The 60,948-nt window shown below is 40.6% G+C and overlaps 2 protein-coding genes and 1 long non-coding RNA gene across 18 annotated transcripts; 1 reads left to right on the forward strand and 2 right to left on the reverse strand.

Moving 5' to 3' along the window:
• The first annotated feature begins 2,284 nt into the window (after positions 1 to 2,284).
• Positions 2,285 to 37,639, forward strand: STARD3NL (STARD3 N-terminal like). 9 transcript variants are annotated; one of them, XM_075143103.1, is made up of 11 exons: positions 2,285 to 2,365; positions 6,529 to 6,624; positions 7,894 to 7,953; positions 23,130 to 23,426; positions 26,247 to 26,324; positions 28,319 to 28,396; positions 30,116 to 30,169; positions 30,272 to 30,389; positions 32,987 to 33,085; positions 36,294 to 36,363; positions 37,152 to 37,639. In XM_075143103.1, the coding sequence occupies exons 4-10, from the start codon at positions 23,202 to 23,204 to the stop codon at positions 36,344 to 36,346; spliced, it is 705 nt and encodes a 234-aa protein (XP_074999204.1). In that variant the 5' UTR covers positions 2,285 to 2,365; positions 6,529 to 6,624; positions 7,894 to 7,953; positions 23,130 to 23,201; the 3' UTR covers positions 36,347 to 36,363; positions 37,152 to 37,639. The 9 variants fall into 9 exon arrangements, with proteins under 9 accessions (XP_074999204.1, XP_074999205.1, XP_074999210.1 ...); XM_075143104.1 differs by lacking the exon at positions 7,894 to 7,953; XM_075143109.1 differs by lacking the exons at positions 7,894 to 7,953; positions 30,116 to 30,169 and having other exon boundaries at positions 6,529 to 6,656.
• LOC142079247 (uncharacterized) lies at positions 35,224 to 37,081 on the reverse strand. Its single transcript, XR_012672580.1, has 2 exons — positions 36,936 to 37,081; positions 35,224 to 36,308 (listed from the first exon to the last, which is right to left on the reverse strand). It is a non-coding gene; the product is annotated as an uncharacterized LOC142079247 (long non-coding RNA).
• A 3,298-nt stretch (positions 37,640 to 40,937) lies between the features above and the next one.
• MLH1 (mutL homolog 1) lies at positions 40,938 to 59,000 on the reverse strand. Of its 8 annotated transcripts, none has more exons than XR_012672579.1 (19): positions 58,455 to 59,000; positions 57,605 to 57,695; positions 57,375 to 57,473; positions 56,185 to 56,258; positions 54,986 to 55,058; positions 53,775 to 53,866; positions 52,419 to 52,461; positions 51,692 to 51,780; positions 50,002 to 50,114; positions 49,320 to 49,413; positions 48,637 to 48,790; positions 47,578 to 47,936; positions 46,631 to 46,779; positions 44,798 to 44,906; positions 43,901 to 43,964; positions 43,210 to 43,374; positions 42,334 to 42,445; positions 41,840 to 41,953; positions 40,938 to 41,296 (listed from the first exon to the last, which is right to left on the reverse strand). XR_012672579.1 is itself a non-coding variant. In XM_075143095.1 (19 exons), the coding sequence occupies exons 1-19, from the start codon at positions 58,559 to 58,561 to the stop codon at positions 41,129 to 41,131; spliced, it is 2,250 nt and encodes a 749-aa protein (XP_074999196.1). In that variant the 5' UTR covers positions 58,562 to 59,000; the 3' UTR covers positions 40,938 to 41,128. The 8 variants fall into 8 exon arrangements, 7 of the variants coding, with proteins under 7 accessions (XP_074999196.1, XP_074999197.1, XP_074999202.1 ...); XM_075143095.1 differs by having other exon boundaries at positions 42,334 to 42,426; XM_075143096.1 differs by lacking the exons at positions 56,185 to 56,258; positions 58,455 to 59,000 and having other exon boundaries at positions 42,334 to 42,426.
• Between the last annotated feature and the right edge of the window lie 1,948 nt (positions 59,001 to 60,948).

Here is a 60,948-nt window from a genome sequence, read left to right on the forward strand (position 1 = left end):
AGGAGATAGGCCACCTAGAAGGAAGAAGAGACTCAAACATTATTCTGACAGGCCTTCAGACATCAATTTGTTATCTTAAGACAGAGATTTCTCCTCTCTCCTAGCTCTGATCCAGGATCCCTTTTTCTCCTACCTTCCATAGTTGCCTCATGCCTTTCCCTTAAGGCCAACCACCCCTTTCTCTAGCTCTCCACCTCTCTGTAGCTTAATCTCTCCCAGTTCTCACCAGTGCTCTAGAAGAGCTGTCAACAGGACAAGAAGTTTGAGGAGACAAATTGCACTAGCTCATATGAATAGTTTAAAGAAGATGCTTTCTCTGTTGATCTCAGTGCTACTTGACATTACGACTACATTTTCAGGAATTTAGGTTTGGGTTTTTTTTTGCTATTCTTCTAATACTATGTCTAGCATAACTACAAAATAGAATAGCCATTCTGGAGCTACAATCTAATCACCTTCTACTTAGTCCTTTCCTTACAGCCAGATCTCCTTTTTACCATTAACCAGCCAGCTGCCTGGTTCTGTGACTGTATATGGCTATCAGGCCTGAGTCGCAGCTGGTTATAACTATCATGTTTCTTTATTGGTTTATACCAATTTATTCCATCAGCAATGTGCAGGAATATTCAGAGTTCTGTTTTACTTGTGATGTTAATGGTTACACACAGCCTGCATAGGCTTTAGCTAGCTGAAAGCTAGCCTCTATTTATTGAGCTTGGCGGTATTTTTAAGATGTAACACTGGGCTTTTTTATAGTTTGATAACCACTCACAAGGCCTGAATAACAGTGGCTTTTCACGTGTTTTCACAAATTATGCTCCTAATCTGTTCAGATAAATGTCAACCACACTTTATTTCAAGATAAATTTATTTAAATGTATGCAGTGACAGAGGGCTGCTGCTTTTGTTTTGTACTGTGTTAAACAACTTGTATCAAAACTATTTGGAGACAGGTAATTCAAATACAGGATGCCACTGAGATTCAAAATCTTTCTCTTTGCATTTGTATGAAAAGTAATAATAACTCCAAAATATAGCTACCTGCCTGAAAGCTTGAGGTGATCGTTAGTACAATAACTCTGAAAAAAAACAAAGATAGATAATCAAAGTAAACTAACATGGGTAAAAAGCATAAAAGTGCATAAAGTGGTTGCGTGTTTACAGACTTTGTTTAAGAAAAAATGATTAGCAAAAAAAAGATCTTGCAAGATTTTCCTCAAGAAAGGAATTCCTCTCCCTTCCCATTAATGAGAGGCAGTAGTGGACAGGGCATTTTATTGCAAGTTCTGGGTTTATGGAACAAGGGTGAAGAAATTCACTTCAGCTATCATTCACTGTAATGTTTTTTATTATATTAAATGCTTAGGGTACTTGTTTTCAGCTGTGTGCTAACTCCAGGCTGCACACCCCAGCAGCCAGCATCACCTTGCTGCAGCTGCTGTGCACTGATCTCCCTGAAGACGCGTGGGGTCTTGCGGAGCCAGTCAGGGTAGGGTGGGTGACCACTAGCTGGAGAGTTGCAGCCTTTTTTCCTAGACCTCTCCTTTAATCCTTCTTCCTCCGTTTCCCTGCTCTCATGCAATAGCTGTGATGAATTTTATTTTGTTCTTCTTTTCTCTGTATAACTTGATACATACAGCAGAGCCCATTATCTCCATACATTTTTTGTTGGAAGAGATGTATCTGCAACACTGAACTGTGGACAAACCTTACGAGGTACATAAGCATTTGACAAGCTTTGGGCTTCAGTAAGGACGGAGACCACGCTTCCCCAAAGGAAAGGATGGTTTTCTTAAGTGGCTGGTTGGTTGAGTTTCTGTCCTATTTTCACAGTGGCGCCAGTCACGCTTGGATTTTCTGGTGCTCACCTCTGTAAATATAAGGACTCTGCTATGACAAGACACAGGAGCTTAAGCACAACTTAGGCCGACGACAGATAATCAGCCTCACCTCTCGTTTTGATTGCTTCATTACAATTTGGGGGTGTTCACATTTAAAGAGAAGAGCCCCCACCGCGGGGCACACGGCCACGCCTGGGCCATCCGCGCTCTGCCTGGCCTCTGCCCCCAGCGCCGCTTGTCCCCTGAGCCCTCGCACCACGGCCAGGCCGGGGCTTGGGGCAGCCCGAGCCGGCAGCGACAGAGGCGGGGAGGTACCGGCACCGTCCCGGAGACTCCGCGGCGCGTCCCTCGCACTTCATTAAGATCAAAACCCACCGAGGGGACGGTGAGCTGAGCCCCGCCCCCTCCGGCGCCCGGCCCCGCCCCCTTCCGCGCCAGGCCCCGCCCCGCCTGTCCCCGGGGCCTGCGGCGGTGCCTGGACGCGGAGCGGGCCCTCTCCCTCGGGCCGGAGCGGCGCGCCCAGGGTAAGCGTCGTCGCCGCCGCCTCTCGCCCGGCAGCGGGGAGCGAGGGGAAGGGGCGAGGGGAGGGAGAACGCCGAGAGGGATGCCGGGCGCGTCGCTGGCGGAGGGGCGGCCTGGCCGAGCCTTCGGCGGGAGCCGACGAGGAGGCCGCGGCTGCGGGGAGCGGCGCGAGGGCGGCCCGTGCGGGCGGGGGGGCAGCGCGCGGGGGGCAGCGCGCGGCGCCGCCGCTGTCGCCGTCGTTGTTGCGGCCGTCCCCTCCGTTCTTCTCCCTTCGCCTCCCTTCCTCCCGCGCCGGTGCCGCCGTTCTCCCTGGGGAGGGAAAGCGGGGGCCGGCGGACGGCCCGCTCCCTCAGGACGGCTTTGTTCCCCCCGGTACGGCCGCCCGCTGTCCTGCTGGGGCGGGGGGAGAAAAACGGCGCTTGGCGGGGGCGGGGAGAGGAGGAGGAGGAGGAGGAGGAAGAAGGAGGTCACGTGCCGGGAGGCGGCCGGGCGGGGCGGGGGTCCCCTCTCCGGGAAGGGGGGTGCTTGCGGGAGCTCGGGGGATGCTCAGCGGCAGAGCTGCGTGTGCTGCCTCTCCTGCGCCCCCGGCCTCCCGCACGCCCGGCACCTCTCCTTCTGCTGGCGGACCTGAAGGCTGGAGGAGGTTTGCTTTTCCCCTCTTTCTCAGATCCTAGTTTCAGCAAATACATCTTCACGGGGGTACAGTGACCTGATTGTCCTGCTGATAACGGTGGGAACAAACCAGGGTTTGGAAAACCTCTGGTTTCCATCATGGGAAAGTGTTATGCTGAGGTTTAGTTTTAGCATCGGACTGAATTTAGGCAACTTTGGAGAGGCGCTGCCCGATTTCAGCATCCGAATTAAAAGTGGGTCATTCATTCTTGAAATGTAACATTTTGCATATATCTTCAGGGTTACACAGGTATGTCTGCAGAGCGAACTGGTTAAGCTTACAGCAGTCTGAGCTGCACTAGCAGTTAAAGTTACTCATTGATGAAGTGCTAACTTTGAGTCAGTTCCCAATTTCATGGTAGTCAGGTGTAAGTAGATACAGTGATTGACTTTACCATGGAAATTATTCACCACAAATACTACACTTGAAGAAAGAGGGTTTTTTTTAAAAATATCATGTTAGTGTGCTTAAAGGTATAAGGCCATCACAGTACTTCTGCACAGTGTTGCCAGTACATTTTATTATGCGTGTTTGTCATCTTGGCTTTTATAATGTGATGCAGGATTATGTTGAGCATTAATTGCTATGAGAGCTGTCATGTTGTTCTGGAAATCCTAGTGTTTTAGGGGATTGTTAGTCAGTCCAACATTGCGAGAAGGCTCATTTCTATTTATAAGCCAATAGGGGACCAAATGCAGAGTGATTGGGTTTTTGCTTGTTTGTTAATAGGGCTCAGGGCCAGATACTTTGGGTAAAATGCCCCAGTGGTCCTTTTGTTATGACACAGATCCTTAACTTTAAGGTTTTTTTTCTGTTATTTGTGTGTTAGACTTTTTCAGGATGAATGTTGTTCTTTATAGAATTGGTATGTCGAGAAAGAAATATTTGACCTTTTTAACGATGCTGAAATTTGTGAATTACTAAATTCTTAGGCATTCTTTTTGGTGCATTTAGGCTAGAATGTGGTTTTCTTGACGTGATGCATTCTAATTTTCATAAATTTTCAAGTGTTTAGCCATGAGTTTTTCAAAATGAGTTTAGCACAATTGTTCTAGGCCTTCATTCACGTGAAAGAATGTATTTAGACTTTACCATTTTAAACTTCATCAGACCATCCTAGTTAAACATATGTTTTAATAACTGTATTTGTGGGAATGTTTTACAGGGCCAAACCTAACTTTTAGTAAGCAGGATTAATGGATTTCATTCAGTGAATAAGGTCAGCAAGCACAATATTATCAGTGCTTTTGCAGAAGAGATTGGTGACGTGGTAATGGTAAATCACGCTTGTGACAGCAGAAACTGTGATTTCGCATGGTTAGCCAGCAGCATCCAGCAACTTAGCTGAGTCACTTTAAAGGATCACAGATGTGTTGCTTGTTAAATGTTCTCTAATTTAACTGTATCTGCTAAAAATATGTTCTTAATTTGAAATCCTTAGTGATCGTGTTAAAAGACAACTTGTATATTACCTCTCTGGCTCACTGTCTGAGGAGTAAGATTAAAAATGAAAGGTTGAAAAAAAAAATCTTAGTAAAGAACCAAATGAATATCTTGTCATAACATCACGCTCTTCATGTTAAGATCAGCTACTCAGTCATCAGCTGGAGCCCTGAAACAGCATCACTTCAGACATCAGGAGTTAATTTCTATCTAGCACTGGCAGAAAAACTACATGAATTATGTGGAGATGTATTAGAATAAATATTTTATGCTGAAGGTTCAGATGTAGATCTTTGCTAGAATTTGCTGCTGCTTGGACTGGGTAATTATTTCCTTACAATGTCCTTTAGCCTTGTGAGGAGAAAAGTGGAGGTATTATGTAAAACCTGATACTTTCTTTTGTTTTGAAGCATCTTCAAGAGCTATAAAATAGGAGTTGAGTGAAAAATCTTACAAAAGTTTATCTTGTAGTTTAAAATGGATGTCAGTTTCTTAAAGTACTGTATTTCTTAAGAGCTCTGAAGAATTTCCGGGTCTTGAGTTTGCCTGGAGAAAACTTTCACACCATTTTGTTGAATAGTTTTTGAGGGGGTGACAGAATCCTGAGTTTGTCTTACTAGTACATAAAATGATTGACATATTTTAGGAAGAGTCCTGCAATTCTGTGCTAGCAAAAGAAGAGCTTTTCTTGTCCAGGTAGTATCTGGCTAGCAGCCCTGGGCATATGTTTGTTGTTGAATTGGAGAAAACAAACAAGCAAAAAAATGTGTATGAGTATCCTATGTAATAAAGCAGTATCATGCTTGATGTTCGAGGCAATCAGTAAGATGTTTGGTCTCTTTAAAGAATTGTATTTTGTATTTAGAGAAATGCTGACATGATAAAATAGCCATGCTTTTGATATCTAAAAGGTTTATTTGGCCTACAGTTGTTTTAACTCTGGGAAACTGAGTGGATTATAAGCCTTTATTGCTTAGTATTTAGTGCTTTGTGGAGTAAAATTTGCAGTGAAATCTTTATTTCTGTGAGCTGATGTTGGGTGGGCTACAAAGTCAGCTTCAGAGAGGAGGTAATAGATGTGAAGAAGAGTTAAGACCAGATTTGGCAGAGGTTTTTTTAATTGTCTTTTCTCTATCTTTGTGCCACTTCCCCCTTATGCCCACTTCTCCTCCCTCCCTGCTTTTGCAAGAAATCAGTGGCTTCTTTTTCTTCTTTTTTTTTTTTTTAATTGCATGCAGCCATTGCATGTTACTGGCATGTGTACGTATACATAAAGCATATAAAAATACTGTAGACATACATTAATATAACTGTGGGGAGCTGATTGCATTTATCCTTAAAATCCTGATGTAGTTTCAGGTCTTTGTCAAGACTAGTCTAGAACATCTAAACCAAAAAAGAGGTGATGTTTTATTTTTAAGAAAACAATAACTTAGTTTTGATAATTAATTAAGTGAATACTGTCAATTGAAATGTATTGGTCTCAGATGGAATGATGTCATCAGTTCTGTAACTGAGATACTTGTTCTTTGTATGTTCTAAGGACCTAACAGTGATAAAATGCACACACTTCCAGTTTTGTAGTTTGCAGTGGTTAAATATTTTGAGTGCAGCCTGAGATCTGAGGCACACCTTTGGAATGTGTTATTATGCATCCTTTTTCTATGTTAGTTTTTAGTATTTTTCTTAAAACAGAATATAGTTGCATATTGAAGATCACACTCTTGATTAAACAAAAGCTGAACTCCACGCATTTTGAGTTCTGGAAAGTGTTTTCAAGTGTCTCATGAATTCAGCATGGAGTATATTTTCAAAGTCACTCTGGTTTAATTCTGAAGAGCTGTTCTTTCATATGCTGTTTCACATGTCTGGTTTGAGCATACTCATATGCAGGCACAAAGTCTTACTTGCTCATTTTAGGAGTATAAAGTCTGGGACATGCTGTTAAGAAGGAACCCGGAGGGGAAAATGGCAATGGAGGTAGAAGTAAGGCAATACCGATACCGAATTTACAAGCTGTTTACTCTGCTGTTTTCTTGGCTCTTGTAGAACAAGAAGTGAAGTGATTGTGAAAGGACAGCAGCGTTCTGCAGGACACTGCTCAGTAGCAGGGCTTCTTCAGCTGCAGGGAAAAATTAGTCCAAGGTCGGAGCACTTTGATTTGACTTTCTGAATCTGTGAGTCTCACTCTTGGGATGGGGGAAGGTCATGTTGCTTGTTCCCTCAATTGTCCTACTGACCCAAAAGATTGACTTTTTTAGCTTTCTCCTTTTAGCTTGCAAACTGTCCTGCACTCTTCAGCACCTTCTTCCAATGTTCTGAGAAAAATATCGTTCAGTACAAATGTGGGATGTGTGCAACTGTCCTGTTACTTGTATTAGGTCACCATTAGGGCATAGGAAATTGGGGAAACGTCTTTCTCAAGGAAACCTAAAAAACCAAACTGGTGGTTTTTTTTTTTACAGGGAAAAGTTGTCTAAGTATTTTTCAAATACAGTTCTTAATGAAGTAAATAGCATGACTTTAGAATTAAGTTGTGTAATCATTTTGTAGAAAATAAAACTTAAACCCCGTGTGAAAGAAATAATAGGAAGTAGACAAAACAAAGTAACGTTAATTTGTAGCAAAAGCACAAATACTTGTGTTTCTATTCACTTTCTAACCAAGGCAAGTTTAATTGCTGTTCTTGCTTTGTTTTTGTCTGACATCTAGCCATCTGCTTGGTGTCGTGTCTTTTAAAATCTTGGTGATAAGTTATTTCAGGGTTCATCGGTGAAACCAGATGTGTGTTATAAATATAAGAGTAATTTGTATGCCGTACAAGCTGTACTCAATTATATTTTGTGTATTCATCTTGCATGCTGGATGAGAAGTGTTCTTTTAGCCTGAGGGATAGGTAAGAGCTGCTACTTCAGGGTCAAGCAGAGCTACTCTAGTTCTGAACACTCAGATGAAGCCAAACTCTTTGTAAGGAGTTCTCTCCTGTGTGCTGATAAGTCTTGCCCTGCCTCTCCGATGGGAGGTCTTCCCAGTCTTTAAATGGGTTGCATATTTATAACTTGTAATTCCTGCTGTGTTACTTAATTGAAAATCTAGAGTATTGCCAAAATGTTACACACAGTATCTTGTGCTTATGTTCGGGGAATTTTGTGGGCGTGCATCAGTTTGAATTTTTCAGTCTTATTTTGATTGAAGTCTCTAATGCCTGTTGAATGCAACACTATCTAAATGCTTTTTTTTCAGTAAATAACTAGCTAGGAACTCAGTCTAGAGGATAGACTGTAAGATAAGGTACATCTTTAACTGTGTAATTAGATGAAATCTCTGTTGGAGTGAACATTGGAGTAGGGATTGTGGAGCTGATTTACCATATCCTACAGACAGAGTAGGAAGGTGTGCTTTATTCTTTTGCAGGAATTTCATGAGAATAAAGCTGAAAAGGAGAGGAAGGGAGTCACAGAAGACAAATGAAAAGTAAAAGAAATACAATCCTGTAAGTCAGGAACAGCAAAGGACAGACTTTTTGGTTGAGGGAAAACTGTCTTTGGACTGAACAGTTATTGGAATTGGTATCTATGGTACCATTTTTTAGCTTTAGGCTTCTTCAGGTGGTCTTTGGTACCTTCATGTTCGTTCATACTAATTACTCTCACTACTCAGAGCCTGGACCTCTTGGTACAGTGTGCAGCCATGAGTTTTAAGTTGTGCCTGCTTCTCAGACACAACTCACTTAATATTGATTTGAAGCAATTGCTTTTAATTCTGTAAATGGTGGTTCTATGTTTGGGCCCTTTGATGATATAATGTGACCTGAATGTTAACTAGAATATCACATGTCAATGAAAATGTTCCTATTTTAGTCTCCTTTCCGAATGTTAACAGCTGTTCTTTTAGCTTGTATTTGGTTATTTCATAGTCCTCTATTATTCTGTAGATTTTAGTTTTGAATAAGCATGTCCAGTACCATGGTGTACCTATTTATATAGTTTAAAAATTTCTGCTTCCCTATTTTAAAACTAGAGATTATAAAAACAAAGTATTTTTGTGGACTTTGTGCGTTGACTGGAATAAGAACATTTGTAGAAAAAGGATGCAGAGTAGTCTTAACATTCCCAAATATGCTGTGAAATAATTAATAGGAAAACAGGTGTGTTGGGTCAATTTGAATCAGTACAGCATCAAATATTTCTGTTTTGTCTGAATCAAGATTCAGATGCTGTGTCTGTAATCTAATGTGTCAAGGAGTAAGCAGGTTTATAAACTACATGATGCATCACTCATTAGGCAACTTCTCATGACTATAAAGGCTACTACTATGTGTAGGGCAGGTGTCTTCAGTTGGTTCTATAAACCTCTGAGTATTGTTGGGTATCAGAGTTATCCCAGTAAGATCTCCCAACGAGTCTTAGCTAGTTTTCTGAAATTGCAATTTCAGGAAAGGCTGGAATTGCCTTAAAATAATGGCAGGTTAATTTTTGCTATGGCAAATCTTGTTTTTGTCTTCTTTTTAAATGGCTTCTTTTCATGCCTGAATTTTGGCTAACCAATACGTGCAGCTGAGCTTGAGTCTTAAAGCAGTGACTGATGGAGCCAAACTCATCTCAGTACCAGCAGATGGCATAACAAGGGGCAGGTTGGGAGACTTGGGTTGAACCGTAGGAAAACTCTCTGTAGGAGTTAGTACAGTACTAGCACGTGTTACCCAGAGAAACTGTTAGAGGTTTTCAAGACTCAGCTGTTGAGAGCCTCCACTGATCAAGTGTTAGCACTGGTCCTGCTTTTGCGAGGAGCTTGGACTAGATGACCTCCAAAGGTCCCTTCCAACCAACATTTCTGTGATTCTGTGGCTACACGAATTGCTGAGTTTTCATTCTCTCCATTTTCTGTAACTGTGTGCCTGCTTCATGTTGGCCAGATTTTATATGAATTTGTCTTTTTATTCTGCTTATGCTATTCATGTCTATGTGCAGGAGGTAGTAGGCTGTTGTTGACCAGTTTCTAGACTAACGTTTTGTGGTAGTGAAATTCAGGGGCTTTATAATATTGATTCTTGTTTAGCTAAAACCCAAATTTGCAAGATGGAAGTGCAGCTGGAGATATTTCCATTTTCCAAATTCTGCACTTTCAAATTCTGCTGTAATACCAAGTAACTGAATCAGCTTTAAAATTAAGATGGTGTATTTCCCCAAATGTTTGTCGTTGTTGTGTTTTTGTTTTGTTTGTTTTTTTTTTTTTAAATATTCCCTCATGTTTACTGAGGAACATTTGTTTTGAACAGAACATTACTTCGGACTAACTGAGAAGTATTTTTAAAGGCATTGAAACCTTAAAATGCTTCTGAGGCAATGATGTGTCACAGCTAGAGACAGAATGGGTGCAGCTTGGAAAGGATTTAAGTGCCCTTCAGGAAAGGGAGCAATGACTATCAGGAGATCACTAGCAACGTGTTCACTACAAGTGGATTTCATGAAAATTAGTTCTTTCAGTTATATAAACAGAAGAGGGAGAGAGTGTGTCAGCAGAATGTTTTTGGTTCGTCTATAGTAGAGAACAGTATAAAAAATGTGTCCAGGTAGGTTTGGAGGCACTCTCCAGCTCTTTGGGAATTTTTTTTTTCCCTAATTTACAGTCGGCATTATCTCATCTTCAGCGAAGTTGGGTTTATCTGTGTTGCCTCTTAATCTAGGTTTATGCTGGGACTGTCAGAAAACACATTGAGGGAATTCTGCTAATACTCCTGCAGGTTAATATAGGTTTATACCAGATATTCTCAGTTTATTAGGCTTTGTATGTATGGTGTACCAAAGCAGTTAATTATATGTTCTGTCCGAAGTGTTGGGTAGAGCAATTTGTGTTTATACCTAGATAAAGAATGAAGTTGGAGTTTGTGATGGTGGGAGAGAAATGGGTATGACACGCAGTTCCCAGACCCTGAGGTCTTTTACTGCTTCGAGAGAATGTGTTTGACACAGTGTTACTTTGTGTATGTACTTTATGCAAATATGGTTTCTCTGATATTTTAAACTAAAACAGTGTTGCCTTTTCGCAAAATTGCCTCCATGTGATACTTTCGATTTTCCTGATCCCTTTGAATAACCCTTTTTTTTTTTTTGAATCACTTCTGTTATCTTTTCTTAGTTAAATTCTGCTGTGTGTTTTTTCCTTGGAAAGAAAAAAAGTAAAATAAGTTGTGCTGGTGCTCATGTGCGATACACTAACATAGTAAACACAAAAATAATTTAAAACAAGAACAGTAGAATGGAAGAATAGGGGTAGTATAATGATAGAAAAGAGAAGTAAAGTACCATTCTGATCCTGCATCTCTAAGACATATGTAAAACTGACACGTGCCATTTGTGCCATCTGCTTCTGTCAGTATGAGTGAAAATAATGGTGCTAATTTTAAATGTAACCTGAAAATCATGGGCTAGCTCTCACCATGTATTACTAAAGTCTTCATTAGACTTTGAGGGCAGGGAAGGAGTGCAGTCCTGACCTTGCTAATTTTAATGAATTCTTTTACTTTTCACTTATTATACTAGTTAATACTATTAATAGGAGTAAAATCTTTAGTTCACTAGGTGTTGGAATTTAATTCTCTCTTTGGAAGCCTGAGTTATGTCCATAACAATTAAGTGTTTAAAAAAAAAAAAAGAAAACAAAACACACTTTATTTTAAATTAAATAGATACAAACTTTGCTTCTTTCCAGGAAGAAAACCCTGTTGTCTATGACTTTTAATAGGTCAGTATAGAAAACTTACTTAGCTAGATATTTTAGTGGTAGGAGTTGAGTGAAAGTGAATGTATGCAGTTATGAAGAAAAAAAGATAAAATCTTACTTCTCTTGAAGCCAGGAGTGAGGAGAAAGTATATCACAAATATACTCATGTGGGTTCTTATCTCAGAATTTTTTTATTTCTCTCTTAAATGTTTTGACGTTTCAGTAAGCTTATAAATTCTGTCATTTCACCCGCCTAGTGGATGAAGGGAAGGCGGTGGATGTAGGTTTTTTGGATTTTAGTAAGGCTTTTGATACTGCCTCTCACAGCATCCTTCCGGACAAGTTGTCCGACTGTGAAGTGAGCAGGTGGATGGTGTGCTGGGAGAAGAACTGGTTGAAGGGCAGAGCTGAAAGGGTTGTGGTGAACGGGGCTACATCTGGCTGGAGAGCAGTCACCAGCAGTTCCTCAGGGCTCAATTCTAAGGCCAGTTCTGTTCAATATTTTTATCAATGATCTGGATGCAGGAGTTAAATGCACAGTTAGTAAGTTTGCTGATGATACTAAACTGGGAGGTGCTCTCGAGGGATGAGAGGCCTTGCAGAGGGATCTGGATAGATTGGAGCACTGGGCAATGACATTCAATAAGAACAAATGCTGGATTCTGCACCTGGGGTGGAGTAACGCAGGGCACAAGTGTAAATCGGGAGAGGCGTGGCTGGAGAGCAGCCCTGCAGAAAGGGGCCTGGGGGTGCTGGTTGACAGGAGGCTCAACAGGAGTCAGCAGTGTGCCCTGGCAGCCAAGAGGGCAAACCGCATCCTGGGGTGCGTCAAACACAGCATAGCCAGCTGGTCAAAAGGGGTGATTATCCTGCTGTATTTAGTGTCGGTGAGGCCTCACCTTGACTACTGTGTGCAGTTCTGCGCCCCACCATTTAAAAAGAATGTCCCGAGAAGGGCACCAAAGCTGGTGAAGGGGCTGGAAGGCATGTCCTCTGAGGATCGGCTGAGGGCTTTGGGATTGTCTAGTTTGGAGAGAAGGAGGCTGAAGGGCAACCTCATTGCTCTCTACAGCTTCCTGAGGAGGGGATGTGGAGAGGGAGGTGCTGATCTCTTCTCCCTGGTACCCAGTGCCAGGGCACGTGGGAGTGGCTCAAAGCTGCGTCCGTCAGAGGAGGTTTGGACTTGACATGAGGAAACATTTCTTTACCGAGAGGGTGGAACGGGCTTCTTGGAGAGGTGGTAGATGCCCCATGCCTGTCAGTGTTTAAGAGGCATTTGGACAATGCCCTTAATACCATGCTTTAACTTCTGGTCAGCCCTGAAGTGGTCAGGCAGTGGGACTAGATGATCATTGTAGGTCCCTTCCAGCTGAACTATTCTATTCTATTCTCCTGCACTCATGATGAGTCGAATAACGATGAGATTGTTATTTGCCTGAAATGGCAGGGGTTTTTCAGCTCCAAAGACACTTTCAAGGATACATAACACAAAGGATACAAGTGGAAACAGGATTTTATTTTCTTTTTCTGACTCTGTTTCAGGGCAGATGCTCACAAGTATTAACACAATGGGCAAGTGTAGCCAGGAGCAGGCTGATGCAATCCTCAGTTTAGCTCAAAAAAACATCACTAGAAGTCTGGCAAAGGAAAGTCAGAGTGCTACAGAAAGTTGCAAATCCCCTACATCTTGTGGAGAGCCGTATGCCATTGAGACTGCACGGGGAATACCGATTTCTGGCTCACTCACATGTCTCTTGTGACAAGGAGTTAATGGCACAGTTAGTATCCAGCACGGTTGCCATGAACTCCGCCTCTCCAGGCCAGTTTGCCCACAGAGTTTCTTGCAATATCATGAATTACAGGCTGTTTATCTTCCTGGTGAATGTCCTTCACCCAGGCGCTGCAGGGAATGAACATGGCGGTCTGTGAACATCATTCCTTCATAGGACATGCTTTATTTTGACCACACGTCCCTCCTGAAACCTGCCATGTGGAATAACCCAAACAATGGGACTGCCTGGAGCCAAAAGAAGGGGTGCCAGCTGAACCCAGCCTCCTTCAAATCAGAGGCAGACACTGGGTCAACCCACAGATGATACAACAATCCTGAAAATATGTAACTGATACTGAAAAAAACAAAAATGAACTATAAAATATTAACCTTTGCCAGAAGCAGGAAAGCAGTTAAATGTCTGAGGCACAAAGAAGGCTCTTTCTAGAAAAAACTCAAAAGTTTTAAGAATGTGATTTTCTCTCTTTTCTCTCTTTTCACATGAATTTGTATTTTGGCATTGAAAAAAAACCAAACCCAAACATTCCCACACCTAGTTTATAATTATTTTTCCTCTTTTTGAGAAGAAAGGACTGTAACCAATGTCATGTATCACTTAGGATGCAAAACCTCAAAGAATACAGCAGCATGAATACAGGCCAAGTAGTCCCTGTTTCCTGAAGAGCGAGAATGAGAATCAATACCAATCACACACGAAAGAGGAAGGGGTGCATGGTATTTTCAAAAGCATGACACGTAGCGATGACAAGCATACTCTTTGCCTTCCAAAACTTGTTCCACCGTGCTTCTTGGCCAGTGATGCATGAAAAGCGCTCTCGTGCCTGCCCGGCACTCGTACTGCAGGCAGGGAGAGCTGAAAAGTGGCAGCTCCTGGTGGTGCAGCAAGCCTGCAGCCCTTCCAAGCCCAGGCTGTTTTGCACAAGCAAGAACCCCCGGGGAAGTGGAGCCAAGGGAAGAGCAGAGCTCACTCCCGCTACAGCTTGCAACTGGCAAGAGATCCAGAGAGAGCCAGGGCACGAGCGGTGCCTTGGAGGTGCAAGAGCAACGGGCAAGAAGCGAGCCGACAGGGCCCAGAGGAGCCCTGCCAAGGGGCTGTGCTCAATGCTACGGAGGACAAGAAGCAACCCGCGGGGGCCACCCTTGGGGCCCACCCCGGGAGTCTGGAAAGCTTCCTCCCCCCGGATGCGGGGCACGAGGGCCACCTTCGTGGAGCACAAGCAGCAGGCACCTAGCCCAAATGGCCCAAAGGAGCCCTGGCAAGGGGCTGTGCTCAGTGCTGCAGAGGCAGGCAAAAACCCCCTGGGGACACTTGCTAGCCCACCGTGAGGGAAAAAAAGCCTTGCTCCCCCCAGCTGCAGGGCACGAGAGGCCATCTTCGTGGTGCATGAGCAGCAGGCAGTAACCTAGCCAAAAGGGATCGGAGGAGCCCTGACAAGTGGTTGTGCTCAATGCTGCAGAGGAAGGCAAAAAACCCCCGGGGACCAGTGCCAATCTGCCCCGGGGGAAAATTCCTTCCTGACCCCAGCGCTGGCGATCGGCTATTCCCTGAGCATGTGAGCAAGACCCGCCTCCTCGTCCCGCAGGCTGGTCACGCCTCCCAGGAAATGCCCAAGCCCTATTCTCCCTCAACCTGGAGCTATCTCAGGGGCTTCTGAGAGTGGCTAAATGCCCCTGGCCTGATCGACCTTGGGGGCAAGGATCCTTCCCGCGCCTGGCAGGGCACCAATGGGTGCTCCAAAGCACTGGGATCCCTTGCAATATCTCTGCATCCCACTTCTTACAGCTGCTGCCTCTGGTTCCATGGGGGTGAGAACGGTGAGGTCTGCAGTGCTCCTCAAGAAGGCATTCCCTTGGTCTTGGCACTGCTATCCAGCTGAAAAAGCCTGATAGTCTCAGGCACCTCTAGGAGTTGGTGGTTCTTCTCTTCTCCATCAGCCTTTTCCCGCTTCTGGTCTTCCTCCCTCAGCCCCTTCCAAGTAATTCCACCGGCTCCTCAAGGACTTCCTCTCAGATGTCTTCGTGCTGCCCCCAGGCCAGCTCTGGCAAGGGGACATGGGAGGATGCTCCCTTTTATCCTGCCCCGGGGCACTGTGACTGCTGCGTTGCCAGGCGGTGGCACTGTGACAGGGGGGTGACGGGGCCCTCCATGCACAGCCCCGCCCACCTCCCCCTGAGTCCACAGCTCATTTGTGACTTTCACCTTTCTGAGAGTTATTTCTCTACCTCACTTTGTGGGGAAATGTCCAAATCTTATCTAAAACCCTGGCAAATCTCATTTTCCTTTAGGATTTAGAATTTTGAGTACTGAGTGAGTAAGGAGGGTAGTGTTCTTGTCATTTTGTATGTTTGTGCCAAAACTCACATGTACATTCAGGTAGAAAAGGGCATTTATACCATATACATTTATTTGATTGTGGTGATGCCAGAGGTGGAAGAAAGGGATTTAGTTCCCTCTGCATGAACTTTGCAGAGACGGTAGAGACCATGATTCCTCACCATTCCAAGGGACGTTTGCTCCTACACTGTTTATGGTGAGGTCATCTTCTTGGAAAGAAGCCCTGAATGGTTTTTTGTTCTCTGTCATGTTTTTCCTTGCACTTCAATAGCTCTTTTCCTCCCTTCGCTTTCACGCTTGATATCTTTCTTGAAAGTGATGGCAGGCCTCTCAGCCTTTGTCTTGCTCCTTCTAGTTGCTGTCATCTTCTGTAGGCCCTCCATGCCCCTAATCAGCTGTTTAGTCTTTGCCTTCATCCCAGGTGGAATTTGTCTTTCTAGAACCTGAGTAATGAGCAATGTCCCTAGTGGTACAGGTGAGTGCTGACCAGGGCTTTGCACAATGCTTGCCTTTCCTATGGAAATACCTTGCCTGACCCACAAGAATGCATTTGCCTGTATCACCTCTGGGGCTCATAGTCACCCTGTGACCTGCTCATGCCTCCAGGAACATTTGCCTACTCCGATGTTTCCGAACCGTAGCAGAAACTCATGGCGCTCCATCTGACGTTGTGTTACCTATTTCTACCCCGCAGTTCTTCATGCATGGTTTATTGAAGTCAGGGATATCTCTTCTGTCAGAGCTTCAGCTGGTAGAGAGGATGGGGGCCGTAGAACTTGTCCTGGTTTCAGCTGGGGTAGAGCTAAATTTCTTCCTAGTGCTGTGTTTTGGATTTAGTATGAGAAGAATGTTTATAACACACTGATGTTTTCGGTTGTTGCTAAGTGCCCTTAGATGTCAAGGACAGCTTCATGCTCTACCAAACGCAGAGGCTGGGAGGAGGGAGCATAGCCAGGGCAGCTGGCCAATGGGGTATTCCATACCATGTGATGTCATGCTCAGTATATGAATGGTAGGCGTGTTCCAGGAATTTGCGATCGCTACTTGGTTATCAGTCAGCGCGAGTGGTGAGCAATTGCATTGTGCATCACTCATTTTGTATATTCTATCATTATTATTATTATTTTCCCTTTTCTGTTCTATTAAACTGTCTTTATCTCAACCCACGAGTTTTTCTCACTCCTACCCTTCCGATTCTCTCCCCGTCTCGCCCTGGGGAGGAGGGGAGTGAGCGAGCGAGCGGCTGCGTGGTATTTGGCTGCCTGTCAGGTTAAACCACAACAGAACTATACTGTGAGATAGAGCTTTTTCTGGTTCATGGGTGCCATGAAATCCAGAATAAGATGTGCCCAATGAATGTCTCTTTTGGAGAAGGCAGGAAGCCTACATTTCTTCAACGATGGTTTTCTGCAATCTAAATTCAGAAGACCTGACCATGAACCTCACTGTTTCATACATTTGATGACATCAAAGCATGAAGGGTGAGCCTGAGAGATGTGTTAAGGGGGCTTTCACCCATCAGTAGCCTCCTTGAGTCCAGCTCCACGCAGTCATGACCAAGCAGATCCAGCCCTCCAGTGGCCGGCTGAGCAATGGACGGGCTGTGTGGGTGGGCTCTGAACGTGAAGCTGGTGGTGTCAGTCCAGTCACTTTCAAAATGGATGTCTGCCTCCTAGGGAAGAAAGTAACCACAGCCTCCTTTAACTGGGCTTCCATTTGGGAAGTTTCATTGGAAAAGTGCCAAATCAGCCCAGACACTGGAAAAGCTACAAGAGACGAAACACTGGTGGGTCAGTCTAACGCGGTTTGTGGCACTGCTCTCTGTGGGGATATGCTTTACTCTCCGGGAGTGTGAATAAAAGTTGCTGATGATTTTTTAAATGAATTCTGGAGGCATTTAGTGAAGAGGAAGGTTGTTGCTGGTAATACTGAGATGGTAAGGAGTTGGCTGGCAACTGCCTCTCTTTACGAGTCCCTATGCACTTGTAAGATAGCTGCAAAGAAGGACTGAAGATTTTGTTTTTTATATGCCCACCTGAAACCACCTGAGAATGTTGGTGTGATGAAATTACTGATTATGTTATTCAGATACAAAGGAACTTCTTTTATTTTTTTTTAATTAATGAAAGAAACTATGGAAAACAATCTTCTAGCACAGACTTTGTGATTAATCAGTTTGCAAAACTGGTGCAATGAGTGCAGACAGCTGCCAGGCTATGTCTATTCAGTTGGAGAATCTCAACATTTTGATGCAAGCTCAGTGTGATGAGACAGGCCCTTGCAGGTGTCCAAACGTGGATCTGATGGATCAGCAGGCAGAGCGAGGCTAGAGACAAATTCCCTTGCCGTGAGTACCTCCTGTCCAGAGGGCTCTGAGGCAAAAGACAGTCTGTCAGTAGCAAGGATTTCAGACTCTATGGAATTTATCGGCTAAAACCTATGTTTTGCGTTACGCTTAAAAACGAACCGGTGGCCAGTGCATTTTAAGACCATGCTTTCGTCTTGCAAAGGGCCCCACAAGGCAAATGAATGCTGAACTAGCACATCCTGAAATAATTCGCGCTAGCTGTACTAATTGCATTCCCGTACTGTGCTGTATCTAGCGACAATCCAGACTGGAAGTAACAAATCCCTCGACAATTGCACTGACTGCCACATCAAAAAAAAAAGGTCATGTCTTTTAGCCAAAGTTTTTTGGAAGTGCAGGTGTTACTTGGCTTTTTTCTCTCTTTAGCAATTTCTTGGCTTTTCTTTCCTTTTATAACTATGGCCATTGATGGCCTGATCTGGGGTTTATATCTCATCCCAAATGTTTTCCTATGAATGCCTGTTACACAGCAGGGCACTTCAGTGCGAGGGTTTTCAGTACAAAGCAAGTGCTGTTTACAGCCCTCGAGTGCAGCGATTCTGCTCACACCCTGGGGTTCAGGTGGCCCAAAGTTCATTGTGGCGCTTGAGACACCTGACCAAACACATGCCGCATATGTCTTCCTCCTCTAAAGCCCTTTGACAGCCATGTTTCGGGCAGCTGCTGTAGAAATAAAGGAGGAAGCTTTAAAGATGTATTGTGCTTGGCCGCCCTTGCCTGGTGCTTTTGGCTGGCTGCGACACGAGGCGATATCCAACGTTTCCTTCTGCTCTTAAAAAAAGATCCTTCAGACAGGGAGATTTCATTAGCGAGCAACGTGTCTGACGTCATGCTAACGCGGCGCTAATATAGACAATATTAGCACCAACCTTTGAAGCGCAATAGCGCTTTGCTTCCTGTGGCTTACTTTTCGCGATTGCCCGTTTTGCAAGTCCAGCTCGTGTGATGGGGGAGGCAGCAGGTGCACGGGAACGTGTCCTGCCTTGCTTCGTTCTGGGCTTCTCCCTCGGATTATTTCTCCTACTGCTTCCCATGGGGACCATCTGTCCTCTTCATCCACATGTGTAAGAGTGAGGCTGTTGGAACAAATAATCCTAAGGGTAATATCGCTCTGGCAGTGTGAGCTAGCACAAGGTGGAAATTAAAGGGAAGGGAGTTAGGCGCTTTCAATGTCCAAATTCAGCAGCTCAGTTAAAAAACACTTTTCTTGGAAAGGAAAGAACAGGGTCATAAGTGCTGACTGTTGATTTCCACTGGCTAGAGATGATTTTGCGCTCAGTCTATCCACTTCAGCGGGAGGTGCAAATGTTTGGTGCTCCCTTGAAGTGAGCCTGAAAGGTCAAATCCACCCAAAGCCTCCTTCCCAAGGAGGAGGTGGAGGCCCACCCAACGCCTCCTTCCCTCCGCAGGGCACCCGGAAGCCCTGCACTGGTCCCCACGGGGCCGTTGGGTGCTGAGTGAGCAGCGTCCGCGTGAGCAAACCCCACGGGTACTCTGTCAGGCTGGTCAGGTCTTTCAGAGGTTTGTATTGCCTGAGAAGAAATGCTGATGTTTAGGAACCTTTAAATTTGGATTTGGTCCCCCATGTCTTTTCTATAAATCCATAAAACAGGCTGAGAAGGGGCAGGCAAAGATGGTTCTCTGTCATCTTCCTTTTTCTTTCTTTTTTTTTTTGTTCCTTCTTTTATTTGGGGTGTGGTTGACTGGTCTCTGGGCTACCACTCTGTTGGCATACCTTAATTTTGCCTTGTCTCACTTCTTTTTCCACCTTGCTCTTTCATTGCTGTTTTTCTCACCTACATAGAACATGAACCTTATAGATTCCTTGAATGGGATTTCCAGTCTGGGATGTGCCAGCAGGCTGGAAACAGGGAAAAATGTCATCAGTTTGGGTGAGTTTTCTCCCACGATAAGGGACACTGCCTGTTGCTCATAGCCTGCTCTATGTTTAAGCAAGCACATTTGATTAAAAAAAATCCAGGACAGATTCTGTGCTGGCATAAAGCGTCATCTTTCTTTGGAAATCTGCAGAGTACCGAGCGTACACACAAGTAAAGAAATCCCATCCCTTTGGCAGGACAAGGTTTGTAGGAAGAGACAATCTCTTTCACTAGCTCAATTGCTATGGCTGGAAAAAGTATCGAACTCTAAGCAAGAGCCCCTCTTCAAGCCCACAACAGAAGCAGCTTCTTTCAAAGCTGAATCCCGGTTGAGAGTAGTTATTCAGAGTTCAGTCCTTCTGACAAGCTGCATTATTTATTATGTCAGTGATTTAAGAAAATCTTCTTAGGGTCAAATGTTGCTGATGCAGACTCATGAATTTGCTGTCCTGAGAAAGTTCACCTGTAAGTGAATCGATCAGCAAATAAACATACATTTTATTCTGTGGATGGAGATTCAGCTGGGTAAAAATGGTTTTACCAATTAGGAATATAACATCGTCACTGATCTTTGCTATCGGCATCTGGCGGCCTGCAGCTACGTAGGGCTAAGATGCATAATAACAACACAAACCTACACAATACTCCAAAATTAGTACCTCTCATTGAGGGTTTGCTTCCTCTGCTGCAAGTGTAAAGCTAAATGGCATTTGTGGGCAGAAAGCAAAACGTTGGCTCCATGTAAAGCCCCATGAGGGTCCTGTGGCAGGCACAGCACCATCACCTTTTCTGGTGTGCAGAGCTCTGTGGGCTTCACTTTGAGACCTAAGAAATTATCAATTATTTCTAGTCTTGTTCTGTTCAAAATTAAGGTCTTTTCTTATCAAGGCTTCCTGGAGAGGTGGTAGATGCCCCATGCCTGTCAGTGTTTAAGAGGCATTTGGACAAAGCCCTTAATACCGTGCTTTAACTTTTGGTCAGCCCTGAAGTGGTCAGGCAGTTGGACTAGATGGTCGTTGTGGGCCCCTTCCAACTGAACTGAACTATTCTGTTCTATTCTATTATATAGAATTGTGAGTCTGATGGTACTAATGAAATTAATGGCAATTAGTACTATTTCTGTTGGGGGAAGAGAGGACAGAATAAATAGCAGTTCTTCAAAACTTTTACTTACTTTTCAAAATGTTCTTCTTTTCCTGAAAGAAGCAACGTGAATCCTTGGGTAAGAACTAGTATTTACTAGAGGATGTTATGAGATAACCATGTTTCTGCTCAACTTCACTGTGTGCTGTACTGAAATATGTCTTTGCATAGTGAATAGTTAAATGATATGCTTTGTTTTGAATAGATAGGCATTTTAGATAACACGGATATTATCAAACTAAGATATAAATGTGATTTGTAGAATAAGGTTTAGTGGCTGGTATTTGAAACAGAGGTATTGAAGTAATTGCAAAACAGTTTCTGACTGAAAATGTATATCAACATGACATAGTCAGAGAGAGGTGGGTTCACTGGAATTCTTAACATGGAGTAAGTCTGCATTTGTGTTCCTACTCTAAAGCTTCCTAGTCCTTTCAGTACTTTAACTGTACAAGTGTGGGTTTTTTTTTAAAAAAAGGTAAAAACCTGATGCAAGTTCTGTTTAACTTCGAAGTTTGTCCACTTGCCTAATGGTGTTTATAAATTCTAATTTGTGCATGACTCACAGGAAGGGAAGGAGCATGTGTTACAGAGTTGAGACTAGTGCTTACTGGGAAAAGTCATTGCACAAATCTCCACACCTCTCACCGAAAGTTTAGTAAACAAGAGGGTGAGAATAAGAAGTAATGAAGACACTCAGTTGTAAATCTGCTTGAAGAGATCTTGAAACAGGAGTGAGTGCAGCACACCAATTTCTGTCTTTATTTTTATTCCGGTTAATGATGAAACCGAAAATCTCATATTCCCATTTCTTAATTTCTCTGGTCATGTGTGTTCTGCTAACATCTCTTTAAAGGAGATTAGGCCCAGCAAAAGGCCTGTCAGCTTTCCTGGTCCCATGGCTTACGACTGAGAACCAGAAGACATATATACCTTGGGTTGGCTTTGGAAAGCCATGGGCAGGAGCGTCCTGGGATTGATTGCCTGGCAGGAGAAGGATGGCAGTAGACTGCCTGTGCTTGTGCTTGGCCTTGTGCTTGGTTCGGCCCACAGCCGGATCCCAGGATGAGATGGTGATTGATACTGGCTTGGTTTGCCTCTGGTCACTTGTTCCCTTCAGGCAGAGACTTAGCTGTCAAGGTAGTTTCTGTCTTGGTGCGGTCCGTTACCATTCTCATGACATTGCCCAAGAAAAGCAGACTTTGAACTACCTGAAGGCTGTATGTGTGACTTGACCTAGACATTGGCCATTCCTGGCTGGCCTGCCTCTTCCTTGGCTGTGATGTATGTGCGCTGGCAACTCCCTGCCCCACCTTTCCTTTTCCCCTGTGTCCTTGTATCCTCGTGTTTGCCTCGTGTGTTACAGATCCCCTGTCTGCTTCTCTTGTTGTGCTTTGACTGACTGTGTTCCTGCAGACTTGGCAGTTGAAACGCTGTTGGAATAGAAGAGTGGGAAGGGTTTCTCTTTCTGTTTTGCAGTTTACTGAAAGACAGCCCACACAAGAAGAGACAAAGTTTTGTTCTTGAATTTCAAGAAGTTATTCCCCCAGCATTACAGAAGCTTGGCTGATGTGATTTGTATTGCAGGATGTATAGCTTAATCTTCTAGGTATTCTGCATAAAATTAAGTTTTCTGTGCATTTCCTTGAAACTTTTGTGACCTTCTTAGTCAACTTGTTCTAGAAGCTTTAACTGGAAAAAGGTTCTCATGGTGAATTGTACATCAAACTGCTCCAGTTTTATAAGAAATTTAACCTGAAAATTTTTTTTTAAAAGCCTTATAGTCAGAAGACGCTTGGGGTAATAGCATTACCTTTAAGCAGTAGGTTGCATACAGTTTTTTCAGAAAGATCCTGTCTGGCAATGTAAGTTGTCATAGCAGCTGAATTTATCTATAGAGCAAATAGCAGTGTATTTGCTTTATAGAATTATTGCTCCAATATTCGGGGGTTTAATGGACTTTTAATCTTTTGGTTGTGTCAGCTCTGGATGTGCTGGTAGCTAACACTGCCATTTTTCATTTTGTGTGTGGAACTTCCTTTAAGTTGGCTTCCTATTGATAGTGTTTAAATTGGAATCGGAAACGTTAAAGATGCACAGCATCATGCTTTTTATTCATCCCCATTTAATGATCTCACTCTAACAACATGGAGAATGGAGCCTTCTAAATCTAGAGAGTGCTCCCTTATTCCCACTGGTCTAATTGAACATTAATTCTCTTGTTTCACAAATCCTCTGAGAGATGAAGAAAGCTTAGATATATTTTAGAAACAATTTTTAGAGTCTACTTGACAAATTCTCTTAGTTGTCAGTTTAGAAAAAAGAGAACTGACATATTAAGATGAAATTACCTACTGGAATTCTGGGGTTTTGGTGACTAATGTGTTTTGGTTTTGTTTGTTTGTTTAGAAATTCTTCCTCTATGGATTAGCCTTCTAGTGATGGTGAAACTGGAAGAAGACCACTTCAAGCAAACCCAGGATGAATCGGGTGCCAGGTGATGCAGAAAATGCTCACAGTAGCAGTGTGGAATCCTGTCCTTCCTTGCGGGATGTCCACTCCATCAACCCAGCGCAGCTGATGGCAAGGATTGAGTCATATGAAGGCAGAGAGAAGAAAGGCATATCGGATGTCAGAAGGACTTTCTGTTTGTTTGTTACATTTGATCTCTTATTCATAACCTTGCTGTGGATAATAGAATTAAATGTGAGTTGTCTTTTCAGTACCCTTAGACTTTATTAATTTATTTATTCACTTCAGGAGTGGTTAATAAGTTGCTCTTTTCTATCCCAAATTATATGCTATTTGTACCTATTTAAGTTAAAGCAGCATCTTACTTTTAAGCTTTCATGAACATAGTATCTACTCAACTGCATCTATTTTTAGTCATTAGGATACATGGTTTATTACCTTCTTAGCATTAAACCTTTTGGTGTTCCTGTAGTCTATGAACCATGCTGAAGAAACCAGTGGAAATCCAGTGGACTTTTCAGGTGGCAAGTAAACAAAAATGTTACTGCACATCTTTGAATTTGGCAAAAAGTGTGAATTTTAACAGGATTCGAGAGTTTGCCTTTTGAGTAACTCAGTCAGTGATATTTCACTGAGGTGTTAATCCCTGGAAAGACTTCCAATGGCCAAAACCTACTTTTTCCTCTGATGTATTTTCTTTGAGACAAACTTAGTATGCTATACATTGTGTATGGCAGGGTGCATTTAAACAACATAAACTCCTGCAGTTGCCACCTTTTAATTCCAGCATTTGTAATTTGGAAAACAAGGCAGTTCTCCTGAAATTTCCAGAAAGCAATAGAATAGCTGATTTGTTATTATTTCATAAGTAGCATCCTAATTCTTGAGCTGGGTTTTAAGCTATAATCTAAAGTATGCATTTAAGAAAGGACACACAGTAAAAATGGAGGAATCCCTTTTCTGGACAAGAAAGATCTTGAGGAAACATTTTTTATCAGCATTCCTTTACAAGATAAATAACCTTTGTTATTGATCTGACATTAGGAAGTTTCAGGACCTGACTGTTCAAATAGTTCATTGATATAATGAAAAACACACTTTCTGATTTGATTTGAGAAAGCAGACTTTGCTTGCCTGAATGCTGTAATTCTGGGACTAGAATCCTGTTGTCTCTCTAGGCGGAAAGACTGTTGTATTCGGTGCGTGAAGTTAGCTTGTCTCAGAAAAGCATCATAGTGTTCTCATGCATTTCTTTTTTTAGGCCACTTTCTCAACAGCTTGTTCGACTAAGAGGAGTAGAGTCTGGGTTTGTATCTCTCGTCAGGGATTCAGAATACAGATTTTCATATTAGTGCTCTCAGAATATTTAATACTGTATAGACAATGCTACCGACTTCATGGTGTTTCATTTTGAATGCTGCAGCATTAAGGGACCTCAAGATCCTAGCAGTTTTCTTTGTGAAAAGCTTTGTTTTAAGGAGAACATATTATGAACCAGAGTCCTATACTGCCAAATGTCAGCAAGAATGAAAAACAGGTTTTTGTCTTCGGAATTCATAATATTAGAAGCCATCATTTGATATCTGGGATCTGACGCATGGTTAGGTTTTTTGTTCTGTTTTTTAAATTAAATTTTGTTCGTTGGGAAGTCAAATAGCACTGCATTAGGACTGTCTGTCAGCAGTATGTAAGTAATGGGGCTTCAGAATTGTTGCCAGAGTTCCTGTAAGTATTGTTTTCCCTTTGTCGCCGTTATCCAGTGTGCTTAGGCGTAATTTATTTTTAAACACTTCAGGGAGTAGCTCCATGGCAGTTTGAGCAAACCCTAAATCAAGGCTGTCAGTGGTTCTCTGTTCATCCTTATATTAACATAGTGCTCATCCAGGCATGCAGTGAACAGCTTGGAGGGGGGGAAGTTGATCTTCCTTATTTATGCTGGAAACAGATGATCGCACCTGATGCAGTAGAGCAACCAAGGGGAAGCTATATTTAGAAAGTTGTTTGTCAGGTAGCCGTAGAGGGGAGGGAGAGGAGAAGAAATAGAAGAAATTTGGCGTTGGAGTGGATAGTCTCAGGAAAACACTGTCCAGCAGTATAGTTGGGAAGTGTGGAAGTGTCTAGAGTGCATTGCTTTGAGATGGTGAGCATATGTTGTTGGCGTGCTTTGGTACCGCCTGTTTTTAAAAGGATAACAATAGACAAACTCAATATTAAAGCCTTCTGTTGGTGTTGCTTTCCAGTGCTTTACGTAACTATTTCATGCAGTGCTTAATTATTGAATTTAATATTAAAAACAATAGGATATGGACACTAAGGTTTTTCGCTCCCAAGATATATACTCCTCTTGCTCTCTGACCCAATACAGCCTAAATTATTTTCTTACTAACTCAGTTTGAACAGGAAAGTGACGAATCCTTCCACTGGAAAGAAACACAGTGGCTAAGGAAGATGTAATTTTGAATCCCCCCAAGCAAATGAAAGAATTAAACTTGGTGTTAGTTATTTGTGGGAGAATGGTCTAATAGTTGCAGCTTCTGTGTTTTTTACAGTGGGTTTTTTTGCTCAGCTCTCTTAAATAGTATGTATGCTGACAAGGAAAAGATCTGGAGTATGAATTCAGTTACTGTTTTGTTTCCTATTTGCTAACATGTGACTAACTAGAGCTAGTTTCTGGGTGGCTTTTTGATCAGCTGTTTGATCCTCCGTGTGAGACATAAAATGCTCTGTGAATTTGTGGAACAGACCTTACATTTAATCGTTTCTTCTTCCCTCAACAACTTGTTTGCTTTTATTTTGGGACTGTCTGAAATGTTGTTTGTATAGCCCAGGTGATAATCCTAAATATTTTCACTTTGAAAATTGTATATAATCATGAAAAACAAATAAGGACACTAATCTTGAAACTGACATTCTTAGCATATATGTCCTCTGTACTTAGTTTAATGATCTTTTTGTACTCAGCGGGGAACTATTAATTTCACCCTTCAGATTTGTGTGTATTTTGGCTTCAGTAACTTCTGTTCTAAAGCTGTGTGTGGTGTTGTTTCTTTATAGGTAAAAGGAGGCATTGAGACTACCTTAGAGAAAGAAGTCCTACAATATGACTACTCTTCTTCATATTTTGATATATTTGTAAGTGTTCTTAAAAAAAAAAAAAAAGGAAGAAGGAAAAAAGCAGCAGAAGTATAGTTTTCCCACGTTCCTCCTTCCACAGATGTTCCCTAGTTTGAGTCCTGTGAAAGGGTTGATCTTTTCTTGGTAATTTAAACCGGAAAGACTTGTGCCAAATTTCACCCGTCTAGGGGTTGCCCAGGGCTGCTTTGGCAGCACGCTCATGGAGCCTGTGGATAGAGATGCTTATGCACACTTAAATTGCATCTTCTGCTTTGGGGGGCATGGAAAAGCAGATGAAAAACTCAGTCAAGAATGTGAGACTGATATAAAGGTAATTCATTAAGAAGACAAGACCAGTAGTCCTCCAGCTGTAAAATCATTTTTTTAAACCGATGTTTTTGTCCTTCCACAGAAATAAGTCAGTTGCAGTGAGGAGAGACTTGTTCCCAGGTTGGCCTGTATAGGTCAGGTTTTTTTCAGATTTCTGTGTTTTATCTCAAACAGGTTTTTTTAACATTGTACTAAAAATAGATGACATGAAGTATGGTTCTCCCTTACTATGTATAAGCACCTGAGGCACATGGGAGGAACTCTACTGCATTAGGAAATTTCTCTGTCTTTGAGCAACGCCGTAGCTCTGTAGTTGCAATTCATTTTGCACTGCATGAACCAAGTTACTGATCTCGAAGTAAAAGCTGTTTCTTTATGGTTCTCCTAAAGGGCCCCATGTTTTTGCAAGATCATTAATTCTACCAGATCTTGTTTGCCTGGCAGAGTATCAGGCATTTGGCAACCATACCTCGTTTGGTATCAGTCATTTTTATTGATGCCTATGTCAGGAATCTCTCTTTGAAACTGGTATAAAAACCCAGCCTTGCTTCTGCATTGGACCATTTGCTCTGTCAAATGGAATGAGGTACTGGATACAAAAATTTCATAAGCTAGCAAACTATGCTACTTCTTCCTTTCTCTCTCATTATTTTGCTGGCAGGTTCTCCATGATATACCTTACTGCAGAAGGCAAAAAATGTTGTCTGTAAATGTTGATGCTCTGGAAATTTTTTGCCCTGTAGTTGAACCTAGGGTTAAAAACATGTAATGCAAAATTCCCTGGGAAGACACTAGGTCATTGAATTCTGCAAAATTATTTGTGGGCTTATACAGGATTTCTTCTGTTTCCACATCACTGAAACATAAGATTAAATGGGTTCATTATACCTCTGGCCATGTCTATTCTTGATTTCTCTTCATTTTAAAGCGTTTGTTTCACACTTTTTAGATTCTGAACACATCTTTTAAAACGTGTTGGAGGCAATCTAATATTAAAGAATAAACAGGAAAATTGAGGGGTACGATCCCCGATTCAGAAATCTCGTCTGCTATTGATTTCATTTTCAGGCCTAGAAATACCATAACTTACCTTTCTTTACTGCAAAATATTTTGAATGGCTTGCTATTGCAGGCATGTCCATAAAGAATAATTGATTGTTGCAATGTTAATATTTCAATAAATACTAAAAATTTACTAAGTAGAAAATAGTTTTTAAAAATTCTTCCCATTTTCTGATTGCATTTGTGAAATCTTTACAGTTTTTAATGACATTCTTGCGCAGTAGCACACCACTAAGATCAGTGAGATGCACAGTGATGCTCAAGGTATTTGCTGGATTAACTGCATCTAGATTTAACTGCTTAGATTCCAGGCAGGTAAAATGATCATGAACATACTTTGTGTAGCTTTCTTATGTTTCTAACTTACTTGTGGAATCCCACATGCTTGCATATTTGAGCCTATGTAGGCATGTGAGTGGTGCCATTTGCTTTACAAATGGAAAACTATGTTCTATTTCTGTTTTATAAGCACACATTCAAATTTGTTTCTCAATAACAGCACTTAGATTGTCCTGTTTTAAGTTGTTTTGTAAGCAGTTAGTATTTTCAGTGAGCTGAGAATCTTGTGGTTCTTCTCTGTTCTGAATTAACCAACAAATATTTTTTTCCTTTATCTATAGCTACTGGCAGTCTTTCGATTTAAGGTGTTAATACTTGCATATGCAATGTGCAGACTGCGCCATTGGTGGGCAATAGCTGTAAGTAGTAGCCAAGCATAATGGAGTTTTAACTAGAATGGATCAAAGAGACAAAATTTTAGATGCCTCTTAACGCTTGTATGTTAAGAATCATCTTGATGCTATATACAAAAATTCGCTGTACAGTAACAGATTAAAAACTTCTGTTCTGGAAGATTTTCAGCCTAAAGGCAAGAATTTAATAGCACAATGGGTGTGGTCCTTATTAGGTATCATGTTAATACAAATTGAAGACTTATTTTGAATCCAGTATGGATGGCTAGTTGTAACTGCTTGTTACCTCTGACTTGTTAATTAATGTTTGAAATATATTTGCATTTGAAATAGCGAACTGTATTCAAAAAGAAGAATTGGCATTATTGTACCAAAGATCCAGCTGTCCATTAACTCCCACATCCTTAGCTTTTGAGAGTTTTAGGTGCCACCCATTGAGCACTAGCACCTGTATTGCTTCATGCTCCAATACAAAATGTTGAAGATGTATCCCGTCTTAGAAAGGAAGTTCTTGAGAACTGTAGGCAATTACAATGGATTGGAGCAAATATCTTTAATGCAGCTGTACTGTGTGGATGAGAAAGAATGCAAAACTTGATGGCAAATTCATACTTCCACCAGTCAATACCATAGATTGTAATACAATAGGCATATTGCTGGCTTAGTGCATTGTAAATCTTAGACTTTTTTTCCCTTACGCTGTGGTAGGTGCATGTAGAATGTGTTCATGTATAACTTTCTTCAAGTGAATAGCATGCAGTTTGTTTAGTAGTCTGAGATTACACGCCATTTTTTTGAAATTGCGTTAGTAGCATGGCACAAACACATACATCATATAACTGCTGCTCTGATCGTCTTTATTTTTAAGTGCACACCTCTCAAAATCCCTTACTCTTAGTTGTGTAGCTTTAGAGTATTTCTTCCAATGACATCCTCCAACTTGATGCAGTTGTTTGTGAGAGTGAACCCATCATGGTAGTAAGCAATTTAGATATATAAAGCTTCACTGAAGGTTTTGCAGAAGCTATTAATCTTAAAATCCTACCTGTGCTTACCAGAAGCTAGGTTCTGCTGCTATTTAAAGAATTGCTGGACCCAAATGCACTGATAGAGTTAGAAGCCTTGCTTAGGTGAACAGTACTTGTCCACTGCTTTTTTGGGTTTTTTTTCAGATGTTTTATGCAGCCTGACATTTTAAAAATATGTCAGGGAGTATCAATTCTTCAAACTGATTCATTTTTCACAATATCAGTACGTGAATTAAAATATTAATTCAGATTTACTCCTGCAAAGATGTTTTGTTATTTGAAATGGATCTTTTGATTTGGATGGTAGTGAAAAGCATTTGGAGCAATTGCTGTTCGCTTTTTCCCAAATACATAGATAGATTTTTTTTTTTTTTTAAGGGACTTGGTGAATAAAATACTGCATCTTCATTATACAGTAAGATCACAATTTATGTAACTCAGCATCTGTGTAGCATTTAAACTGCCTATCTGCTGTGTGGAAATCAACATTTGGAGATGTCTGTATTAAAAGTTATCTTTATTAAGGAGGTTATTTTAATAACACTTTGAGTTAATTGTATCATACTTGTTACGTTTTAGTAATCTATGATGTTGCTGTTGTTGGTAAATATTTGAAGTTGCAACTGATAGATAATGGCAGAAATGAGAAAGTAAATCCATTTATTAGTTTTAACTGTTCTTACCCTGTCTCTTTCAGTTTACAACAGCAGTGACCAGTGCCTTTTTATTAGCAAAAGTAATTATTTCACAGGTATATATTCTAATCAAATGTTTGTTTTACTTTGTTGTTTTCTTGAAAGCAAGATTCTTCAGGGTAATTTCTGTAATGTTGTGTGCTTTTGTTTCTTTCAAGCTGTTCTCACAGGGTGCTTTTGGCTACGTGCTGCCCATCATATCCTTCATACTTGCCTGGATTGAAACTTGGTTCTTGGACTTTAAAGTGTTACCACAAGAAGCTGAAGAAGAAAACAGTAAGCTTTTGATATTTCCGCTGAATCGCTGCAGTTGGCAACATTCGATCCCATGTTATCTGGCAGAAGAATGCTTCTTTCAGCTTCTCAAAAGTTGAAGAGCTGTGGGAAAAATTAAATCATATGGCATAATTTTTCTTTTTCTGGAAAGGAATATATGCCTTCAAAGAAGTGGGTTTTTAATTAATTTAGGGAGGCAAAGTTAAAAGTTACAAGGGCCAGATCAGCAATTTGTCAAGCACTTAGGAACGTATATAGTTTTGTATGCTTAAGACATGAAAATTTAACTGACTTGGGCTTGTAAAATTTTATTTTCTGGGTAATGCATTGAATAAGTGTCTGGTTCCTCTTTTAGGAAGAGTAGACACAATAATTAACTCAATGTCACTAACTCGTCTTTTGAGGTGGAAAAGGGAAAGCAAAGAAGTATTGTGGAGAGTCTGCTTCATGCACAGACAGAATGAGACCAATTCAAGTATGACTTTCAGCTGCTTCAAGATGAGGCAGCAGGTCATCTGACACTCGATGTATTCAACTAAATGGAGGAAACCCATTGATTTAGTTGAAAGAGAATATTGCTTGAGTGGTGAGGAAAAGAAAGCATAGACTTCTGCTACAGATGTTTTGTTATTTTCAACAGCAGGAGAGTAATTATACAGTGAACCTGTTATTTGGGCATCATTATCTGAAATACAGTCTGAAACTCTTGCTGAAAGGGCATGTTTGCCTGTTAGGTAGAAACAAAAACTTCACATGGGCATGGATGCCTCCATTTTTTTAGTGCTGTGAAATGCAATCTTTCTGCTTTGATCCCTTCCCTCTTCTTTTCCACCACTCCAAGAAAGAAGTTGGTTAAATGAGTACACTGGGTTTTGCCTAGAGGAAGGGAAACTTAGGGTAACCTTTTTTTTCCTCTCTTGAGGGGGTGAGGAAATACAGCTGCATCACACTTTTATCTCAATAGATAAGAAATCTAACCAGTTCAGAGACTTTTTGGCATTTTTTTTATACTGAATATTCATAGACAAAGAAAGTATTTGATACATACACATGTAAATACTTTATGATCGTATTCATAAAATTGAGATGATATTGCTAAATCCCTGTGGGATTCAATGACACTTTCTTTTTCTTCATTCATACTGAGCTTGAAATAGATGGTATTTATTTAGAAATATATGCTTTTTAATTGAACTCTGTATATTTTGAAAAAAGATGGGATTTCACTGGAAAATGCTGGTTTTAAGCAAAAAAATCAGACAAATGATAGGCACGTTTGGATTGTGTTGTGTGGTGGTACTTATATAGTGTCTTATTTGCTTTTAAATCTGAGGCAGATAATGAAAGCGGATTTTAATAGTTTTTGCTTTTTGACCAGGTATTTTTCTCTCCTGTCTCTAGTGAGAGTGGAAGCTGACTTTTTTTCATCTTACTGTTTTGTTTTAAAAAAAACCCAACCAAACAAAAAAAACCCCACCACAGCAATTTTCTGCCTAATGCAACAGTACTCATAGTTTGGAAATGTTTTGTCTGTAACTTTAAAAAAAAAAAAAAAAGAAGACAAAGAAAAAAGGGCAAAACTGTCTTTCCACTGAAGATTTCCAGCTCTAAAAGTTTCCTTCCATGAGCAGGATTTAAAGCTAAAATCTAACCAATATGTGTCTTCTAATATCTTGTGACTCATTGTTAAGTATGGAGACTGACTTTCCTCTTTTGGACAGAGTGGAAATATAAGTAAAATAGATGTCTCCTTTGGAGACTTTGCACTGGTTAGTAAGATAAATTGGTATGTAGAAGTAGTAGTTTGAGTTGGAAAGAGATTTTTTTAATAACTGCTGGCTATGTCAGATGGCTCTCCTGATTCAGTAAAACATCAAGGTTTTCTTTTTTTTTCCCATCAGTCTTCATGTGGCAGAGAGTAAAGGATGGAAATTCAATAGCCTTATGTTGACCTAAAATGCCATCTTTGCCTTGTTATTATCAGAAGACCTGTTGATGGAAGTAAGGATGAAATGAATTAGCTTCTCTCCCAACCACTTTTGTTTTTTGTCCTGTATTAAACACACCAGAATAGCCCCATATAATTTCCAAATAATTTTCCTGATTTTAGATGAAATTGAGCCAAAAGGAGTTGAAGGTTGGAGTAACTAGGTATGTTAAGACAGATGGGTGAAAGCAAGCCATTAATGAGGATTCTTATAGTGGCAAAGTGAGAAAATAATTTATTTGGTTATGCGTGGCAGCTCATTGATCATTAAAAATATATTTCAGAGTTTTAGTTAGACAGTGAATATTGATGAATTTACATACGGCATCCTAATCATGCAATCACACATAGTAGAAGGAAGGATTCCTTAATTCATGCGTACAGTACCTCTGTTTTGCTATAGTGTGTCTCCTTAGCTGCCTGAAGTTATATAGAAGACATAAATGTTAAATTAACAGTTTTCTTTTTTCCCGAGATATTTATTTATAGAATTAATTTGTTAGGAATGCTAATATAATACATCAATCTTAAAGATTCTTCATCAATACTTGATCTTTAAGATGCTATATGATAACATTGAGGATTTGTTTTTTTGTTTTTTTCCTTTTAGGATTTTTGATAGCACAGGATGCTTCTGAACGAGCAGCTCTTCTTCACCCAGGAGTCCTCTCTGATGGGCAGTTCTATTCTCCTCCTGAATCTGTAGCAGGTAGTTATGTTCGCCTACTGAATGATTTTTCATATTGACATTAAACTCCTGCATATTTCACCCCCTTCAGAGGGTAAGGCAGGGGAAGGGTGAAGGGAAAAAAATATATTTTCCTTTTTAAATGAAAAGTGTACTTTACAATCCTAAAATGAAAGATTCTTTTTTATTCAGTGATTCAGTTTAGTTACTACCTATCAGATGAATTACAATACACGTAGTTAGTGGGGCTTCTGACATTTCCCAAAGGTGTTAAAAAGAAGATAAGTCTGAAAGAAAATGGTATCACAATTGGAAGGAGGCGGTTATTGTTTTTTTTCTGCCATCGATGATCCCTATGGGTCCCTTCCAACTTGAGATATTCTGTGATTCTGTGATCTCTTATCTGCTAGCAATAGTGTTTATGCAGCAATGCACTACTTAATCCAGCCTAAACTTGGAGTTTTACAGTATCTTAGGATAGACAGTGAACCTGAAACTGCTCTAAAGCAAACTGAAATTTCAATCAGAGGCTCTTTTCCTCTCTCATAACAGAAAGGAGAAAGCCGTCTCTGTATAAAAAGGCCAGCTGTGAGGGTATATTAAACTGAGGGCAAGTTTAATTGCATCTTAACTCTGCATATCATAGTTGAGGTATGAGCAGAGTAAGCCATAAAATAAATGGAAATACTGCAAGATTTAAGAATGTGTTTGCAGGCATTTCGAGGAAAAGAGTAATTTCTTTATGGGTTGAGTGGATTTGAGTTATTTGAGGACACAGTGTGAACCCCCAAATCCTATGTCAATCTTTTGACCCTAAGATGTAAATCTCTTCTGTAAAGCTGTGCTATATTATGCAATATATTTAAAATACTGATATCTGCTAATTGCTAGAGGTACGTTTGCCTATCTTGCATTATAGAGTTACACATGTTGGTGATATTTTTCAGTTTAATGGTGGTCTCTATGGTTGCTGAGCATCTTGGCATAATGAATGACTTAGAGCTCCATCTAGGGATGACAAAGCATTAAGACAATGTTGAGTATAACTAATGATTCAAAGTGAAAATTGGTTTTAGTTAAAGGTGTGAGTCTATCTTGGGGAATAATAGTTGGAAGTATTATATTGGATTCAGCCTGGGATTTTTTTGGCAATAGAATATACAGTGTGAGAGGAAGTGTAAGTGGAGCTGACGTGTTTTCTTTGGCAGTTTGGCTGGGTCAATGTTGCATGTGCAGTGAGCTATCGTGCCTCAGCATGCTTGTGGTGACTATGGGTATATGACTGTGCCATTGCTTTCAGCTTATCCAATGGCTGCTTGTCACCGGGGTTTCAGTAACAGCTCACGTGCCTTCTCCCAGTCTGCCCTAACTGCCAAGTAAATTTGTTTAAGCACCCTTTATGGGTATGAGAAGCAAAAGAAACAGTCAGATGAATATATTTGAACTAAAACACACACACTGGTAGTCACAAAGTATTCTGAAACTGTTAGATGATGTACAGTAAAAATAGCTCACAATTAAAAATATTTTCTTCAAAATTCTGCATTTCTTTCAGATAAGACAAACTATGGATTGTTCTAAGAGAGCAATTTTTGGTCAATTTGCCTTACAAGTTGATTGGAAAAATATTTATAGATAAATTATTCCCCATGATCATGCAGAGGGGAATAAACTCCTCTGCTGACATGGCAACATGTCTAAAACCAAATCTTTGCTGAGAGGAGGTGACATTTGACACAGGCTCTGTTGGAATTTTCAGCATATTTATCTTTTTATGCACATGTCCAGGGCCATACCCTTTTCCATCCACTTCTTTATATGGATTGACCCTTCATCTTCAACATTAGACTTGGTTGCCAAGTAATCATTCTGGAGGTAGCAAGTGGAAAATCATCCTGGAAAGAGTAGATTTCTACAGTTTCTGTACAACTTGAGCTTCAAAATGAAAGGCAGGTATGCTATTCCAAGAAAGGAAAGGACTTCAGAGTAGCTTGGCCAAAAAAAAAGCTTAACACCTTTGTCTTTCTTGTTTACTTCTTTGTGAGAGGGAATGTGGGTCCATAGTTCAGCTTTAAATTGATGGCAAAAGCTCAAGTAAGTCTCCCAGGCATTTTATCAAAGACAGTTCCTTGTTCACCCTTTTTTTTTTTTTTTTTCCCCTCCCCCTGTGGCAGTCTCATTGAAACTGCCCAAGACATGTATGGTGAAATGCATGGGCTGATAATTTCCTCAGTCGTCCCTGACAAGGGCTGACTGCCGCAAGGACTGACTGCCACCTCAGATATGGGCAGAGACACCTGCGGCTTGGATTGGAACCCCAGAACTGTGGGTCAGAGCTGCTCACCCTGCTTGCTTGGTATCTTCTTGCTCTCCCTGAAACGACTGATCCATCAAGCCACCTTCCTGCAAAGCAGTGCCTCCATCAGGAGCTGTCTCTGGGCACGTAGCCCTGTGACCAGCTCAGCTTTCTTTTTGGGGCCTTCCAGGGCTTTGTCACAGCAGAGAGCTGAGAGCAGGCAGGGGACGAGGAGAAGAGAACTGGGCAGGGAAAGGCAGAGGGAGCTGTTTGGTTTCTGGCTTAGAGTGAGACAATCCCTTGCTAGAACATTAGATACAGAAATTATTCATTTGTAAAGCGGCATTTCTTTCAAAGTGTCTTCTGAAGTTATCTTCCAAAGGGCAGAATGTAGCAAGTGGGAAAATCTGCTTGTTAGTGAGCAAATGTGGAGTTGATTGTCCTGAGTGTGTTGTAGTGAAAACTTGAAGCACTTGCTAACTGAATCCATTGACAGGGTAGGTATTTCAAGAATGATCCCAGTGCTGGGTTTTGGGTTGGGTATCTGTTAAAAAAAGACTTCAACATGAAACATCCAAAAAGATAAGAAATCTAAAATAAAAAGTAAGTATTTTTATGGGAAACAGTTGCTTTGAATTGCCTTTTGATAAGCCATTACCAGTGGTGGTCTACCTCTTTTTTCTTTTTTTTCCTCTCTTTTTTCTTTTTTTTTCCTCTCTTTTTTCTTTTTTTTTCCTCTCTTTTTTCTTTTTTTCCCTCTCTTTTTTCTTTTTTTTCCTCTTTTTTCTTTTTTTTCCTCTCTTTTCCCTTTTTTCCCCGCCTTTCCCTTTTTTCCCCGCCTCTTTTCTTTTTTCTTTTTTCTCTCTTTTCCTTGCTCTCTCTTCCTTTTTCTTCTCTCAACTAATCTAATAGCATTCTTGTCTTTCTTTTCAGGTTCTGATGAAGACTCTGAAGAAAAACAAGACAGTGAAAAACCAGTTGTATAGCAAATATGAAAAAGCAGGTAAGTTCCTTTGCACACAACCTGAATATTCCTAAAAATATTTTTCCCTTCTTAGTTCCTTCCCAAATAATTTGAACGGTGGGCTAACTCTTAGGAGTTCATAATCTTTGAACCCAGTCTGTCTGTCTTAGCAACCTTCAAGCAGGAAATCCTGCCAGGCTCTTGAGGGCCTGTGGTTGGGGTCCTCTGCTGCTGATTTCTGGTTAACCCGGGCCCAGGGGTCTGAGAAAGCTGTTCTGGAGTATAGTTACAGCATTTATTTGCTGGCTGTCCTGGAAAGGACAATTGTGGACCAGATGTGTAAAAGCTCCTTTTTTTTGGAAGTGGGGAGAGATATTTCTTTGGAGATGGCAATGCAAGAGTGCTAGGGAGAGATTTTCTTTTAGTTTAGGTCTAGGACAAATATACTCATCTTGAAGATTGCATGGGCAAAACTACTTGGATATTTCCCCTCCTCAGTCTGTGTAATACTATAAAAGGGTTACATTGGAGCAGCTGCGTCTTAAGATTTTTGTAGTGTACTTTGGTTAAATGAGAGATGATTTCCTTATTTTGGAAATTGCTTCATTTACCTTTGGAATTATCTTGCCCCATGCTTTCACTTCACCACACGTCGCAAAGCTCAAGCTAGAGGAGGTATTAAATGTTCTTGAGAAGCTGAAGCTTCTGATTTGAAATCTTCTCGTGTTCATCTGGAAGAGTGGATGACCTTTTCAGCCTCCCCGTTTTCAGTATCCGTTTTCTTGACTCGCATCTTCATTCATCTGGACTTGTGTAATCTGTTACAGAAAGAAAATCTCTGAGGGAAGTTGTTGGGGTTTGGAAACTGGCAACAGAGTCTGTGGCTGACTTGCTGGTGGAGCTGCTGACAGGAGAATTTATTCATTAGAAAGCAAAGGGAATGGTTCCCATGTACTGTAATACCTCACAAAGATGTACCTTGTTGACATATGTATATTAGGTTGCCTCCCAGGTGGTATGAAAATACTTGTCCATGATGTATTTTATTATTCAGTGATTCCTTAAGTTGATCCTTCTAATGACTAGGTAATTACTGGAAAGTGTTGTCTTGTGTACCTAATCAAGAGACTGGTAATATAATGAAGTAAAACTTCTCTATGGTGGAAGTATATTTAATGATTGTTGGGACTCACTAGGTAAAATTATTTTATGTTATCGCAAATTTGTCATTAGTTTTATGTTTACTTTTTTTAACTCATGCATTTTCTTTTTTAATGGGTATGTTCACTTTCTAAAATAAAAATGTTAAAACATGGGTAATGCATTATGATATTTTGTTGCTTTATTAACTGAAAATTCGCAGGTACCACTCCTTTATTTCTTGTGGGGTAATGAGGATTCCAGTTTGCATAGATTTTGTGCAAAATGTGTTATAGTGCTGTTTGGCTGCCTGTAGGGATGCAGTCTTCGTGGTAGTGGAACATCATTTCTTTGTTGCATATGTGATATCAAAAGGATGCAAGGAGCTTTTTGAAATAACTTAGTTCCCACTCCTGTACTGGTGGTGGATGTTCTTCAGGTTCAAGGAGCAAACTGGAGTAAGTGAGCCTTGGTAAACACTAGTATTACCCCACTAGTGAAAGGAAGGTAGTCAATTGTTCAATTTAGGTGTGTAAGTATAAATATGTATTTTCAGATACAGATCTTAAGTGTTAACCGATGCTTGATCAAAAAAGTTTTAGGCAACACCTAATTCCTACCTGAAGAGGAATGTAAGTGTTGTCACTTTCCTTATATAGCCGTTAGGTTTTATTAGCAACCTGCACAGCAAATATTAAGTACCAATGTATTCTTCACAGGTTAATTCATGCATATGGACTATATTGCTTTGTCATATTTCTATTGCTGTGGAACAGAAGCATAGTGGATAGAAGACAGGATGGGCTGTGATCTATCTCTTCCAATCACAGTTTTTCCTTGCAGCAGTTTCAGTTTACAGGATTTTTCCACTAAAAGCACAAACCGAAAGCCAGTCCTCAAAGCATTAAAACATACACTGGCTTCCCCTTATTCAGTCTCAACAAACAATAAACTAGCAGCAGGGGCTTGTAAGCCACTGCAGCTGTCCAACTCACAGCCATGAACTTGATGAGCCCCAGAAATTGCAGATGGATACCTATGTTCAGCACTGTTTAGGGCTGTGTGGGTGCAGGATTTCTCTTCTCTTTTCAGCTTTGCATATGAGACGTTGCAAGTGGGCTGGGAGATCATCTATTAAAAGTGGGCTTGAGCCATGAACATGATCACTTGCTTAGTTGTCTTGTTGGTGTTGAGGCTACAGCACCGAATAAAGACCATGCTGGGGGCAGTACAAAGGAAAAGGAGAGGAACAGATGGAGATGAAAGTGATGCTGTTGAAGTCTGCAAGAGCTACATTTAAGCAGATGTTTTGAGAATACCTTCATTTTAGTTGCTATCACGCTTTAACAGTAAAATCATCACCTGCCTTTTTGCTCCAAATAACAGTTCTGTAAATAAGTGTATGACTAAAAGATTAGGCAGTCTATCTTCCTTCACATTGAAGATCAATATAGATCGAAGGCAGTAAGTGGTTACGTTGGCTTCAGTATGCTATTTCTAAAATTCTTTTCTGTGACTGCTGGATGAAAAAAATAAGCCAGGATCAAGTCTGTCACTTATGTCACTTCAGAATATTCAAGATCTGTTTCAGAGGATGCAGGTAAGAATAAATCATTAGAAGAAAAAAATAAATCAAAACCTGTCATTTAGCAAGGCTGGAATGTTCCTAACCAAATATTAAACTCGATGAGAAAAATGCATCTGGGATAGGAGGTCAAAAGCTCCATTAAACCTATGAACTTCATCTAGGTGAATGAATTTATTTGCACACCTTCCTCAACCTGCAGTATGGAATTCCTCCGGAAATCTAAGAAATGCAACCTATTCTCAGTGTCTGCTTCATCTTGCAGTTCAGTACTGAGAAAAATTGTGAAAGGGGGTGTCCTGGTTTCAGCTGGGATAGAGTAAATTTCTTCTAGTGCTGTGTTTTGGATTTAGTGTGGGAAGAATGTTGATAACACACTGATGTTTTCAGTTGTTGCTAAGTACCCTGCTAATCAAGGATATTCAGCTTCCATACTCTGCCAAGCCTACAAAAGGCTGGGAGGGAGCACAGCTAGGCCCAGCTGGCCAACAGGGTATTCCATACCATGTGACGTCATGCTCAGTATATGAATGGCAGGTGTGTTCCAGGAAGTAGCAATTGCTACTTGGTTATTGGTCAGCGCGGGTGGTGAGCAATTGCATTGTGCATCACTCATTTTGTATATTCTATTATTATTATTATTTTCCCTTCCTTTTCTGTTCTATTAAACTGTCTTTATCTCAACCCATGAGTTTTTCTCACTCTTACCCTTCCGATTCTCTCCCTGTCCCACAGGGGGTGGGGGGAGTGAGTGAGCGCCTGCGTGGTGTTTGGCTGCCTGCCAGGTTAAACCATGACAGGGGAATTAATACAAAACAAAAAAAAAAAAGGGAAGGCAGGCTTTTGGGACCATTGCAATCCAGAGCATTAGTGCTTCTGCTTGTACCAGAGCTTCTTTCAAATGGAACAGACCTCTTTACAGCACAAAACTGAAGCTTGCTTTCTTTTTTGGTTTGGATGCTAGGTGCCTCTTGGACTTCAAAAAATGCTTTCCCTGTTGAGAAACAAACAGCCTTGTATGTAGCAGATCTCCCTAGGCCTACTCATTAAAGTGGAGACAATCATAGTTCAGTGATCACAGATCATTGTCTGTGCTGTTGACTCTTTGCATTTATTTTGTCTGTTTGTTCAGAAGAAGACATCGGAGTCTTGATTAGTCCGTACTCTGAAGATGAAGAATACTTTGGGGGTTTTGAGAGCATTCACATGTACAAAACATCTGCTAAAACCTCACTTGGCATATGTGGAGAGCACATCTGCTTCTAGTTCACTTCCTCTAAACCACTCTGCTGAAGCTGCAGAGTGGCACCAAGGGCCTCCTTGTGACAATTCAGGTTTGTGATGGTCTCAGGGAAGGTCAGGGGCCAAATGAAAGCTCAAGCATTTTTCTTCCTGCCTGAGCAAGACTAATGGCTTCCTCTCATGCTGGAGCCTGTAGTCAGATTGCCAGCTGCAACTCTTCTTTGAAATGACTCTCATGTGTGCATGCTCATTTGCTGTCAGAGGATTCCTGTTTCCATTTTCAGACTCCTTGATTAAAAGGGAAGGGATTTGCCTTATTTCAGCAAGGGGTCTGAAATATTACAAGACTAGCTCCTGCAGTAACAGATGATTTTAAGTGCTTTGCATGTACATTCACATTGCAGATACTGTCAGACAACAGTCATTCTTAAAACAAAAGGAGGTAGGTAACCTATATTGCTTTCAAAAAGCAAGCTAAGTTAAAGCACTCACATTTCAATTAAGTTAAGCTCTATCTCCTTTCACAATTACTTAACCCAATTAATTTTCTTCAGTAGAAGTTGTATTCTATTAGCATATTGCTTAATAGTGAAATTCAAAGCATAAGTGGAGATTTTATTTTAGGAACTTCAGTTGGGTTTAGACATAGCTAAAACAGTTCTTTTTATTCTTTGATCAACAGAAGGAAAATAGACCATTTGTTATTATGTTAGTATGATATTAAATCCCCTCTTTTTCTTTCCTCCATCAAGATTCCAGTTTTATCCTCTACTAAGCAAAACAGAATGTAGCATGAATGTTTTTTTAGATATGCACCAGTCTGTAATAACTACTTGCTCAACATCTCTCAAAAACTTTATACAGGTCAGGCAGGTTAGCAAGCTGCAAAATGTTGCCATCTTCTGTGAAGTGTTTAGGAGGTAAAAGATGAGTCCTAAAAGCTTTGTAAAGTACATGTTCCACAGTCCATTTCCATGTTGTTGAACCAGAATCAGAATCTTCATTCTGAAATACAGAAAAAAAAAAAAGGACAAACAATTAAAGTGAAATTCGCTTTTACTAGAGGAGAGCACTCCTTAAGAAACTTTATTACGTAAGACTTACAGCAATTGTAAAATTCTGCTAGTGTTAGAGAAGTTCATTCTATACAGTCAAGTTAATTTTAAGCTCTGCAAAGTCACTTGCAGAAAGGGCTAGCTTAAGGGTATGATTAGGCAGATGCTTAGACACAAGCAGAATATATTTTTAATTTATATGCATCCTTATTCTTCTATAGAAATTTATCATAGTTCAGCAGGTTAAAAAATACATCCCAAACTCCAAGGCCAAGGACTGTTGTAATATTAAGTACACTGCAATACCCAAAGTTAAAAGGTTCTCTTAATACTTCTAATACTTAAGCCACATTCTTTCAGAATTTTGCCACACTGCTACTTGATTCGCTTCACTGAAAGTAGAGTTGGGACTAGAAGTCTACAGTTGAAAAAGTAGTTGTTTCCTGTGTGGTGTTAGTTGTTTGTTCATATGACTAGTTACATATTCTTGTACCTGAGAATTTGTTGGGTTGGCTTCATCTATTATATATTGCTTTCTAATGGAGTAGAACATAGCTAATTCTTTGCTTAGGCTTTCAAAACACTCCTTTTCTTCATCCCAGTTTACCTGTTACAAGAAAAAGAAGTCATTTAATAGAATCTGGGTGGCAGTCAGGGACTTGATAGAGATTCTTAATATTGGAAAAGTCATAATAATGTCTTGTCCATTTTTGTGCTGATAAGGTGAAGGTGTAGAACAAAAAAAAAAAGGGTAGAAATGCAAGCTTTCAAATCAAAATATATTCTCATTCAATCAGTAGTTATGAATGAAGAGGCAAAGTACAACTCATCAGTAACTATAGCAAGAGTGTCTGGAGCATGTACCAGTACATTTAACTAACTCCAGCCTTTCCTTTGCAGCTTCTGATGAATTACTTTGATTCACTTCATTCTTTTCTATTTAGAAAAAGTCATTTGTGAATGAATAAAATCATTAAGAGAATATACCTCTGTGGCCAAGCGAAGGATAAACATAGGCAGTCCTTCCAGCGGTGGAACATAGTTGTCTATCAGCAGTGGTAACCCAATAAGGTTTCCTTCCTGCAAGGCAATGCTGCTGCTTCAGTAAAAAAAAAAAAAATGTTCTTTCTTGCAGTAAATGCACCAAAACTGTTACGTATTGCAAGACTGATTCTTACCAACCTTAGTGAGCCTTAGGGGTATCTGAAATTACAAGTTTTTAAAGCCTGATGCCAGGCAGACATTGCAGGAAGAGGGTTAGTGGTGGTGGTGAACTTCGAGGCCTGGATTTAGCCCCTCAGCTCAGGAAGACCTGAATGCAGCCTCCTCCTCTCCCTCTAGCCACTGACTACATAAATCCCACTTCCCAGAAGAGTACCTGAGTGAAGCGTCTGGTTAGATGACCCTTGATGAAGCTGTTCAGTTTTGCATAAAGGGATGCATTAGGCCACAAAAAAAAAAGACACATTGAGAGCAACAGTGATGCTGTAGCCCTGCCTGGCTAGAGGGCTGGTTAAGCTGCACGCCTTGTTGGAAAAGAGATCTGCATTTTAGTTATGGAAGCAATGAGTAATTAGTTACCAAATAAAATAATTTAAATAAACTTCTTTGTGTAGCACCCTTCCAAAAGCAGCATAAGTCCTGAGCATTTTTCATGAAAGGGGTAAGCCACCTAAATCTTACTGGAGCTAGTTCTTAGTAAGTACTGCGAGCAAACTACTGCAGTTATCATCTGTAACTAAAGTGTGGAATCATAGAATCATTTAGGTTGGAAAAGACCTTTAAGATCATTGAGTCCAACCGTTAACCTAACACTGCCGAGTCTATCATTCATTTACTGTTAGAAGTAGTAGCAGCAGTCACCTCATCAATTTCAAGAGAAAAATAATCTTTCAACATTTCAGTCTTCTTTTTCAGAAACTCCACAATGTACTCAGCAAGCCCTTCTTTTGGGCCATCGTCTTCTGTCCAGCCACTTTCAGGATCCTCTAAAGCAAGCATTGAAAGCTCATATAAAGGAGCTGGCTCCTAAAAATGGAGAAGGCAAAACTGTTGTTAATGATCAACACACTCTATTGGAAATCTATAGCTTCTTTCTTCATGTATAAACTAATTGTAATACACCATTTCTGGCCTGCAGAGCAAACAGTTCTGCTTTCTATAACTAGTCTAAAAAGTATGAATTTCTTTCTGATATAATTCTGTGCAATCCTGCAAAGTGCTGTGATATTTACAGGATAAACACTAGCAAATCAACACTGTATTTCTGATAGATTGTGTATTCAAATTAATTATTTGTCCCAATGTAATGAGCAACAGCAAAACTTGGTGAATATCTAGAAGTGACACTAATAACAAGCAGCCAGCATGACAACTTAGAGTAGTAGCTACAAAATTACTTACAGAGTTTTCTATATTCTATTCTCACTGTAAGAGAAATGAAACATTGCTCTTGTAGTGGACAAAAAACAACCTGTAAAACTATACGTTTGTCTGAAAGGACAGGTTTATTGTAAATCTTTTTATATAGGATATAATGTAAAATTATACTTACAGACAACCTTAAGACTCCAAAGTTTGCAAAGTCATAAATAAGTATCTGGTAGAAGAGTTCTTGGCTAAATTGAAGTACAAAAATTAGTTATATGGACAGGATTACATATCTCCAAGTTATATTACCATAATTAAGAGGGGAAAGTAAGAGTCATCTTGGAAACAGACGTACATATCCATTCATATTAACAAAGATCTTACTTCAACTAAACAGTTTATGATTCACATGCACTATCTAGATGTTTACAATTAAATCTGTTTCTTGGTTTCTGGTATCATCAGCCAAATTGGTGCAGAAATGTTACGTACTCAAGCATGCAGCTGCTATCAATTTATTCCCAGCTACCTTGTATTTCAACTTCTTTACTCCTTTGCTGCACTGCAAGAAATGCACAGGAGCTTGGAAATTGATAGACATGTTGATCTTTAGTACATTCTCTCATTTGTTACAAAATTTATGTAGCTGGTCCTGTAAGGCTGCATATGCAAAAATACCGACTTTGTGGTATGGTCATGTCCTGCAGCTTCTCTTAACCCAACTGGATACAACATTTTACATGGCTTTTCTGAAATCTTCCTCATGATTATACAGTGTGCTGTAGACCAGTTGCTGCTGTAGACGATCATGAAGCAAATAAAACGTCTTTCCCTTCCCCTAGTCTGCAAGCACACAATACAGTAGCTGGCATTTTAATTACAGCGATTCCCTGCAACTTTTCCCAAGCGTGCCAGACTTGTTTCCACTGTTCTGAACAGACTGCTTAATCTTTAGCCTCATGACTTTTCAGATAGGCAACAAGAAAACAATGATGTTTTTCTGGTCATTTTTTTCCTTCTTCTAACCTGCTTGGTAATTGGTACTTATTTCAACTGCCAACAAGTCTAACAGCTTCTTTACCTGAGTTTTGTTGTGTTGAGAAGATACAGTTTTGTCTGATACTGGGCCAGAGCCCACTGAGGACTGACACAGCCAACAAATGAGTGATCATGTAGCATCTCCTGGAGATCTGAAACAATTGAGGGGGTGGGGAAGAAACAAAAGGATATAATTCCATATTTGCAACCCTGCCCTAATTTATTTAGTTGAGTGGTTTGTGTCTTTTTAGCGTTAAAGGCTCAGATTACTGTTCAGTCACTACTACACCCCTCCTTCTTATAGGCGTGTACTACCAATTATCCACATTTTGAAATATTAATAATTTGTGTGCATACACATATACTCATATATATTAAAGGATAAGTGAGAATAGTTATATAAGTTAAACTACAAATGCAAATTAAAAAAAAAAAAAAAAATCTGTGTTTGACTTGAATAGCCTTTCAAAATTCGCTTCCAGCCACAGGAGATGAGTAAGGGAGTGCACACATACTTCAAAGAAAACTGCAGATGTAAAACAACTTTGCAACAAAATCTAGTATTGTCTGACTGAATTCTGAAAGTGTGATAGAATAGGTCCACAATTCAATTATTCTTCTCTCCCAAAATAACTTTCCGGCCTTCTTATTTATATATATTAAAAAAAAAAAAAAGGTATGAGAAGTCAGATTCCATAGTAAGAGTTCATTTTAGGCATTCCACAAAAAAACATCACTAGTTGCAGTCCTTGGGAGCAGCTTCATCACAGGAGCTTGGCACTGCAGTCACAGCATGTACAAAGCACTACGCTACCCAATTCCTCTGTTACCTTTTCCGAAGGAATACAATATTGTGAGAAGAGTATTTATTTCTTGCAAAGGTCTCTTGTAGGCATTTCTTACACACGTGAAGACAAGACACAACCTCAAGCAGCTGCACAAGTTCTACCATGTATTTCGAGACATTTTTGGACATTTTATGGCTCAGGGACAACTCTTTGATTTCAGTATTTAAACAGTGACAGTCAGATATGGAATTACCAGCCTAATGCAAAACTTTCTCTGAAGCACCAGTAAAGTATAAGTACATATTTTCTGATTACTAAATTTTTAGTAATTTTTTAAAGTTATTACAGATGTCTGTTAGTCTAGCCATTTTAGCTGTGGAGCATCCCCAATTCTTCCTACCAGAAAAATCAAAATAAATTCAACAAAACCCCCAGAACACAAGATTCTCAACATTTAGACTAATTGAATAACATGGGTTACGTGACTCAGTATGACTCTGAAGGCAACTAAAAGGGCCAAGAGAGCAACAACCCTAGGAAGAATTGCAAACCTTTCACCTTTTTCTACAACAACTCTTACCAGAAGAGAGAATAATATTTCACCAGTCTCATAATTTCATGTAAGTGGAACAGATACAAATGAAAACGAAAAGCAAAAGCAGTAAATAAAAACGATGATTATCAAGCCTGTCCCAGTCCACAATCATACGACTAATCAAAATTTTTGTAATGATGACCATTTCTGTTTGAAAATTACAAAATAACTTACCTTTTCAAGCTGTGATTTCATAGTGTTATTAGTTATGATGCAAGTTAAGGTTTGCAAAATATTTACAATGCATAAAACATCTATCAACTGACAAGGTACATGAAAGTTTTTAGAACAGTCCTCCAGTGTAGCTCAGTATGGCAGCTGCCTGTTCAAAGTTTGGCCCCTGACGTTTAACAAACGTTTTTGTTAAAAGCTTGCTTAGCAGCACAGTGAGCTGACTGGGCCATCTTTTAAATATCTTTTTCCTCAGCAGTTCAAACAATCATATTTAGTTGATGGAATAACAATAATCTTGAGAAGCAAAAGGCTTGCTTACTTGCATGTGCCTGGTTAGTAATTTCTTCCTGGAGAGTCAATACACTGGTCAAGTTGATAATTCTTCTTCTAGGGGTGCAGGCAGCAGTCATGTCCTTTCTGGTGTCATCGTCCTCCATTTCTACGTCCGCATCTTCCCGTGGTCTCTTTCTGCAATACCAAAACAAAAGGAGTTACGTTCAATTCTCCTATGGCTTAGGCAAAACACACCAACAGATGGGATGCTCAATTCACGTGCTGTACGTTAACACAGGAAATGCAGAAAGTTTCCCAAAGCTTCCCAGAAAGACTGTTGTATTTTACTTCCGAGGCATAATTTTTTAGGAAAAGGTAGTTCATAAGAGAATTTACGACTCTCTAATACCAATCACATCAGACGTGTTGTTTAAGCACCAAGTGAATTGGGCTCTAAAGGACACATCAAAAAATGTTGATATTTCTAATGAGTTTTTTCATTATCATTTTTCTATAATACTGGGGGGAGGGGAGGAGGGCACAGAATCAGATTCCCTCAGAAGACTTTGGCCTCTCATAACAGCTCCTGCAGGAGCTATAGAAAGATTAGAACACTTTTATCTTTATTAGGGTAATGTCTGCAAAATTCAGTGATGTAGTTTCTATCCCCCCACAAAAGGAGGGCCTCCAAAGAGAGACAGACCAGTATGATCTCCCTAAACTAAAGTTAATTCATTATTTATACTGCTTCCTGCCTTTCAGTATGTATGGAAATCCCATTCCAGTTACAAAATTTATCACAAGTTATGTAATTTACAATTCACAGATGAAGTTTAATTTCTCAATAAAATGCCATGGAAAAAGTTATTTTAAGACAAATTTTCCTTCTGAAAAAGCAGAAGTCCAAAGAGATCAGAAAAATCTTCAGTTTCAGGGCCATGCCATGAAATAAACAGGTAGCCTTGCATGACCTCAAGGAAAGATGAGACTTACCGAGGAGGCACTGTCTCAGGAGACAAGTGTCCACTCTCCCTCAGCCCCCCAGGCATCACTGCGTCCTCCTGAACATCAGCCGTTTCAACTAGATCACTGACATCTTCCATTTCAGCATCCTGTGGCCTGACCACACCCTCCAGAGGTCCTGCATTAACCTCTGTCGTCGCTTCAGTGGGGCCTGTGCTTAGGGGGTTGTTCACTGGCTGAAGAAAAGCGTCCAATTTCTGCTCTCGGGAATCAGTGCGGACCATCTGATGCGCGTAAACTTTATCACTGGTTCCTTTGGTAACCACAGAAGAGTTTGCTGCTGATTTTACAACCTCACTGGAAGAGCAGTCAGCCCCTGGAAGCAATGTCTTCGTTCAGATACGGGGAAGCAAAGAGAAAAGATTCAACAAGAAGAAGAAAAAAAAAAAAAACAACTCAGATCAGCCACACTTCTCACACCATCTTACTGCTCAGAGGCAAGTAACTTTCAAACCCCACAGGCACAGTGTCAACTGCTTAAACAGGCCACCAGCTTTGCACTTGCTATCCAAATAGCATGAATGTCATCATCTCGGCAGTTAACAAAATCATTAGTTAGCATTCCTTTGTCTCAAAGGGAAAACCTTTAATGTAAAAAATCACACGAAAATTTGTTTTTAAAGAGATTATAGTTATAATTCTTATACTATGCTCTACATAAAAAGAGATTAGGTGTTGTCAAATACATAGAACAGCTTCCTCAGTCACAGGTCTTTCACATAAACCAGGGCAGAATAAAGAACAATTTACTACATGTGAAAGCTAATATACTTGTAAAATCAAAAAAAACAATCAGATGCTTGACAGAAAGGTATTTAAAATGTTTTCGTGCACTTCTCTCTTTGCCACATTTTTAACATTGGTATATTAAAGCAACTTAATCCCTGAAACATAGAGCAAAGATCTCAAGCTGCCACTATAGCACTGATGACTATCAATCACTGCATAGATTGTACTATTGAATAGAGTAAATGTATCCATGACAATTAAAATAGTGCAGAGCTGTGGTCACTTCAGACATGTTCTCACCTGCGTGAAGTACATCCTTGAAGAATTAGAGCCCAATAACTTGCTCTCTACATGTTGTTGCACACGCTCTAGAATACTATCTTCATGAAGGAAATGGACCTCATGTTTTGTAGGGTGCACATTCACATCTACATTCTGGGGGGCTATTTCCAGGCTGGAAAACATTTTAAAAGAAGTTAACCTAAAATTTCCCATGGATGGCAGAGAGGGCACAAATTGGTTCAGTACAAAATTTGTCAGGCTTGGGGCCATTACTCCATGCAAAGAAGTCAAAATGGTCCTGAAACCTGCTAAAGTTACACTACAGTCAGATTTGTTTGGTATATTAAAAAATAATTAATCTGAAGAACTCTATTCCAAACTCACCAAAAGGTAAGCTTAAACCAATCTCTCCACTGTACTACTACAAAAACCAGTTTTTAGAAATATCTTTTACTTGCAGTGTCTCACAAGTTAATATGAAAGGACTTAAGCTAAAATTACAGACGCTCACTACTTCTGAAAATAAGGCCTGTCTTCTAAACATTTCTTTAATGTGATTTAATTATCTCCTGTTTGGCAATTAATACCTCAGTACAATGCTTAACACTACTATCAGGAACACAAACATCCTTCTAAACCTACTCACCCTAGCTATATCCTACAAGACAGTATTAAAAAGCTACTTCTTCCTATTACTTTACCTTAAGTATAGGAAGGGATGCGTACTTTTTGGCAAATAAGCGGCATACACAGTTTCTATAGCTTTCCGCAAAGCGGCTGACTCCACCAATCGATCTGAAACACAGAACAATGCTATTTTCAAAGAGCCCCACTGAAATAACTGCACGGTGCCCAACCACTCCTTCAGACCAACATCTTCATGCTTCGTATCTTCAAAGGGCATCCGTTATACCCGTTTTTCCTGAGACCTATTTATTCTTCACATAAAACCAGGAATAGGCAATATCTTCTTAGTATGTTTTATATTTAGAAGTACTTTTTTCCACAAATACTGAAATAACCAGACTATCTTTTCAGTATTTTGTACAGTCAAGGTTTGTGGCATCCCATGCCAATGTTGCTACAGAATGGAGCGACCACTCTGTATAAGTTGGCAGGACACATTCATAGCCTTGATACTCCACAAGCTTAAGTTTCTTTAGGCCCAGTCTTAGCTGCTTTCCACTATTTAGAGTGCAAAGCATGATGCACATTACAAACAGAAAAACATCTTAAGATCTACAATTAACTGTAATGCTTATTCTTCAATGTTTTTAAGAATGTTCATATGTTTTGTAGTTCTTCAGAAAGTTTTGTTCTTCTGATTATTATGTAAGCAACATATGACTGTACAAAATGCTGCCTTTTTTTTGTTAAACTTACGGTTTATGAAGAGTAAAAATATACATTTCTTCACAGAGTAGTTCGCATTCGTGATGTAGCCTTTCATTTTAAAGGCCAGACTTGCATCATCACAGCCCACTTCTATCAGTTCCCTATTGACAGTTTGACAGAAACACATAAAAAAATGAATTCTTGTTGATGCACATTTCAAACAGTACTCACGAGTAGCGATATACTCTTCTATATTCTATTTATATCACAGTTAATGAAAACATTAGTATTATTTGAGAGTTCAAACATTCATTGCTGAGCCACAAAAATTATTTAACCTGAGCTACACTTAGAAAGTTTCTTCTTTCTAAGTAAGTGTAAACTAGTAATACTGTATGATTGCATCTGTAAAACTAGCCACATTACCTTTTTAATACCTTAATAATATTATAAACATCTATTGATAATTCTAATATGCATTTCACTGATTAAGTCATTGACAGTGATGGACAAGGGCACTTCAAAATTGTCAGCAGCCAGGGAAGAACTACCCTGAACTACTCTGTCCACTTTCGCCAGTCTAATATTTATGGGTGGGCTGTTAAGAAGTCATAAAAATGTAAAGATTTTTTCCTTGCTCATGCATACAGATCCTAACATTAACAATTTTCATAATAGTTTTTATAATTTTCATGGTTCATTAGTCAAGGAAATCCACTTTGGTAGTTTGTGAGCACAGCTCTCTCGCAAGGCTTTATGCCAACTTCTAAAGTTGACATAGAAAAGGCTTATGGGCTACTTATTTCCAATTCAACCTCAATATATACTGAGTGCCATTTTTATTTGTGTTCATTTTTTAAGTCAAAATAACAACTTAGACTAAACGCCATCTTAAATTGGGTAAAATAAAAGTTTCGCTTGAAAACATATGATCAAAACATTTAAGTTGAAATGGACAATTTATTCAGAACTGTACAAAGGAAAAACTGTATCAAACAAGCAGTAGTAGTAGACAAAAACAAATGCACCACAAATACAAACACCACTGCAAACCTTATCACTAAACAGCCTCTCTAGTTTGCTGTGTTTCATAAAGGTGTTTCCATGTATTAAAAGTTACATTCCTTACGTGTGAAGTGTGACTTTAGTAACTGAATCAAATTGATACACAAGTATTCGTGGGACAAATCCATTCCACAAGTCCATTCAATGAATTTTTCACAGCTGAATGTCTTATAAAGAGAGAATGTTTCCAAAAGTGGCAGATACATTTTCAAAAGACGATTGGGTATTTTTTCAACTTTTCTGCCTGGTTTACTCAGCCTCAGCTAATGTACCTTTTGTCAAAATATTAAACCATAAGATTTCAGAAAAATTGATTTGAGGAGACTTCAAAATTTATCAGATAGCAGACTGTGGTAAGATTTTCATGGCGTAGGAAGAGGCTAGGAACTTGCAGAGAACACAGGTACACCTTGCTCTTTATAAATGAGCACAGAAAGTTACAAGCAGATGGTTCCCTTTTAGTGCATTAAAGGAACAGCTTTGCAACTTCTCTCTTTCCTTTCACATACTAGAAAGACAAGGGAGAGCTCTATTATTGCAACACTCCCTCTTCTCTGTAATTCACCTTGAAGGAAGTAGGAAAAGTTAGCACAGCCCATGCTCTTTAAAAGAGAAAGGGAAGGGAGATTTACTAGAAAACTTCATGTCAAAAGAAAACTTGACATCAACATACCTGCTAACAGCATTTCCGAAGATGGACCTAATGTTGTCCACTGTTGAGGCGTTTGATAAGGTTCTAACATCTGACATGGTATCACCTTGCTAAAGAGAGCAGAAATGAGTATCAATCAATTCACAGTTCTGGTTGAAGTGTTAGAAATGCATTAAACTTAACAATAACTCTTCTAACAAAAAGGCATGGGGCATAACATCATTATAATCTTTTGTATTATTATTTACTTGTGTTCAGAAAAGCAATAGATGGTAAATGGCACTGGATTACAAGATTTGCTAGATCATATCAGACCCATTCAGGCTCGTAACTCCATCTTTGAAAGTGAGGAACATAAGCAGTTCAGTAAATAATTATCAAGAATGCCACAGAATAAAGGTACTCTAGCCCGTCCTCTTTCATACAGTTATTAGTAACCAGACTCTCAAAAGAGAAGCGGAAACAGCTCATAAAGCTAAAGCAAAATAACACGTTGACCACATAGAAAACTCCACGCTCCTGACAACTATATTTTTGTTACTTTTAACTAACATGTTTTCTATCCAAACTGCAGCAACATACACATCAAGATTTTGGTACAAGGGAAGGCTCTATATGCTATTCCCATTGCAAAAGATGCAGTGCAAATTTTCTGGCATTTTCACATATACACATTATATATTTTATATATATACACACACACATACATGGTGAAGTTTTAGAAGTTTTAAAGACCTTATTTACATACCTTTTTAACTGAAAAGCTGATGCCCGAGTTATGGATGGCATACCTGAAAAATAGGTAAACATAAGACAGCAGTATGTGAAAGAAAAGGTTACTTTCCCTGAATGCTGAAAAACAGCTAGTAACAGGGGCAAACAATTTCATTTCCTGTTACACAGTAACGTGATTTAAGCCAAATTGAGCTTTTGTAGACTAAACAGCTATAAAAATAAATGCTTTCTATTTATAACTCACCTGTAACCATATGAAATTCAAGGATGAGCTTAGCTTATTTCTCAAAAAAAACCTGATCAACTTCTATAGACCTGGTTAGTTCAGTTCCATTCCACAGGTTTAAGTAGAAGAACAGCAAAACCTCCTCAGTATAACAGAATCAAATCTCAACTACTATGGAGAAGGATCTGAAGAATGGCTGACTGGCCCTTCTAACGTCCCCTACCCAGATGGTTCAGCTGTCCGTGACCCCAGGGCCAAGTTCTGATACACTACAGCTGCGTAACCCTGGCTCAAACGTCTAGGGAAGTTGTGAAGTTGTGAGAAAGAACACACAGTAGAACCTTGCAAGATGAGAAATGTAAAAATGCAGACAGAGATTAGACTGTTGTGACCGGAACAGTGACTCAAAAATTCAAGAGGAAAAAAACCAAAATGAAAAGATGTAAAATCCTAATGGGAAAAAACCCCAATGAGTTGGAAGCCTATAACTCAGCAAGACTTCAGATCAGCCTGTTCCACGGAGCAACACGACCTGACCCTTCACCTCATGGCTGAACTCTGCCTAGCCAGTAAAGACTCTTAAGTAGCTCATTCAGGGAGCAGGCTAACGCTTAGCACACAGTCTTGCTACTCTTTGCTAGTTTTTGCATTTACTGGAAGCGTAAAGCAATTATTTTGGTTAAATTGTATAGATCCTGCTTGCAAAGCCACTGCACGTGGCAAAAAATGCAACAAAGGGACCCAGGGAGGGAATAACTGAAAGCTAAAGTGATGCTATTTTTTTTTTTGAGGACATGAAGTCGCCGTTCAGCTTTTTCATATTCAGCCAAATCTCAATGCTCTGGCAGTTTTTACTTGGATTCTATTCAGCCCAAGTTCATTGAGAGTTCACTCATTCAAGTCTATCACCATTTGTTTGCTGGAATTCTTACTAATAGCCATAGACTGAATACACTCTTTCTCCTCTGGATTTTCTGTATCAAACTGGACTGTTATCTGACACCGTATACCAACAAATAGTTCAAAAACCTCAAAAACAAAAGCAAAAAAAGTGACACCACACACACTGATGCCAGTTCCTCAGAAAAACCCCAGTACTCTTGATGGCGGCAGAAAAAATTGGAGCCTCCTATTTCAGTTTACCTGCTAACAACTTCTAGTATTTTTGCATATTCTTCATTTGGATTTTTTAAAGCTTTCCTCCTTGTATTTACATTGTAAAAAAGATCTTCAACCTACAGAGAAAAAGATCACCATTAAAAATAATTTTTAAAAAATCTTCTCTATATATGTAATTCATCTAAGCCCATCCTCTTAATAGATACTACAAAATTTTCTGAAAACATTTTAGTTTATGAAGGATCAACATTAAATTTATTCCTTACCTGCTTAGGTTCACCTAACAAAATGCAACTCCAGAGAAATGTATGTTTTCAAGTATTTTGGTACATCAGTATTTTTACTGATAAAAAACAACTCTACAATTCACTTTTCAGTGAAAGTTATATGCTTTCCATTGCAGATGACAATGGATTCCCTGATGACACTGTGTTTTAATGAAATGCAAATAAATGTGAAAACAGTTGCTGCAATCAAGGCTGTTAATGTCATTAAAACAGCAGCTTAAATTGTTCATTTTCACTATTTATTTAAACAATATGCAAATTATTTTTCTGCTATAGTGAGAAAGGCAGAAATTTAAAGTGCAGCTTCCTTTTTAAGACACATTATCCTGAACATTGACATGTGAAGCTTGCTGGGTGTATGTTCCCACTGCAAGACAAACACACACCTGCAGACTCCCAGGCCAGGCTTCCACTTTCCACCCTACGCTGTGCAACATGCACGCTCCTTCCCATTCTGAGCTCCTTATTCTTCATAATCCTAATGCCAACCTAATTCCAACCCACATTCAAAGCTTGGTGTGATATATGAAAGACATGACTGAAAGACAAACAGCGGATCTGCAGTTTCCTACGCCAGCCCTCATCTTCCCACTCTGGCTTGTACAACATAGACCACCCTTCCATGTTCTGAGCTTCTTGCTTCTTGTAGCCCTAACTGTCCATTGAGGCTTTCAGCAGTCGAGAAAGAATATGAAATATTTCTGATAGTGTATGACTATGCTATCCTCAGAAGAAAAAAAAGAGGATCTTCTGAAATTTACCTTGCTGTCTTTGGGGAAGAAGACAAAACAAAAAACCCAACAAAACCACACAACATCATCATTTGGAAAACATTCTACAAGGTGATACTGTCATGTACCTTACAATGTAACACATACCAATAAGCGGTGCAAGCATAACGACCAGGGAACAGAAAAGGGACAAGAGAGAAAAGGCACAAAAACCTACTGTGATCTGAGTTCCTTGGTTTCCAGCACAGGGTTTCGGAGGGGCTTTAATTTTTCCATCACTGTAAGTAGCTCTAGACAGAAAATAAAAAGTTGTAAGACATCTAGATTTACAGGGGGGCAGACACGGACAGATGACGACAAACAGGAGAAGACAAAAGAAATCCCATCGTCACACTCCTCCCAGCAAAGAACTTGGGACACTGACAATCGGCTGCAACCCCCCACCCCTTTCTGCTAGAGGAAAACTGTTTTCATTGACCTTAGCACCCAGAGGGGCGGTGGGAGAGTGGGAATAACAGCAGAGAAAAAGGGGCAGATAACGAGATACGTGTTTTGAAATTGTATTACTGAGACTTTTCCTATAAAGGCAGGATTATTGTATTTTATCTTTCTTTAATAGCTAGACCTGGACTAATAATAATTCTTCCACTAGACTTTGCACTTCAGTTATACTAATAAGAAATTCTTTACTTTACATGTAAGATCTGTTTCCTTTTTGGCTGTAACAGGATTTTGAGCATAAGACATTTCTGACCTACTTAGGTCTTTCAGCAAGTTATACAAATGCATAATTTCAAAGGGCATACTTTTTTTGCCCTCTCACATACCCTTACATACTTAATGCAAGAAAGACCATAGTCACACAATCTTTTGAAAAACCAAGATGCAAAGCTTCTCTTTTTTTTTTTTCCCCCCTTCTTTTTCTCAAAAGTAGTTGAGAAATTAATGGATAGGCTTGCTTATATTTAGAGTAAGTTTTCAGAAGAATATTCAAAACCTTTTTTGAATAGGATTAGGCACCAATACAGAAGCAAACTAAGCTGTAAGTTCCTGTGCTCAGAGACTTATGACATTTGCAAGACATGCTGACTGTGTATATACATCATTTTATCCCGAAGTGGATAAAAAGACAAAAGTTTACCCTACATTGGCTGCTGAAGTAGAATTCCCTTTAAGATTTCCCCCACACACATACACTTTTAAAATATATTGTTTAGCTGAAGTTTACCTTTACAATCTGGAATAGAAATCACTCAAACTATGTTTTCTCACATTCTGGGTCTTTTTTGTAACCACCCTAGAAACACTTAATTCCTTATCCCACCCTCTTCCTTCATAAGAGCACTGAAAAGAGAATTAAATTTATCTGTTCATTACTACATGCAGCAGAAGTCACTTGGATAATAGGTAGCATACCTGTATGCACACTTTGCATCAGCTGTTTTAGTTGTTACCGTAACATGGGCAACATGACTGATGCTAGCCAATGCCTAGAGAAAGAGAAAGCATCTTTGTAAGCCTTGCTCTGGAGACCATTGATTGCTGAAGGAGTGTCCACACTTTAAACAGCATCACTAAATTTTGTTATACCACTTGCAAGTAATTAATAAAAAAAACTCACAAGAAAATTGCAGGTCAGCAAAGCTTTAACAAATTTTAGTACCTATAACACTGAATTTTATCCAGGACCTTCTGTTGGCTTTTCTAACATTTCATTTTCTCTGACAATGCAAGCAGCTAACCATGTAACATAACTAAAACAAATCTGCGAAGTTATTACAGTTGTGCCCTTTTCTTTCCTTCATGTTTACAAAAAACAGCTGGAAGGTTTTAGCCGTTACTTTCTCATCCCTGCCCAAGTTCTTCCCCTGACTGTAGGTAATATTACAAAGTTAGGTTACAATGGTTTTCCTGGAAAACTCAATGGACGTGTCTACACAGCCTGCTGAAACCAGCCTCAGGACCAGACTCCGCTGGCCGTGGAGCTGATGATGTTGAAAGTGTGTGAGGAGAGGACTCAAGCAGTCTACTCTCTGGAGCATGCAAGGATGTATGTATCTGAGCACAGGCAACATATCTTCTTGTCTGTCTGGAGGGGAACGCAGAACTCATCCTGGACTGTTCTTTCAGACAAGTTTAGATACAGCCAATGGAAATCTGGAGAGCTAGTATATCTGAGAGGCCTGAGATGATACTAAATTTGCCTAATAGCAAAAGAAAAGGAAGACAAATGTACATTCAGTTTTAAGTTTTGTATTTAGACAAATGTCTGACATCAAAGATTCACCTTCCACTCAAATTTTTCATTGTCTTTTACCTGTAGGTTCCTGAAGCAACATTTGAGAAGAGAGACCTTGTTTTACTTTAAAAAAAAAAAAAAAAATTCTTACTCCAGAAAGCAAAAAGAATATATACCTCTCCCTAGGCATCCATCTAATCTTGAAAGATATAGAAATGTATTTTGAACTATATTCACACGGCACACTCTCTCAGAAAACAGAAGCTTCTGTAAAGAGTATTGGGAATGAGATAGTAGAATGTAAACCCCACTACAACAGGATAACAACAAACAATGGACAGTCTCAAAACCTTGATGAAGAGCTTACCTCGCCCCTAAAACCATATGTAGAAATACTAGCCAAGTCTTCAAATTTTTGCAGTTTACTCGTAGTAAATCTCTCGCACACAATGTCCAGATCTTCTTTCTATGTGAAAGGGACAAGCAATAGTCACTTTTCATTTCCAAGTTTTTTCAACATCAGAAACATTTATATATTGAAATAAAAAAAAGGTAGTCTTAAACATCAGCATACAGCTGTCAACTTTGTTTACTCACTCTGATACCGCAGCCGTTATCTTGGACCTGGATGAGCTTCAGACCACCTTCTTTAACTACTACCTGGATACTCGTAGATTTAGCATCCAAACTGCAGAAACCAAGAAAGCATTCTAGAGAACAGCAATTCTAGAGAATAAAGGACTATATGACTTGAATTAAATTTTAAATAATTCTCATACAAGCGATAGTTTGTTTCTACTCTAGTTGTCACTCATACTGGAATATATTCTGTTTCAAATAAATCTTTACTGTCTCCTTCCTTTTTTTTCTTCTAACAGTGATATATTATTCTAAATCACCATCCACAACAGTTATGACAAACTTTCAGAAATTTAAAAAATTAAGAAAGAAGGTGCCTAGTCCAAGAACTAGACCTTCTCTCCCCATTACCGAAACCCACTGCAGACTCAGCAGCTTGCTTTCAGACAGCTGATACGGCTCACTACACTGACTAGTGAAAAGGCAGCAGTTTTAATCCCAGGCAGACTTTATCTTCAGAACAAAAAACTTCATTATTGACACTGAAAGCAAATGGTTCATAAGCTTATCAAACAACAACAAAAGAACAAAAACAAGTTTAGACAAGTCTCTCTGAACGGAGCTATCCCCCTGTGCGCGCAATACGAGCACACACGTATTGTTTCTCCCCAGCACCCGCACTTATGTTACCCCCCCGCTACAGGCCTGCGGCCTGGAAGCGGTGACAGCAGCTGCAGCGCGCCCAACGCCTTCAGCCCCCTCCCGCTGTCAGAGGGCCGGACGGCGCCGGGCTGCCCCAGGACAGCCCCCCCGCCCCGGGCAAGGCCGGGCCGCGGCAGCCCCCTGCCCCGCACCCAGCGCGCGTTACCAGTTTTCTATCATCTCCTTGATGGCGTTCGCCGGTCTCTGGATGACCTCGCCGGCCGCGATGCGGTTCACCACGGCTTCATCCAGCCGACGGATCACGCCGGCCATCAGTGCCGTGACAGGAGCCCGGCCCGGGCAGCTGCCAGGCAAGAAGGGCGAGGGGGGAACTAGCGCCCGGCGGCTCGGGCAGCCCCAGCAAACGGGCCTCTGAAGGAGAGGAGGGGGCTGGGGCTGCTGCCGGACGGGGGGAAACCGGGAGGGGGCACCAGGGGGCCCCCGTGGGCCAGCGGGACACCGAAGGGAGACCGGGAGAAGGGTACAAGGATCTGACGGTGCGAGTGAGGGAAGCGGCGGGGCGGGGACCGGCGGGGCACGGCCGGGGGAAAGAAAAGGCCGCAGGACCCCGCGCCCGCCACTCGCGCCAAACCGCCACTTACCCGCCCCCCGCCTCCTCGAGCGGGCGGCTCTCCGATTGGGCGACGCAAGTGCCCATCACATGGCCTCCTTCCTCCCCGCCGCAAAAATAAACACAGACGGGGGACCGGAAGGCGGTGGAACCACGGGACCCCGCTGCGATTGGCTGAGCGGCGCCGGGGCGGGGAGGTGCTGCGGCGCGGGGGCGGGGCCGGGGCGGGGCGGGGCGCTGCAGGGGCGCGCAGCGAGGTGTGCGTGCGCCCGTCGCCGGGGAGGAGCGCGCCACCTGGCGGCAGGAGGTTGCGCTGCGCGCGGGGTAGCGACGCGCGTGACGCCGTGCACCTCCGAGGTAGGCATTGCAAGCCGTGATGGCGGCGTGCCTTGTCAGCTGTGACCGCAGCGTGCGATGCATGCTCGGTGTGGTCGCAGGACAGGTTACGCTATGTGATAAATGACTGAACCCCAAAGAAGGTTCCAATTAAAGTTTACAATTTATTAAACGAATAGAGGCAAGCAAACAGCGCTGGGTGTGCCGGGAGTCTCCGCTCCACCAGGACACACACCATAATGCGGCACTCATCATAAATATATACAGTAAAATATTACATATTCATATAATTTTGTAATATGCCTATACATATGCACGATCTGTCCCCGCTTCGTATTAAAACGAGTTCCAAAAGTCATTTACATAGTCCAAGCATGCGCAGTAAAATTAGGGTTAGGGTCTTTTCCTCTCCGGTGGTCATTCATAGTCTTCTTCACTGTGTCCGTTAGTTGAACTCTGGGCTTCCTTTGTCTATATATGGTCTTTTAATTAACTCATCCGTTCCTCGACTCTTGTAATGTAACAAGGCATCGGGTTATCTTGTCCTTTAACACTTATCCTTTCACAGGTGTTTGTTATTAGTGATTTACATAGGACACTATCTCATCACAGCTGTTACGTAGGAGGCCTAACGACCCCGCTCAAGGCCTGTCCGCTCTTATCAAGTGGGAGGATGTACCATGGTGAAATCTCAGTCAGGAATTGTTAGTTAATTTATGGCTTAGGCTAGACAATGGCTCTGTTATTAACCCTTAAGTGTTAGTTCCCTCTATCAATCCCCCCTTTTCTAAAAAGTTAGTAAATTCATTTACTATACCAGAATGTTGGCTTTTGCAAGAAGCAGGAACTATATACATACTATATACATTAACCACTCTGCTAGACTTAGGCTTGTGGTCATACAAGAGTATGTAGGACAGAAGGTCACACTTCATCACACGAATCAGATGAACATATTTCACAAAGCGGCTATTTATTTGTGGCATGGCTAGAACTTGGCAACGAGCCCCGAGCTTTGGGGTCTCCTGGGCTTTGGAGACACTTGTCCCGCAGAGCTCTGGCTGTCTTCGGCAGCGCGTACAGCCCCCTGCGCTGTGCTGGGTCTCGTGGCTGGGGTACGGCCAGCGGACAGGAGACGGGAGGCCCCTGCCCTTGGTTGCAGCCACGCTGCCGTGAAACCTGTTGGCTCTTGCAGTGACCCTGACCAGGAGACCATTGCACGCGAAGGAGTTGGTGGACCACATAAGAGTTAAACTGCTGCACGCCCAGGGTGGCCTTTGGGCCTGTGTTGCGCTGCACAAATCCCTCAGGACAACCTCAGGACAACCTCCGCTCACTGTAACGGAGGAGCCTGCAGGCAGCTCCCCCTCTGAACCAGCAATTACACCACCTGCATGGCCTTGCCCTTATCTAGAAATGCAGCAAGTTCTCATGCGAACATCCTTTCTGTTTGACAGTAGAAATGACGAATGGAGTTGTTTTCATGCAAGAAAATCCTACAATAGCTTGAATGACCAAAATGAGGTAACCCTTTCTATGGACGGGGTGTGCATGGCGCGCTGCATATGCACTGGAGGCCCGTTCAATGCTGCACAACTCAAGGTTCCCAGCATGAAAAGGGACGTACGATTAGCTGTACTATTCTCTCTTTGTCTACAGTGCCATCTCTTATTGGATCCTAACAGACCAGCACCTCCTGGTGCAAAACAGCTCTTCACGGCGCTTCCCTAAGCACAGAAAGCACCACTTCTCT

Source organism: Calonectris borealis, chromosome 2, assembly GCF_964195595.1.
Source record: "Calonectris borealis chromosome 2, bCalBor7.hap1.2, whole genome shotgun sequence".
Classification (NCBI taxonomy): Eukaryota; Metazoa; Chordata; class Aves; order Procellariiformes; family Procellariidae; genus Calonectris; species Calonectris borealis.

Coding starts and splice junctions, on each gene's coding strand:
- STARD3NL (XM_075143103.1), top strand. CDS start 23,202: ATGAATCGGGTGCCAGGTGATGCAGAAAATGCTCACAGTAGCAGTGTG. Junction 30,170..30,271: donor CAAAAGTAATTATTTCACAG/GTATATATTCTA, acceptor GTTTCTTTCAAG/CTGTTCTCACAGGGTGCTTT. Junction 33,086..36,293: donor TCCTCCTGAATCTGTAGCAG/GTAGTTATGTTC, acceptor CTTTCTTTTCAG/GTTCTGATGAAGACTCTGAA.
- MLH1 (XM_075143095.1), bottom strand. CDS start 58,561: ATGGCCGGCGTGATCCGTCGGCTGGATGAAGCCGTGGTGAACCGCATC. Junction 51,781..52,418: donor TCAGCTTTTCAGTTAAAAAG/GTATGTAAATAA, acceptor TGCTCTCTTTAG/CAAGGTGATACCATGTCAGA. Junction 43,375..43,900: donor TTGGAGTCTTAAGGTTGTCT/GTAAGTATAATT, acceptor CTCCATTTTTAG/GAGCCAGCTCCTTTATATGA.